Raw genomic sequence first — 63,041 nt, 5'->3', positions numbered from 1 at the left:
TACTCGTTTATGTTTGAGTTACTAAACTAAAAAATATTAATATTCAAATATTGAATATAAGTAGGTACCTAGGTACTTGTTTATGGTTGAATTCCAAAACATAAAATAATTCATTTTTAAATATGTATAGAATTCTCTTTGCAAATGTCAGCTCTTCTCACCAACAGGGGTGCACTTTATTTATGAATGCGATTTTCAAAAATCTATTAAATCACAGTAAATAGTATTTTAGTATTACCAAAAATCTAGTAAAAAGAAAAAATTGAGAAGAGATTATGAGGAATGTAAGGAAACAATTTCATTGGGATCCATAAAAAGCGAAAAATAATTAATAGTGTGCAATTTAAGCAAACAATTAAAATGACTAATAATCTAATTTGTTTTACCAAAGGCAACAACTAATTGTTTTTAATAGAAATGTCATTTTTTTATCTTTTCATTGGACACGTCTATTGATTACTATTACAAAACGTATGATTTTTGTGTCTAAAAACAATACATAATTGTGGGATATTTGTTGAGTCCGTGGAAACTAGGCTATGCAATACACGATACATCGCTCTGAACTCTTTTGATCTTAATTGAATATAGTTTGAACCTGGCATTGAGAATCTACAAACAAGTAACAATTAATTTGGTTACAATATATAAGTTAAATCTCGTGATAATATAGTTATTAGCGCGCCAATAAAAGGATATGAAATAGTTCTGAACTGCGCATAATTGCTGTGCAAATTTGGTTGACAATCTATTTTGGATTTTTGACATCGATTTTAAAACGGTTTACCTAGGAAGTAGTTTTGGGCTAAACTAAAACCTGACTTGGAGGTTTTAAACTTGTTATGTTACATTAATACTATAATTAATATGGACTACCGGGGACACCAATTAAAATGAAAAATATAATTTAACCCTTTGAGACCGTATGTAAGTTAAAACGATCACTTAATTTGCCTTTTATTTACTAATAAATCTTTTAAAAATGTTGGATTTTTTTTTCTAATTGCTGGCAATCTTCTTTATGCCGTCTTTTCTTATCCGCTAGGTTGCAATACGTCATTTCAGCGAAAATGGCATTTATATTTTACAGTTCGACTGTCGTTAGACATTCTGATCCCTTCCGTTATTATTTACATTATTTAAGGTCAACTGACCAGTAAAGTAATATGTTTTAATTTATGTATTTCTTATAAAAGTTTCATCATAATTGTTAATTTTTATTTAAATTGGTATTTATTTTCCATACTAAAAAAAACATTATTTGACCTGTCGTATGTTCAAAATAATAAATAATTTCACAGCAATAGTTTCTAAAAAATAAGAAATAAATCAAGGATTATTTTCAAATAATGATATTATGTAAAATATTTTTAACGACTGTCAGATTTCAATCAAGGTTTTAGAGGGTTAAACTTCTTTTTTCAATGTATATGAATACAAGTTATGCATAGATATACAAAAAAAATATCACAAAAATCACCTTGATATGAACATGCTAATCAAAAATAATACCCGAATAATTAGATTTATACTTCAAAGTAATTTTTTGATGTAAGTTATTTTAAGGATGATTAATCGTATTCTTTTTATGTTGTTTAAATACATTAACGTCATAATTTTTCAACGAACCAATGCGGCTATTGAACCCGTTCCAATTGGATAGCTATATACATAGATAAAAATAAAAGGAAACGCAGAACAAGCGCCCAACTTAGAAGCCTTTGGGAACAATTAAATGTATCAACAATCGATTTCCTCGGTTAAATGAAAGAATATGCTATCTATCGAGCAAGTAGTTCTGCGTTTTAATGAATAACGACTTTTTTAAAGTTTCTCGCTTTTTGATTTAAATATTGCCTTTTGTTTTCTCAACCAGCATTAGTGATGAAAAGTTTAATTAGGATATCCCGCAGTAGAATGATTTTGATAAATATGTCAAGGAAATTCCTTGGTTAAGTTTTACATTGTTTAAGTTGATTAACGAGCGCTTTCCCCCAGTAGGCAACCTCAAGACTGGTAAATTGTTTACAGCATTGAAAACTTTTACACTATTTTCTTTACAGGTTTTTGAGAGATAAGAAATTCAGGTAAGTATTTTATTTTAGGAAATATTTTATTTATTCATTCAAAATTACACTTGTTTAAATATTAATGAACTCATTAAGGCTTTTTAGGCTGTGCCCGTGTCAAACCATCATAATTAACAATAAAAATAACATAATAAAATTAACTTAATTCAAATATAATGAAATGTGATGCAATATAATAACAATACATAAAAAAGGTATAAGTAATAATTAATAATAATAATTAAAAATAATTAAGAATACAATTAAAAAAAGTTAATCACAAATAAATATTATAATCTAAATGAAAAGTTATACAAAATCAAACATACAAATTATCAGTATTATTGAAATCAACAAAATAATAGTAAAATATAGTAGTATTGAAAAAAAAACAAAATAATAGTATCATTGTAATCAACAGAAAAAGAATATATATATAAAAACATAATTGAAATAATAATTGAGATATGGCTTCTATAAACTCACTCTACACTGTAGTAATAACCAAGAGTATGATTATTATGATTATGATTACAGTATGATGACTATGATAAAAACTTTTTGCAAAACTGTTTATTTATTGAACCGGGCTTTGGTCTCGTGGACTCGACGATCAGAGGTCCGAGGTTTGAACCCTACTCTACCCCTACTTGATTCCTATTTTATTATAGTAAGTTATTTTGTCAACTCCCCGAAATGGAAACGTTTGGATAAATTATAAAAAAGCAAATATTTTTTTCCTTTAAAAAAAAAGTTGTGTCATTTGACCGAAATTGGAATGAGCAGTATTTATTATTTAAAAGGTGGGGAAAGAACACGCGGAGAATGAAATAGAGTAACAAAGTGGGAAATACAAAATGTCGCAGATTGAGTTAGCATATTGCCCTTAGTACTTTTTCATCTCTGTATCTATCCTCGTCTCCATTGCATAACCATGATTGGTTTGACACACGTTTTATACATCCGAATCTTGCTTCCAATCTGCATGTGTTTATCGTAGCATACGACATTTCTTAGGCATTCAGATTCTGTCAAGGCTTTGTTCGTTTGTTTGCACTTCCGAATTTAGGACGCTGGGGCTTGAGATTTTAAAACCCAAATATTAAAAAATATTTAAATTTTTTGTTATACTAACTGAGATAGATATGTTTTTATCATCAGGAATTGCCACTGCCACTGTGGTTGCATCATCTGCGTAGCATGCAATGTTGACGACCTTATCTCTCTTAGTTCTAGATTAACCATTTCGTCTATTCTTGAAAGCATTTTTGTATATTTCTTTTGTTTGCGTAAGAAAAGTTTTTTGGTTAATATATTGTTTTAACTTGCTTTTTTTCTTTGTTGTTCTTAATATGTACTTTTAAAAAAACGATAATATAATTTAAGTCCTGAATTTAGTTAAGGCAACTCCTGGGAATGTAGTTTATATATATTACACTTTGTGTTATATAATTTTTAGATAAAAGAACTTCCATCCTGTGATAAAGAATTTTATTATTATTTTTATCGAAATTATCATGTTACTATTACGAAATATATAAAAAAAAACATAAATATTATGTAGTAGAACAGTAAATTCCCGACAATATCATTATGATGACATACATTCATAGGTTTTGTTCCCATATTGATGACAAAACAGTTGTATAATGTACAATGCATGCACTTATATCTGCGTTTCGCTCGGAGAAGTAACACTCGAAGGGAGGGAGAGGGACACACGCTGCGTGGGAAATGATGGAAAAAACACGCAGATTTTCATAACACGAGGTCGTTTGGGTAGTCGCGATTAGAAAAATAGACCGTCTCACAAGATGTCGCAAGGTTGGTAATTGTGGAAAACGTTATTGTGTTCGGGCTAATAAATCACCACATTGCTAGGGAATGTGTGCTACAGGCTACAGGCTACTGACGAGACGTAAACACGAACAATGTAGAATGTGGACTACTCTCCGGAGACTATACTGGAGTAGTACCATTATCCAACTCGCCAAGGTTACAGTGCGCAGAAGCGCTATTTCTTCATCAGAACTCTCATAGTCAAATTACGAACCATGTCAACTAATAACCATGTGCACGAAAAATTAAGTACATATTATATCTTTATTAACTTAAAAACAGATCTTTTACGATTTTAGCTAATTCGAGTAGATAAAAAGTATGAAAAATACATGTTCATTATCAAATACTGTAACATGATTGGGTTCAATACACTTCAGACATATTTTGAAATATTCAAATAAAAGGCTATGATTTTCAAGTTTTACCCCTTTAACTTCACTAAAATGAACATTAAAAGCATCCACCACATACCCGAACCCGTTTTAAAGACTAAATGTCTTTCTTCGGATTCACTCCACTCATACAGGGTTTACCATGAGGGACGATAGGATTTTTAAAGCTCATGGCGACCATATTTAAATTTATATATTTGACATTTATTCTCAGTTGTTATCGTAAAGCTTGCCATTTTATCATGAGTCGTTTCACGTTGCCACAGCGTTCGGTAATTGTTCAAATATTCTATTAAAATTCGAGAAGTTTTGTTGCCGCTCGAAGAACATTTCTTGCAAAATATGTTCGTCATTTTGCTCCTCCTGAGGTCTCTATTCATCGCATAATTCAAAAGTTGGAGACTGAATATAATATACACGATAGTAAGCCGCTGACACGACTTCATAGTGCTCGTAGGGAAGAAAATATACCCGCTGTTCAGCAAGTGTGGCAGAAAACGATAATGTTTCTGTTTCGCGCCGTTCACAAGAGTTCGGTCTGTCTAGGATGCCTACCTGGCAAATTTTGCGATTGAGATTGGGCCTACATCCGTATAAGATGGTATCGGAACAAAAACTCAAGCCAACTGACCACCGTTCGTGTCGAGAGTTTGCTGATTGGGCTCTAGAGAAGATGGAAGGAAAAAAAATCACATTCTAAGATGAGGCTCATTATTGTTCAAATGGCTACCTCAACAAGCGAAATTGCCAATTCGCTCCTTTAATAATAAACTGAAATAACTCAAAAATCATGATTGTTGGGAAATTGCAGTTAAAGTTTTGCAAGTTTGGCGTCAACTATGTTTTGAAGAATATTTTTAAATATGGACATTCTACAGAAATGTAAAGGTGTTTCACGCATTGTGAATAAAATATTCTTTCAATTTATATTTATGAATATCTAGCGTTAAGCATAGTTTATAAGATATTTAAGTTTAAAAATACTATTAGTGACTTAGTTCTGTTTTTGATTAAAAAGAAAAATTATTTTTAAATTTCGACTTAACACAAAACTTATTATTACAGTTTTGTTTTAAAAAAACTGGTATTATGTATTAAATTTTAGGATATAATGTACTTTATTAGTAAAATATAAAATGACAATATTTGACTTTAGGAGTTATTACTGTTTAACACTAACAAAAAAGTCAATTATTATAATAACTTAGGTTTAATTCTATTTAATGTTAAATCAATGATAAAATTATGAATTGATCTGTAATTTAAGGTACCTATATAAAAAGTTAGGGGCTTAGAATATAATAACCTGACTACTAACGTGTAAATATCTTTACAAATAAATTTAATAATTAAATATAATAAGAAACACATTTTATTTTTATAATAATTTTATTGAAATCTTAATACAAAATCAACAAAAAATAATTAAAAATGAACTTTGCTTAGCATTATAAAAGACCTTTATTATTTTTTTATAATAGCAGTCTTGTTCTCTTATATTATTATCTTAATAATATTGAGATCACCTAGGAATGCAGCAGTTATAATCACAATCAGTAAATAATATTTCTCTTAGAACTCTGTAATATTGACAGTAATGAAACAATAATTTTATTTAAAAGGAAAACATGACTGACTGACTGATCTATCGGGCTCAAATTTGGCATACAGATAGCAGTTATGATGACGTAGGTATCCGTTAAGTAGGGATATTTGAAAATTGCCGCGGGATCGGGTATTACGTATTAGTAATATTATAATATTCATTGGCAGAAACGAGATCAAAAATAATTCTTAAGAATAGATTTAAAAAATAATCAATAAACATTTAGTAAAAAAAATCCGAATTTTAATAAGATGTCGTTATTTTTTATATGATTGTGATTACATTTTATTAAGGATGTCAATCACAAACCAGTATGTAACGATATCTTATTAAAAAATGGAATTATAAAAATTTGCGTAATATGAGGGGATTAATCCTTTAGTTATTAACTCTTTTAAGTCCTTCTTTTTATTTGCGCTTAGTTCCTGTTTTTTAGAATATACTTGTTTAATCGTTATTTCTTCGAGAGGTATCATTTTCTTTCGTTTATTTCTAACGTTCACTTCTTTATACTCACTGTCATAATAAGACGTTTTGTAACAAAATGTAAATGGATCGCTTTTAGTAATTTTTAAATGTTTGATTTTATTCCACATAACATTTTGACCATTTGTGTTGGTACTGAAATTATACCCCCACTCCTCTTGTAACTCTTTTAAATTTGAGAATGAGTTGAAACTCATTTCATGAACACTTATAGCTGGACTACTCTTTTTTGCGTTTTTGATTAAGGCAATATACTGGTCTGGAGTGTAAATAGGGCCAGACTTGAGATTTTTCTTGACCTCTTTTTCTATAAGACTGTGTACACTATCGGCCTCATTTTGGGTGTGGCCCCTAATTAAAAATTTATGAGTTATACTGTTTATGTTTAAATAATACACAGCATACATATATAAGGTTGCAATGAACTTATTCTTGTTCTGTCCACAGCAATTGTCGGAGTAGAATATTATGTTTTTCGCAGCTTCTCCATCAGAACTAATGCCTTTCAAATATTCCCAGACACACGACCCAATCTCAATCGCTCCTCTTTTTGCATCTGACTCAGTCCAGAAATAACAGTAAACATTGTCATATGCATGTTTGCCTTCTTTATTATTGAGTTCGGTCAATGTCAAGTTGTAACTGTTCAACTTGCTTTTATAATAAAAAGCCGAAGTGTCACCTCTGGGACATTGCAATACCGCTTCTAAATCGTAAATTACGACTTTAGTTTCATTGTTTACATTTCTCCTGTCATTCAATTTCTCCTTCCTACTTAGTTCTTTCTCTTTAAGATGTATTTGATACTTTTCTTCTTCTTTTTCTTTTTCATTACCATTTAAGTTTGCATAGGCAACACATTGGTCGCATTGGTCTTTTTTTGGTTTGTGAAAACTTAAATTAAACTCTGTTGTAAAAATTTTATAGTAAGCAATGTAGTTACCAACCTCTTTATTATTTTTAGTTTGCAATCCCGTAAAGTCTCTGTACAAATCTTTAATTGTCTTACCTCCTTCAATATACTCTCTTGTACTGTGAGCTCTAACATAGTGTCCTTCTATTCGAGGAATAGATTCAATGTGTTTTCTGATTTCAGCTAATAATTCAGGATCCAATTTTTTGTTATTGCCATGTTTGCCACGTTTCTCCTCTATGAAGCCCATCTCATTTGTGTTCGTTATGATGGTGTAATTCATTCTATCACTGATATCTAAAGTACTTCTAAAAAAAGTTTTGCACACTCTAATTCTATTATTGTCCAGTGTCAAGTAGAACGCCTTATTGGGGCGACGGGGAGTTTGGGCGTTAGTATATTTATATTTAGGTTCTATATCAACCATACAAGTTGTTATGAATGCTCTTTGCTTATTTAAATCACCAAGTTGCCAAAATTTATCAAAAATTTCATATCTTCCCTGAGTGTCTATTTTGTCTATGCATTTTAATTTACACTTCTCATTACAGGGAGTCTTGAGACAACGTGAGGGCTTATTTTTGCGAGTTTTAGACATTGACACATAAGCTCTTCCTTCGTTACGCATCTTTTTTACTCTGTTTTGTCTCCATTTAGCAGGATTTTTTACCCTCTTAAGACCTCTTTTTTTTAAGCTCTGTGTTGCAGTGTCAATATCAGAGCTTGAAGAATCCGAGCATGATGGAATTAGGAAATTATTTTTTCTGTGCTGAGAAATCTTTCCGAATCTGTCCTCAAAATCGAAATTAGGATCATCCACGTCGTCATCTAAGTCGCTTTCATCAGTGTACATAGGAGAATAAATGGTTATTGAAGAGTTCATCGCCAAGATCTTCGTATTCGTGAACCAGTGGCATTCGAAGTCTAAAAGAGGAATATTTTTATTAATTAATTAAATAAGAAATAAATTAAAAGAGAAAATTAATTAATTATTTCATATTATATCACATACATCAGATCTGTAATCGCTTCGCTCTGTATTCTCCATACTATTATCTTCTTCTAATTCAGTAGCCGTGCGTATAATGGCTGAAGCTAAGTGACCCTGTGACTTGCCGCTCTCTCCAGTTGGCTCGGTTGAAATTTCTTGAGATGAATTCGAAGACGAAGATGACGACGATGATGAGGACGACAACGAGGACGAGCATGGTGAACTTGAAGAAGAAGAAATCCGTCTCGACGGTAGCTTCATTTCTTCAACTACCTTGGTATTTTCTTTCTCGTCTTCATACGAAAAGCTGTCACTGTCGTACTCCGGTACAAGATTTATTTTGATTTCAATGTTAGGCCGCGATTTATTTATCAACACTTCAGTTTCAACCGAGGTACATAGTTGAGGATCCTGTAATTTTGTTTAAGTAAGTTATCGATGGTAATTTATGGAATTAATTATCATAATACGAGCAGAAAAAGTGGCAACATTTAACTTACATCGTTCTGGGGGGAATCCCGCATAGGGTGTAGCTCGTCTTTTTCTGTTGGTTTCTGGAAAATAGTTAGGTATTTAGTATTGGTAATAATATAATACAATAAGTGAACACAAAAATATCAGATTTTGCAATAAGTAAAACCTTACTTCTGTATCGTTTGAATGACTTTCAAACGATACGTGTAACGGGCCAGATTGTCCCTGCGGCAGGTGTGTGAGTAGCACGCTTTAAATGAAAAAAAAACGTAGGTATTTAATTACTTACTGCGTCGTTATCAATATTCGATAAGGTTTCTCCAGGCGTTGAATTAGAGACTTTTTCCCTTTCAGAAATTTCGGATGATTGGACTAAGCCCATAATTTTTCGGATTCGCAATGACATTTTTATCTAAAACAGAAACAAATTAAATTATGCTAAAGAACATTCATATCACTTTTTAAAATAAACTGCATGAAATGATAATCAAACTATTTTTTATTATTATTTTTAACAATAAACCGATGTAAACTATAATGACTCAAACTAATTGTACTTCTTTTAGAAATAAAATGCAACAAGTCTGATTAGTGTTTCAAATCTATCGTAGTTTTTAATAAAAAAATGAGTTAAGTCTAAGTAGTTCAATATTATTTATACGATTTAAAAAAATAAAGAGGAACAAGTCTCAAAAACACGATTTATAATTAAAATAATTATGAATTATTTCCTTACCTTTTAATCATAAAATGAAATAATAGATATTCGTCCACGGGAACAAGGATTCACTTTGAACACTGTCGGCGTAACACTGATTCGTCGCGTGATGTGAATCCCGAAGGAAGCGGCCGAGTAAATCAAAAAGAGATGGACGATCTTCTATCTCGCTTGTATAGCTTTAAATAAGGAGCCTGTTGAACTGTACTTATTCTTTTCACGCGTTTAATTCGTTTTATTGTAAAATCTCGTTTTACCTATTTTTTGAGTTAATTCGGTTTATTTTTAAAGGAGCGAATTGTGTGAGGCAAACTCTCAAGTGATTGATGAGGCTCTATAACATCTGGGAAAACTCGCTACCCAGTGTGGATTATGGTATGGGGGCAACATCGGGCCATATTTTTTTCCAAAAATGAGCAAGGACGTATCATTACTGTGAAAGGCGAGCGTTAACGTGCCCATGCTGAATGATTTTTTCATTCCCCAAATTAAGAAGGTTGATAAAGACATTAATTTTTTAACAAGATGGCGCAAATTGCCATACAGCGGGCGAAACGATTGAGTTATTGCGTAAAAAATAGGTAAATCAGTTATTTCACAAAATGGTCCCTATAACTGGCTACCAAGATCTTGTGATTTAACACCACACGACTATTTTCTGTGGGGATTATGTTGAATCACAGGTTAACAGCAATAATCCAAAGACTCTTGATAAGCTCGATGCCAACATTCGCCGCACTATAGCCGCCATACCATCTGAAATGCTGCACAGAGTCATCGAAAATTGGTGTCACCGGATCCATCAGTGTAAGAGAAGCCGCGGTGGTCATTTAAATAATGTTTTGTCAATAAATCATAAATGTCATAACGCGTACTATCTAATAAATCCATTCCGTAACTTTTTTGATCGAATTTAGTGTGTTTTATTTCAATTTTAAATCCGATCGTTCTTATAAAAGTAAACCCTATACAAGCAAGCAATTTTTTTTCCATAACGAATTGATTATATTTCTTCCTCTACCAACCAAATTCAGTAAGGACAACCGGGAACCAATATTTACATTTACAACTTTCAATGTCCCTTTCATTGTTCTTCTAAACTCCCTCGTCGTCTACATGGTAGGGACAAGGGAAAGTATAAATAAAAAAAACAGAAATCAACAAATGGAAGAATTTAATAAACATGTTCAAACGTAGGTTAAATGATGAATGTTAAAACAGTGCGTAAATTGGCTTCTTAAACCAGCCAATAACAGGTCATTAGCCCTGTAAATGCCTACACTTCCATATTTATTTCTCTAAAATTTTCTTCATCTTTGATTTCTTTTAGTCTTGATCATCTTCAATTTGTTGCTCATAATTTAGAGCGTATGGAAAACAATATGATGTAAAACTCTGGCCCAATTTGCGAAATATTAACTTTAAATGCAAACATATTTGAGATCATTGAATTCAATATTATTACGATATTAATAAAAATATAAATTTGAATAATTAATAGTGGAATCGACTTATTCTTGTATAACTTGTTTTATAATGATTTAATTTAATGTATTTTTCAAATAATTTAATGTGTGGGGTTTATAGTCCTTTGATAGATGACACACAAACGTGCTAAATGATTTCATCTAAAATATGGAGCAACGACTGCAAGAAACAACTCAGCGTTTTCTATTGGATACAATGCATTCAATTCTGCAAGACCAAGAGTAATGCACATAAGACATCCGTCCATATAAGAGCATCGTCCTGAAGTAAATTCACTTCGTTCTCACTGTAAAAACATGAAGAACAAAGGAACACGGCCTATTAAGAGACCACAGGGCGTGATGACGTCAGTCAGCCCAGTCAGCTCAAAACACATCATCGCCATTACGCTCGCGCGATATAATTCAATTGATTATTTATTCGCCATCTTATAAATACTCAAATAATTCTGTTGAAAGGTTAAGATCGAATAATGTATAAAATCAAAGTTCGTGGCCAATATCCATTGTAAATTACATTAATTACAATGAGTAATATTTTAAACTGATAAAAGTTACTCGAAGCAATTATAGACCGCAAATTATTTTATTCAATTGCAAGATCAATATTATTTATGGATCTAATATGAACAGATTACCGACAATTATATAAAAGATAATCGGAACAAAAGGGCGTTCTTTCTATATAGTACAGCAATAATAGTGTTCAAGCGATTATGTCAGTAAAAAAGTCGTAATATCAAATCTGTGATTAAATAATTTAATGAAGTAGAAACGGCATACGCTGACAGCCATTCAGGCAATTGTTTAAAGTGGGTCGGAAAATATATTACCTAAGCTAAGGTATGGTTTGCATGTATAAATACATATTGTCATTATGGAATAATTGAACATAACTGCAAGCTCATGAAATGTAAGAATAGTATTAAAAGTGTACACATTTTCATGTTAAATTCCTTTAAAAATGAGTCATTATCCGTGTATTAGAGTATGTAATATTCCTGAGTACTTGATGTCTTATAACAAATTTTATTTATTGTGTTATTTCAATAAAAGTAGAAAAATTAACTGCACCTTTATATTATTATAATATAGTCCGTTTTTGAAAACATTAAATTTCAGGGCAAATTAAAAAAAAAAGTTTAAATATTTTTAGCTCTACATATACATAAATAAATAATTAAACTCGCGATGAGAAATAAAGAATCGCAATTCTTTAATAATTATTCATGAGCAGCGTGAAATAAGTTGAGGGAACTATGCTATATTTTAAAAAAATTAATTGCTTTCTCTTTTCTTTTTTCTAGTTTTTGTATATTTGAATGAACATTTATTATGTCTTTATTGGATTCTTATTTTCAACTTTAAGAAAAAATCATTTTTTCTCCTTTACTTAGATTTTGTATTTTTTTGTTCAATGTAATTATGATTAATAGATATACCTAGCTGTCCTTTTTTAAAAAAAAACTATGCTACATTTTTCGTACTTTTTTATTTTTGTATTACTTTTAATGTTTTTTTTATTTATTTTTTATTCCGTATAATGACTTTTTATTTTTTTACACAATATGTTAGCGTGTTCATTGAATGAAACCATTGTGATATGTATGTACATATAAACTTTTTATGCTTTTTTTTCGCTTATCGAAGAGTTTATTTCTACACAATACATATTTTTGTAAAGTAAAAAGCTCTAAGTGCCGTGTATATCAATAAATAAATATGTGATATTTTTGTACTCCCCAGATACTGCAGTGCTTCCGAAATGTTTATGGATGAACGAGTAAACTCCTTCGCTGCCATTGATGTATATCTATACACTTGATGCAGCACCAAGTGCCCGACTTGTGTTCCATTCAACCGGTGTTCCGGAGAATACCTTGTATTTGGTGGGAAATAGTGTTTTACCAGCAGCCGTAGCAAAATAGAGAAAAATTTGTTATGCAGTATCCAGCTTTTTTACTGGAGACAATTTTAATAATATATTACTTAATAAATCTTTAGATAAATTACTACCTCTCACTTCCTTTCAAATCATGGAGACGGGCTTAAATGTTACGATGTAACTATTATAACTTTTTTTATTGTTTTCTGTTTCCATATTCTCACCATTTTATATTTTCGAATATCATTTGTAAAAATTAGGTAGTTAATTATTCAATAAAAAATATACATACGAGTCTTCTTTTTGTAATATTCCAGCAAGACTTAGTTTGTGTAAACTGCACTGAAGAAAATATAACAAACCTGAAACAATGAAAAAAATACATAATTAGACAAAAAAAACACATTTTTGATACTTAATTCGATACAAACATAATCACAATGTAAAGGTAAAGCGGCTTGCGTGGTGTTAAGGCTAAGACGCTTGAATCACGGGAACGATGGGAACACGAAAATAAAACATGATCTTTCTTAAGCTTAAGTATTCTGTAGTGTAATTGACAATTGCGTCTTCTAGCCAGTTGTAGTGTTAAAAAAATGATTTAAAAAAATAAATTACATTAATGGTAAAATAAGTGCATATATATATATTTTTTTTTTAAAACCTACAAATTTATCAAATTGTTCTGGGATTGTAAAATTTTTATAAAATAAGAATGGATCCGATAATAAATTATTATCTCCCCATTTGCACCTTGTGGTGCATGGGGCACTGCAATGGAGCTCTAATTGCAGCGTTTCTAGATATTTTTTGTTACATGGAGGGAAAGGTGATAAGTCTAATGATTTATGTGCAAGTCTATGAACAATGAAATATTGCAGCGTAGAACCACCTTAAAAATTAATATTTCATGTGCACCCTGACAGAAGTCAAACTGGGGACCTCAAGGCCAGTAAGCGAACGCGCCAACCACTAAAATACAACGTGGACTTACACTTATCTACTGGATTTTCTTTTTTTAAGCCTTTTGTCAGGGGTAGCCATCGAGTAAAAAAGGCTCGTCGAGGGTTTTGATTCTTTTTAATATTCAGAACTGTATGTTTTATACCCCCGGGACACATAATAAATGGTATTTGTAAATGCTTTATTTTTAGCGGAATTGTAATTAATATTACACAATTCGATTCCTGAATGAATTTTGTAAGACTGAAAAAATGATCGTTTGTTGTTGCTTTGTAAATAAAAACATTAATTTGTTAACAATATTTTGTGTTTGTCCAAATTTTTGTAGACAAGAACTGGATTCAACTTTCTGGGGAGCTGTTTATATTAACATATTATAACGGAGATGAAGAACATTTAAGAGAATGTAATATGGAAGTCTAGGCATCTACAGGGCTTATGACCTGTCAATGGCTGGTTTAAGTGGCCACTTTACACACTGTGTAACATTCACCATTCTGCCCATATTTGAAAATCTATATTCCTTAAATTCTTTCATGTGTTGATGTTTGTAAAGTTAAAGAGCTGAAACCTTTATTATGCGGGTGAGATTCATCTAATTGAATTATTTCACCTACATACTAGGCAACGCCAGAAAATGTTATTTTTTCAATTTCTATACTTCTTCATGGACCAGGTGGATTTATCAACAAATAAAGTGGCCACTTAAACCAGCCGTTGACAGGTCGTAATGCCTAGACTTCTTTATTACCTTCTCTTAAATGTTCTTCATCTCCATTGTGATATGTTGATTAATTTGTTAATTGTAAAATTGAATCCTTATTATTAGTGGAGTAATTCTTCTGCAACTTATGTTTATTACGCTCGGAACAACATAACACATAATGTAGATAACGTCGTCGTGACAGTATTGACACATAGTGACTACAATGTGTCAATAAAAACTAAGTTTGTTTTGAAATAAAATCAAAGCATAGTTAATTAACGGTAATAAGATACTTAAATACAATGTTAACGAGTGTTAACAACAGCGTTCAGGTAACCCATTGCTTCCCGATGGAACGAAATTGTCCTGGTGCAAAAAACTCATAAATGAGAATGAATTTAATGTAACTGATTACTGTTGGTGCATATTTTGACGTTTTTGAGTGATTCCGGTCATTAAAAAAATATTTTTTTTAATTTAATTTTTTTTGTTTTTTTTTACGATAAACATAAGTGATAAAACAGAGTATTAAAAAAATAAAGCACAATAAAATACATATTAATAGTAAAAATAGTAAGCAAAAATCCCACAAAGGCATGGCTTGTTCGTGGGTATACAAGAAAATGTTAATGAATTTTTGCTCCTATAATAAATAATAGACAGTTACTATATTTTTGTGTAACACAAGAAACAAAAAATTAATATTCTATAAAACATTATTTGGTATTTTTTTATAGTAATTAAAAGGGATATAAAAAATATCTAATAAAAAACACAAAAATATTCCTAACATAATATCAGTAACAAAATATATCATTGAAAAAAAGAGTTCATATCTTTTCATATTTTGATTTAATTAATTCCACAAATGCCTCCTGGAGATCAGTTTTGCGTAGAGCTGTCACCCGTTTGTTTAAATAAAATTACTACTCCTTAACAAACTTTAATACTGTAATTATATAGTAATTTCATTATTATAATTTACAAAAAAAACAACAATATTTTTATCTTTCGTTTGTAAAATTTTATTTGTTTTTTCTATTTAACCTCTTTCATTATTTACATAGTTTTAGATCTTAATCTTATTAGGTACATTTAGTTTTAAAAGACTTATTTTTATTTTGTTTTTTTAATTTGCCTTTATTATCGTGTTTTAGTTGCATTTATGAGCACCTACCATTTTTCTTCCTAAAAGCATTAAAATAATTTTTCTTCTCGTGGTCTAATGATCAGCGCGTTCGCCTACCACGCAAGAGGTCTCGGGTTTAAATCCTAACATGGTTGACATGAAACATTTATTTGACATTTCCCTAACTGTGCCAAAAACATCTGCGCGTTACGGTGCTGTGTAGTCATTACACTTGCAGAAAATGAGAGATTTTAAATAATAAAAAAAACCGATATATTCATAGGAAATGGTTTAATTATTTATACTTAAAGTCAAAAGTAATAATATTTAAAATCCAATTATTAAAAACATGAAAGAAAAAACAGCAGCTCATGCTTGCAACGCAAACGAGAGAACCACCTCTGACGAAATCCAGAGAGCTACTAATTGGCAACTGGCAACTTTACTGCTCGCGCGTGTGACGCGTGAAATTGTCTCTCTCGCTTCCAAATATACATGTAGTATCAAAAGTGAGACGTAAGGAGTATGTGAAACAATTTTATATTCGGTTCTCTTTTACGCCATGCGCCACATGGGTAAACTATTTAAATTATTAGTAATTTATATGGGATTTCTAATAAAATGCTTTTTCTGTACCTAAAAAGTAGGAATTATTTTATAAAAAAATATGCTGACTGATACGTAAATGAATAACGGAGGAATACCGAAAATCTTAACCCAGAATACACTATATTTGTAGAGATATTTAAGTTATTAGATACAATGTGTATCGCCGGGAAGGGAGAGTTAAGAGATGTTTTTTCCCCCAGACTGGCAACTGTAGCGTAAGACATCATCTGATCTTAACAAAACAAAAATACGCTGCCATTGATATACAAATACAGTGTCCCATGCACCATTTCGCATATTTTCACTATCTGCAACAAGTGGAATGATGACGATGTATTTGTAGTTTACCACTATAAAAGCATTTCTTGTTTTTTTTTGAGCTTCAAAAATAAGTAACCATGTTTTTTAAGACTAACATAGATATTACAAAAAAATCGATAAAAAATAATATTTTAAAAAATCAACCTTATTTAGATGACTTTTTTTCATAACTGTTATTGAGGTATTCGATGCAGCTTTGGCAATAAGTATGATCATTTACGTTTTAGACACAGGCGCAGTTTAAATTTTCATTTGTTATCCATGAATTCATTGTTTCAGTTGAGAATCGAATCCGGGCTTCACGCATGGTTGTCCAAACGTAAGCCACTTTACAGACAATATAATTGTTGTCTAAGTTCAATAGTACGTGTTTAGTAAATAACATCATTCGTCGATATTATTTCTGGCCGATTACCTTTCTTTTCCATCCTTTCCTTGACCCATCCTTATTGTACCTTCCTTACATCAAAATAGATTAAAACATTTGGATTTGGAACAAAAAAAAACACATTACTAAAGATTGCACAAACATTCTTGGATGATTCGTCGCGCGTCGTTGTAAAAGTTATCATAAATCGTTACATAATTTAATTTAATAAGTTCCCAAAATTGAAGAACATCCTCATCGTATCAAAGGATGGTCCGTTTCCTTTCTTCAAATATTTCCAACCTTTTAAAAAACTGAATGAAATTCTTTTTTTCGCTACAGTCCGCTTTTCGTTAACAGTACGAAAGTAGAAGTGAAGCGATTTAATCGAAGATGGGTTTGTAGTAGTGAGCGTGTGAGGATGGCAGTGAGTCTGTGACCTTGATCTTGATCTGTTGAGAGTGAAAACGAGAGATATCGCTTATGGACAGAGTAAGTACTTAACGACTATACAAACATGTAGACATCATACATTTGTGGTGCGACCAGTTTAACAGAACCGCATGAACAAGAAAAAAAAATAATCATATGAAATATAAGAAACAAAAAAATGTCTTTAAAATCAAGTCCAGTTGCGGCGCGTGGTAGTTGGCGGAGTGCAAATCAGAGTTTAGAGATTCAAAAGCTTTGATTTACTTTTCCAGTCATATTAAAAATTCGTTTCGTACCGCAAAAATCAAAATATTTTATTGAATTTTAAGAAAATTATTATTTAATTTAAATCGAATAGAGCAGAAATATTTTTTAATGAAAATTAGTTAGTTCTTCAAATGTTATTTGAAGAGTGGTTAATAATGAAAGACATTGCATTCGATAGTGTAAAGGCTGTTTTGTCAAGAAGTAGAATGTATAATCGAGAAAAACCCAAAAAAAACACCTTTAATAATCTATTATTGATTTTATTCTCTGAAATGTCTAGATGTAGGTTCTACAGTGCAAATAGTGAAATACTTTTACACATGTCATGTGAATGAGATGTTTCATACTTTACATCACAAAAGAAGCCGCATCCTCGAAGGACCACTGGTTAAGCCTAAGGATGTAAGAGTACTTATCTTTCATTTAATAGCCCAGCTCTTCAAAGACTTAGGCTTGGAGGACGATAACTAATCTACGGAGACCCTTTACAATAGATCTACACATGTCGCAGTAATGTCAGGAGCTTGTGTATGTGTATTTATATGTATTCGTCTAAGGAAGCTTATTGTGCAATCTCAGTAAGACCCAATTGAGAATAGGTATTACAAAATGGTATTTAGTTTGAAACAACTGCTGGCCTATGCAACCTCTGGAATTGTCAACTATTGTCACCAAGCAGAGGAAATTAGGTTGCCTGAGATAAACATACATATTATATACTGCGGATGCCCCTCGAGAATTTTGAATACGCAAGGCTTAACAAAGTTCTCGACGTCCTGGAAGTTTTGGGCACTGCTGACAATTTGCAGGCAGTTCATGTTAGAACTACTGTACTCTGATTGTGCATTGTATATAAAAAATAGTAGTTATACCGTGTAAAGAATATAAAAAAAAGTTGTTAAAAATGAACATCCATAATTTAAAATATAATGTTTATTAAGTGTAATTAAGAACCCATTTACAAATTAATTTCCAACAATCGTTCTCTTATCGAAAATGCAAAGAAAGAGATAAATCACACTATAACCAATATTTTTTTACGTTCCTCCAGTATTTTTTATACATTTGATTTATGAAAACTCAATTGTGATCTCAAGAATCAACTTGTTCTTACGTTTATTAATTTATTTTTACACTTTATATACAAATACAATGTACAAATACAATATATACAAATAATACAAATACAAGGGCGGGCATATTGTCTGAAGGCAATTTTTTCCTACCTACCCAAACCGTTCAGTTTGAGAAAATTACGAATAGAAATATTCTTAGGAATTATACTTTATCTTATAATTTTATACAAAATTAAAAACAAAAATTAACCAAAAAAAAATAAAACTATACTTTGAAGAGAGGAGAGTTAAACGTTATGTTTTTTTGTAAAGATTGTATTTTTTTTTTATTCTAGAGTTCGTTTAAGTATTACGATTCAACCCTGGCCGTAACAGACGTGTTAAATAGAGATAGTTACTACATATCACACACCGTTATAAACCATTACTAACATGTTTAGGTGACATGCAAAAGAAAACTCCAACACACATACACGTTAAGTGTTCAGTAGAAGATACGAGTAACACAATGTCACTTTCAGCTTGTTGTTTCTACAGAAATTACTAAGGTTTATGCACTTCTAATTACGTAGTCGTATACACACAAACGCTACACAGTTTCCACTCTCACATTTTAAACACGGTTTAAATTATTTTATTATGATACCCCTGATCTACTGAAATTGATTTCATTCTATGTACCACCTAGATTAAGCAGAACATCTACAATATTTTATTGTCAAAATTCTCGAACGGTAGCTCAATATAACTCACCTATTGTTAGATTACAGAATACCGGGAATGAATATGCATCACATTTTGATATATTTAGTTTATCTCTGCCTAACTTAAAAAATAAAGTGACCAACATATTTTTATCAAAAAGAGCAAATCATCTTCAGAAGATTGGGTTGGAATAGTTATAATTTGATTGATTAATGTATTTTGTTATTGTATAATTTCTTTAAAATATGTATGTATTTCAAGTAATTAATAATGTGTATAGTACGAGTATATTAATATTTCATACTCGATTTTTTTTATTTTTAATATTTTTATTTCTAAGCACTCTTTATACCACATATATGTAAATGGCAGAAATGCCGTATATAAATAAATAAATAAATAAAATAGAAAAAAAATATATATATATATATATATATTTATTCTTTCGAAATACAGCCTAAAAATGTACATAAAATCTGATTTATGGTGCTGTGAATAAGGTTCCGGGTTAGCGTCGTATTTTAAAATATTTAAATAACTATGCATCTTAAGTATATGTATCATTTTGCCTTTAAGTAAAAGTATAATGTAGATACCTTATACTCTAAGGTAGATACGCAGCAAGTTGCAACCGGTGAACGTACCTAAGGTAAATCAATTTTTAAATATTTTTTAAAAAGGATTTACCCGCTAAGCCTCTATTTAGAGGCTTGTCAGCATGTGGGAAAGAGGAGATATGGAAAAGGGTTATGAAAAGTACACCCAGTCCAATAAAAAAAATCTTTCTTTAATTTTTCTCACGCAACTGGCGGGAATCGAACCCGCACGCCAGTTTCACAGTTAGTCGTCTAATCAACGGCCCCACGGCGCCTGTCAACAAATATAAAAACAAGAAAAATAATGTATAGAATACATTAATGTGTAAGCCAAAAAGTTAAGTCATAATGTTATTTACTAAAATAACTGGATTCTATAATACCGGGTAAATTAACAAAAAGTTTTCCGAAATGTGGTCTCATTTGTAAACATATTATGCAGATTCTCTAAGGCTACGTTAATCGATTTACTAACTAACTTTTTGTTCGGGTATCTGTTCATGAATGGCAACTATGAAAAGTATTTGATTAAAATAATTGAAGCAGCACTAAATTACAAAGATATAAAACCAATGTGATGTTATGAATCAGTTTTCTAAAAGTGAAATTTAAATATGCATATATAATCACTACAGCACTCACGTTTCCATTAAATTAGATCTTAATATTTGCTTTTAATGGATATAAATTCACATTTCCACAGCTACGATAAAAAAATAATTTACCATTAAATTGAAAATTTTCCGTCAAATTTTAAGATTACTATTGTAAAATGGCGATTTCTACAAATAGAGGCATAATGTTGTCTTTTATTTTAAACTTGCAAGTATTAAACTTGTGAATAAATGTAACTCATGCGAGTCTAATGAGGTGAGGCGATGAATCTTTATTTCTTTATCTACAAGGCGTATTTTACCTTCAATCGAAGGTAGTTTAATAAATAATGCAGGTGGGCATTATATAATCGTGTGAATCAAATTAATTCCCTTATGCTCGTTCATGTTTATACTTGTTATCAAACCGACTTTCTAACCTGAAAATATTAATGTGTTTTTGATAATCTTTAAGAGTACACGGTTTTAAGAAGAAAATTTAAAGAAAGCAAGCGGTTTTTTATTGCATCGGTAAATGGTTTTTGATTGAATACACTTTGTTACACCGTCGAGTTGTTCACATTATCTGAACAAGCAGCTGTTAGCTCGATTTGTTAACAAAACTTTCTTTACATAATTTTCTTGGAATATTTTAAACCTTGAAAATAATGACCGCGATCGTAATGTGAGTTTTGTGGTAAAAGTGGAAAGTTGAACCACTGTGGTCGATTTCTTGAAATTAAAAATATTTCAAGTTTTCCGACCATCAATTAAAGAGTTCGAAAAATTCAGACAACTGATCCGAAAAGAAGATAAAATGATTAAAAGAAGTCGAAGAAAAGAACAATTAAATTAATTATTGTTTCTGTAAAGATAAAGAGTAGCGCTAAAACTAAATTAGTAATTCCTATTAAAGTTAAAACACTAGTAGAGCAATGTGAAATATAATTAGTGCAATAAAAATATTGTTTTGTGTATGAAACTACCATAAAATTAAATAAATTAAAAATGATAATATGGAGGTTAAACATTTAATCACATTTTGCAAATAATTTAAAAAAAATACTTTTTTCCTAAAGCAAAAAACGCGTTTATTATCATTATGACAATAAACGCATTTTAAAAATATTTGAAATTTTCATTCAATTCACAAAAAAACCCAATTATTTTTAATTTAGAATCCATTTGAATTAGCTAATGTATCATTGTTTACTGATGGTTAATCTTGTAAGATACATAAGTAGTTAGTTAACAACTTGTTGGGTGGTCACTTTTTGTGCTGCTGCTTAAAACATAATAATACATTTTTTTAACATAAGTTTTCTGAACTGGTATCTGAAGCAAGAAATAATTATTTTTTTATTTTATTTCGTCGAATATTTTTTTTGTACAAACACCTGACTCGGCACAAGCGGGATATAGATAATTTTATTAATTGAATCGGCATTTACTTCATAATAAACGACTATAAAATAAAACTTTATTATTAGTGTAAAGTATGGTTTACATGTGGACAATACAATAGGTGTGACAATATTGTCTTGTCCCAGCTTCGTGAACAGTCTAGATCGCGCAGGAGAGAACGCTGGAAATTTGGCCGCAGTTCGAAAGCGAGCGCTGCGAAAATGAATACACGACGGCGTTTATTACGAGCGAGTTCACGAAAAATAACATTGATATTATATTAATATGTATTGGAATTGTTAAAGAATGAACATAATAATAAAAATGATTTTTTTCTGTAGCCATTTTTGACATAAATAATGTGTGGGAGCGACACGTTCACGTCGAGATAATCACTGTTGTTATAAGGTCCTGTTCATGCGCGTTCATACGAGAACAATACGGCCGCGTGCGGTGGTGGGGATAATACTTGTTCTGCGGGGATAGACTGCCCGTTTATCTAGGTGACAATGTCTCGGAACAATGTTTTGTCCTTCAAATTACCGTGTGTCCTTTTACTTGGACAATGGTCGAATCCTGAGACAAAACGATATTGTGTGTGGAAGTTATATAAAACATGAGTATATAAACAACATAAAATTTGAAAAATACAATATAAAGCAATAAAAGATAGAACACTGTATTTAAACAACATTAATTTAAAAAAAATACAATATTAAGAAATAAAAGATAGGAACATTGTTTGGAAGTATAGTAAGTATAAAAATAAAAAGATGAGTGTATAAACAACATAAATTTCAAAAAACTACAATATAAAGAATTAAAATATATGAAATTGTTTTTGAGATTTTAAGTTACCGACGAAAATACTAAAACTTTCATGCAAATTAATTAAAATATTCATACAGAAAATTAGATTTGACTTTAGAGTCAATTTTTGTTATCTTTCCATTGTAAATGGCGAGCAAATCATAAGAAAACTAAAAATGGAAAAAACTTTGGATTTTTCATTTTGAACGTTTTCATTTTTTGCTTGTTTGGTTATGATATACTATGAGATAAACGTGTGTGATTTAAATGATTAATGCATGCATACATTATATACTCGCTATCATAATGGACACATCCAAATTCTATCTGTTGATCTGATACATTAAACTAGTGCACTAATGTTAATATAAATGGCGTTTAGTCATGGTAGAAAAAATGAACGCAATTTATATAAAACGTTATATAAATTATTTAGGTTGGTTTTAGGAGGCTAACAAGGTATAAACCTAAACGTAGATGCATTTTTATAATAGATATTTTTTGAAAAGTTACATTTATGATACAATTTATAAAATTTAGTACCACTGAGCAATATAATTGGTTTTTTTTTTAAAATTTATTTTTTTCGTTTTTTTACACTACAACAGGCCAGGAGGCCCAATTACAGTGGTGAATTACACCACAGAACACCCAGGCTTGAGAAAAACCACATTGTAATTTTTGTGTTCTCACCGGGAATCAAACCCGGAACCTTCCGTGCGTGAGTCAAGCGTCTTGACCACTTTTCCACGGAGGCCGCCAACCGTAAAAGTTACCGTAAAGTTTAATGATAATATCATTTAAGTTTAAGCACCTTCGTAACGAATTGAGCCATTTTTTGTGTAGAATCACAAGGCCACAAAACAAAGAAAATACGTTTTGTTTTGTGTTCTGTTTATTGGTCTGATAAATAATTTAAATTACATTTATTTTAAACGAATGATGTAATAAAAATAAAAAACTAACGGAAACTCTAGCATTTTTGCAATCGCATCTTAATTTTATATTTAGCCCGATTGATAAAAAAGTTTTACAAAATTAATAAGTTACTTTATCAAATTTACACGGTATTTATACTTCAATTAAAAGATTGAAAATTTTGATCAAAATCTATTATACTTGTTTTTTTAAGTAAGCTGAAGGCCAAATGAAAAAAGAAAAAAGTTATTTATTTCCTACATTCAATATTTGTATATCTTTAACTTAATATATGCCTTTTATGAATTTGAATTAGTTATTTCACAACTAAAAAGTACAGGATGTAAATGATGGATGTCATTTTTTTGTGTTTTAAACTAATAATGAGACCTTACGACAGTTTACATGATCTACATTTATGTTTAATAAAATAAGGCATGGCATGATTGGACAATAAAAAAAAACATACAGGGGATAAAGGGTGGATGCCAATTAAATACTAATAAATAAAGCGATAATTTAATATGAATGAAAACCGTTTCAGATTGTATAAAATAGTATATGTAGGCTATTTACATTAAGTAAGTTCTTTTATAATTTTATTTTAAAACTTTAAGTCCAAAAGATATTGAAAGGAGGGTGCCGGGAACAGGGTGAACGGTGCACCGAAATCTACTTTGGCAAACAAATGTTTATCGTAGTGGCAAAACTAGCAGTTCACAATGGAGTTCTAGTGCCAACTATGGGAGCGAAGTATGGAATTGGAAAAATAATGATGAAAAAAGGTTAAATGCTGTTGAAATGCGATCCCTCAGGCGAATGTGTGATAAAACGATGTATGATAGGTGCAAAAATGTCGAGATCCGTGAACTGTTTAAGGCTGAGACATGCATTATCGACAGAATTAACAAAGGGGCGCTGCGTTGGTTTGGACATGTAGAGCTAATGGACAGCAAAAGAACGGTTAAAAGGATCTACGATGCGAATGTTAATGGATGCAGAAAACGAGAAAAATCGAGAAAAATATGGCACGATCAAGTCCATCAAATATTTGAAGATAGACATGTCAAGAGTAGGAATAATCGGCGTGCGTGCATGAGAAGATGTATAACTGTAGAGGAAGGGAGGTCTGGATGCAGAGACAGAGTGATATGGCGTTGTACCTTCTCTGCCTACCCCTACGGAGAAACGGCGTGATGGTTTGTTTGTTTGTTTGTGCGAAAAATGTAAAACTGAAAAACATTATATCTCGATACTTCCTTTATTGACTTTCATCCTTCATATCCTGTACCCTTCAACTATATAATTTTTTCGTATTTTATAACTTATATATACATACATTTTTTTTTTAATGTTTACTACTACTAGTAACAAATTTTTGAAAGCGTAAAATAAATTAAATGCAATTAGTTAAATAATTAAATAATTTTTCAAATAAAAAAAATGTTACACTTCTCAGTTGTATTTTATTCTAAAAGCGTACTATAAAAAGGGTAATGAAATACATTTAACCACAATACATGTAATTATAATAAATTTTCCATTTAACAGTATTTTAGTTTCAATAATGAACTCGTCAAATCGATTTCGTTTTACTTAATTGTTAAAAACGCATTCGTTACTAAAATAGAACCGACAAAAAAACTAAAATATCTACGATATATTAGTGTATGTGTTGTCAGCTGATATTTTTTTGGCGTAACAAATATTTCAAGTATCTGGGCTAAATAAAAAATCGCTGCAGGTGTATAACTTGTAAATTATATGCATTTTTTCTATGTGTGAAATTTGTTATAATAACATGACATAATAGACCATAGTTGAGAAATAGTACAAAGTCGCCCAATTGTACTAAATGAAGTAACCGAGTCGTTCAGTTGGGCAGCTAGTTGCCTTTGACATACATTGATACACACGCCGTTTTTATGTTCCACTTGCCTGTGGTCATTACATTTTTTGTATTAACATTTTTTAATCTCCTATTTCGTAATGAAACAATTTCATATTATTTATATTACCTTTCTAAATGAGTAATGGGCATATGTAGATATCTGTTTTAAAACGATATGCATAAATGTGCCCAATTGTAAAAAATGTTCAAGCTATGGTTCAAGCACTCACTTGGAAAATGCGCAATCATTGTAAATTACAGATTAATTTTTATTGGTCTACGGTGCCAATTGAATTTATTGCTCTATTAGACATGGGCTAAAGCGAGTAGCGATTTTCTGAATAATACAGCTGATGCAAATTTTTAATAATTGTATTTTTGTAGATATTGGTTACATTGAGTATCTGGTAAAAAAAATGAGAAAATTATTTTATTTTAATGAATTCACTTACGTAATAAGTTTTTATATATTGTTTACTCCACGAAAATAAAAAGAACGAATGATATATATATATTTTTTTTAAAACCAGCCAAACCGTGTAACTGGCTTGTGACGAGTCCCCGTGAATAGTTCTCTCCCTCCTAGCCCAGGTATTTAAAGAGCCTGGCTACTGTGTGGAAAGGAGAGTTCTCATTTCGCTAAATCTCCCCCTCCAAGCCCTGAGCGTAAAGTGTCGGACTATTAAGTAGGGGGCGAGCTTTTTAACATCCCCAGGTTTAACCAGTGGACCCTGAGGATGCGGCTCTTCTCAAAGCATAACATTAACTTTTAAAACCTTGTTCAGAACTTACAAAATTCAATGATCAAATTATTTATTTAAAAAAAAATTGTACTGTCAGCGACACGATATTCTAATATCCGTATTGTATAAATCCATATAAATTTTATCCGTTAGAGCTTTCTTATGGTCCAAGCTGGTTTCTCAGCATGCGTCTCTATTTGAACATAGAAATAAATTGGAGCATGTATATAATCCTCGGCTCACTAGTGTAGATGGACAAGCTCTCCCTAAATTAAATAATATGTATGGAAAAAGAACACTAGAGTACAGCATTCCGAAAATGTATAATATGCTCTCATTGAATATAAAAAAAAAAAACTGAAAAAAATTTCAGGCTTAAGAAAAAGACGTATGCTGAAAATCTGGCTTTTAGAACGTGGTTTTTTTTTGTGTGTTTTTCTTTTTTAATTAGACGAATTATTATTTTTCTAGCTGGAACATATTTTCGATGCACATGGGAATACATTTTTTCCCCAGGTTATAAGTGTTTTTAAATGTTATAGAATTTAAGAGATAAGCTTATGTGTGTATATAAAAACTAAACTATAAGCACCTGTTGACGAACTGCATTTTATGCAAATCAGTAGGGCTTGATAATTTGTATTTTAATTTCTGCATGTTTTTGATAAATATTTTATTTTTTAACAATTACAATAATAATAAAAAAAATTGATAAGGTGTTTACTCATCTGCACTGCAGAACCTTTTTACTAGAAGTCTCGGAAAGGTTCATTTTAGTAAGTTGTTTGTTCAATTTGTAGTACCTTGTAAGCGCTCTATTGATAACTCACATGATTTCGGATGAGTTTTATTATGTCGAAGGCAAACCTTTGCGAGTACCCATCAAACAGTTCCTTCACATAGTGCTGACCAGCTACTTTTTGCCAGAGCATGATGCTCTGCTTCCTGGTCCATGGCCTAAGGTACTGTTTGTGATTCCAAACATAATGAAACGGAAAAAAAGAACACGAAAAATTAAAATGTTTAAACTTACTTAAAAGCAGTCTGATATTTTAATAATATGCGAATAAATCTTTGTGCGTTCTACACACGAAGCTTTGCTGAGATAATTAAAAATTCTCATATTTTATGGGGATTTACATTTCCATATATTCCACGATTCGGTGTTTTAATTGATAATTGAGTAAATGTATAAATATTTATGATCGTAAATATTTTTATTCACCTTTGTTTGCGCTTGTAATAATTTTGATATAATTGCCATGTCACTGAAGACCGAATTTAATATATTTTAATTTAATACAATGGGTTTTCTTGTATTCCGTGTTTTAATTTGTTCTAAAATTTAAGAATTTTATTAACACGTATTCTTTTAAGTTCACGTTTAAAAAAATAATATTTGGAGCAAGACGCAGTAACGATAAATTTATTATTTTTTACTGTTATAGTAATTAAGAAACTTTTAAATTATTTTTTAAATCTACGTTTCGTATTTAAGAAGTCAATCTTAGAATTGATACTGAAGATTTTATAATTTGGATGACGTCTAAAAAAACCTATTCATTATGTTATTGCTAAACTCGCATCCTGTGGTGCATATGGCACTATTACACTAATTTTCCAATTGCAGAGTATTTTTATTATTAATGGCAAAATTACGCTTTAGACCTATCCTGGGCAATAAATTAATTTACGGTAACAAAACAAAATATTTTTCATTGTTATACATCATCATCATTCCATGTCAGCTACCTTATTGGAGCATATTGTGTTTACAAAGATCCAATAAGGTTCACTGTCAGCTGCCAGCTACTGTGCATCCTCCTAAGTTAAGTTCGCGTCGCGCAGTTCTGACATTTAACACTGCAGTGGTCAGCCGGGACGTTTAGAAACTACTACTACTACCATCATGCCATTTCCCGTAGGGATAGGTAGAGAGGATGAACCGCCACACACATATATCCTGGGATACATTCCTTGCTTCTTCTACATTCATACATCTTGTCATATACACCCTTCGGTTCGGCCTGCTTTTAACATGGCCAGACTTAAGATTTTGGTTTATCTGATCATGCCACGTCTTCCTTGGTCATCCTCGTTTACCGGTACAGTTCATTCTCGATATATTTAAATGTTTTACCATTCTTTCGTCATCCATCCGTTCTATGTGACCTTCGATTCCTTGTAAACTAGGCAAATACGGAAATGATCAATAAACGCTGCGATTGGTGTTCTAATGCAGTGCCTTATGCACCATTTGGTGCTGAAAGGGAATGATGATGATGATGATATTTTTATAACCGTCCCTACAATATTATTTTTGTATGATTACTTTTTTTTTGTTATTTGAGCATTGTTATCTGTTGTATTGATCGGTGTAATTCATTTTTAAGAGATATAAATACATTTTATAATTTTAATTTGTAAATGTCATACATTAACTCGTATTTTGGTTGCATTTTTTGCTAATTTATGTTAAGCAAACATTAGTCCAGAGCTTACTTCTTCCACTTTTTGACTATGCGGATGTATGTTATCCAGATGCTAACTCTGAATTACTTGATAAGTTAGAACGATTGCAAAATATTTGTATTCGTTATATCTTTGATCTTTGCAAATTTGACCACATAACCGAGTATCGCACGCAACTACACTGGTTTAGTATCAGGCATAGAAGAAACATTCACATTCTATCACTTCTTTACAATATTTCAAATAATCCCACTTCGCCTGTTTATCTGAGAGAGCTCACTCAACCTCTTTCACAACACGGACTATCTCTTCGTTCTAGTAACGAAAGAACCCCTTTAATACCCTGTCATCGCTCTAATTTTCTTGTCTCCTCTTTCACATTAGAAGCCGCTCAATTGTGGAATAATCTACCCACTAATGTTAGAGACGCTTTATTTACATTTAAGTCAAGATTGAAATGTCACTATCTAAATATTTGAATTGTTCCTTTATCCTTCTTCTTTCCTTCCCATCCCCTCTCCTCTCTTCATAGTATGGTGTTAATTTTTTATTTTTTAAAGATATTTTTATTTTGATTATCTTTGTTTTTAATTTTTTGTATAAAATTGTAAGATTCAATTTGTCCATGTATTTATAATTTTCTCAAACTGAACGGTTTAGGTAGGTAGGAATAAATTGCTTTAAAGCAATGTGCCCGCCCTTATATGTTTATTTATGAAATATGTATTTAAAGTGTCAAATATATATTTATATATATATATTAACATATTTTGTTAAAAGGCTTCAATAATAAAAAAATAACTGAAACGAAGTCAAACGTTATGAGTTTGTTCGTTAATTAGCGGTACATAACGTTTTATTTAGACAACGCTTTCGTATAATAATAGTATAGCGTAATTATTTTTTTGCTCCATCTCCGCCTATTAATCTCACATACGTATGAAGCACCAAAAAGGCGTTCAGATAATTTATTAACACCGCGTATTCAAATACATATATTAATAAGAAACGTTTTTCTAATTAATTACAATGACTCGCATGCATTAATTATTTCGATGACCATACTCGTAGGAAAGTAAATTGATACGCAATGATGATCCGGATTATTGAACATTTAACGGAGATATATTGTAAATGCATTGATGAATTGACCGGAAGAAATAATATGATTGATTTTTGATTAATTAGGTTTTCACCGCTTAAAATTTTGTTAACGTCTTTTTGGGCAAGTCATCATTATCAAACTGGACATGTTTAGTAGAATTTTTATTTTAATAATAATTCTATTGCACGTTGTAAAGGAGATTTATTTTTATTTGAGTAGTAAAATCATGTTTTTTATGATGAATGCCATAATACAGTAAAGGCCCCGATTTAAACATGCCTAGTAAAATAAGCATTGCAAAAACGTATGTTAAGAATGTTAATTTTTTGACACGATCTTGCCAAGTAAAAAAGACACGAAAAAACATGCTACAGTTAAGATTATTTTAATTAAAAATTTAGTTTTTATAAAGCAAGAAATGTCTTTTTTTTAAATAGATTTTTTAACTCTTATTACGAAAATACATTTTTTAAAAATTTGTTGGTCTTTTAAGGTGTCTTTTTTTACGCTGTTTCATCAGCTCTTTTAAACTGTTAGTATATTGTATTAATTTATTTTATATTTTTTATCATAAAATAAATATAAAACTATCCGTTATTAAAATAACAACACGACAAAAAAAAAACCTCGACTTATTAGCTCCATAATTTGTATCGATTTGTCGGCCTCGTGGTGTAATGGTCAGTGCGTTTGCTTACCACGCAAGAGGTCTCGGTTTCGATTCCCGACATGGTTGATATGAAATATTTATTTAAAGGTGTGTTTTCAAACTGGAACATTTCATAGTCCCTGGACTGGTACCTGAAGCGTAAGACTGATTATTTTACCTTCATGTAACAAAAATGATTAAGATACGCTGCAGTTGGTGTACCGATGCAGTGCCCTATACACCATTATGTGCGGAAAGGCAATTATGATGATGACGATGATTTGTATCAATAATGCATTTAGTTATCACTGTAAAAATAAAACAAGATATAATAAATTAATAAAGTGGATCTAGATAAAGTGGCTTTATAACCGGTCACTAGAAAAAATAATAAATAAGTGGTTAAAAACAAAATTGTTCAATATTTATTTTATTATAACAAGTTAGTGCTTCAAATGTTAATGTTATATTATGCTTGTTAACCATTTTTATCTCTGTTTTGACTGTATCTTATGTCAATCAATTTTTTCAGATATTTTCAATGATTTCTTTTTTGACTATCAATTGAACGTAGTTATGCAGAAAGCAGCCAGCCATAGAAAAGAAAAACTGAGATAAATGCACTTTTGTAAAAAGAGTGAATATACAAATCTACATAACAGTTGGAATGTTTTGATGTTTTGAACAAATGATAAACAATTACAACATCGTTTTTTTTTAAATGACAAGAACCTTATTATGTACTTGACCAGTTTTAATGATTTTTAAAGAACCGTAAGATTTTTCTAGTGCTGTGGGTGTTTTCTGCTAATAAAAAATGCCATTATTGTAATCGACACCATTTTCAGATGGTGATTAATACAGTTTTTTTGCGTGAAAGCGGTCTGGCTGTTTTTAGCAGAACATAAAATTGACCTTACTGCACCCGATAACACCAATATCTCATTTTTCAAAATTGTGGACTGGCTGCTTTCTGCATAACTACGTTCAATTATTGATGACTTAGATTTCACTATACTCACTGCCGTTCTCTATTTCGATACCTACTCACACCCAACAATGGTCAAAACTATGTACCACAACTGCACAGGTAGTGTAAGATGTCATTGTTTATTTCAAATTATATTTTTAAAAGGTTTTAAAGTTGTATTGTTAGGAGAAAACGCGTGTTTGCTCATGTGAATAAGTAAAAGAAATTTTCAACAAAACTGTTTTTGTGGTGGTCACATTGTTCTGATTTGACTTTCTTTGACAGATGTGAAAATTTTGACCAGGCAATTATCGTTTATACTATTGACACGAAGTATACCTAGTGGTGATTTCATTACAATTTTTGCGTGAAAAAAAAAGATTTATGCGTATTGTTTGACTTAATTTAAATGTTTATTCAATATAAAAACATTTTTTACTTTGTAGTATGACAATTAAGACTTACTTAATTTGAATAAACCACTTTGACTTTTGAGTTATACGGATACCGTTTTCGAAGTTACGTCCTTATCACCAGAACTTGAGCTCACTTGGAACTACTATCGTTGCTATTTATTTACATATTTGGATGATAAGTTGAATAATTCGGGCATTTATAAATTAAATTATTAAAACTGCCCAAATTTCTGTATTGGGAAAAAATCACGTAAATTTGAAATTAAAATCAAAGAACATATAAATACAATGTGTCAACAGTAATAACATTTTAGAATTCGCAAATCATCTTACATCTAAATACCATAATTTTAATCGAGAAACGGGTGTAGAAATTTGACATATTAATAAAAACGGCCTTCGTTTAAACAATCTGATAAGATTAGAAATAAGTAAAGCAACTAACCAAAAACTCCCCATAATCAATTAAATGTCCCCTGAATCATAATATTTAGCTAAATTACATACACGAATACTAATTTTTATTTTAAAAATAAATCTAAAATCTTTCTTAAAGCTAAAATTTATTAAATCATTACTAATTTTGGAATCGCTAACCCAATGCCGCTTTAAACATAAACAAAAAGTTTATTTGTTTATGATATATTTATTTATTACATAATGATATACTCGTAACTAAATTAGTTTTTTTTTATAATATGTATAGGTACATAAAAAGAAAAAAAATCACATAGAAGGATGTAGGAAGTATATACGTCCCGTTTTTTTAATATTTTGCTGAAACTAATCAAATTAGTATTCCAATCGAGAATTAAGCAGTGTATACTTTTAAATATCCATGATCCGTGAAATCTCGAAATCTGAAGTGAATCGCTAATTAAGAACCATAAAGATTTAAGTTGATACTATTTCTTCAAATTTAAATTTTTGGATGTGATGTATGATGATATGTGGATTAAAATTATGGCACATTTAAATGCGTACTTAATGTAAAACGAAGGATAAAAGTCGCGAAGGTCGTCGGTAGTCTTTGTGTAATTTCGGAGTTCAGCGAAGCAGAATAATTAAGAAATTTGTATTTTGCAGTCGGCACATCATCTTTAGTTGAGTTACCATTGTTTGTATGACATTATTGTTTAGTACAATTGAAAAAAGTCTGCTTCAAAAGTAAGATGTACGCTACCTTGATATGGCGGTTTTGAATGGCTATCTTACGGAGTTGAACAATTCAACACAAATAATATAATAACATTAAAATGGTTCATGATTCTCGGATACTTTATCTCTGTACAAATTGATAATAAACATAAAACTATACACATAAATGTTTGATTCTTTAGATGCTTGAGAAATTCCCGAACAATTACCTTAGTATTAAATAAGATACTTAAATTTAATTGATAAAAATGATACGAAAATTGATCATACAAAATATGGGTATTACTAATACAAGAAAGACCTGATAGCAAATGGACAGTTTTACAATTTTTTTAATTAACTGCATTACAACTCTAGAAGACCTACGTTTTGCGCTGATTTGGGATATTTGTATATGTACATACAATCCACAAATTCATTATAAATAATTATTAATAGTTACGTAATAAATATTCGTAATATTTCATTAAATATATAAATATAAATAACATAACTTTGAAGATAAAAAATAAATTATTTCGGTCATACGTTTATTTTAGGATTAGGACTCTTGAATAATTTTCAGGATATTATCGATTCAAATTAATAACTTCTTCTAATGATTTTTTATTGTATTCAATTGATTTTACTAATTATACCACTAATTTATAATTGAAAATGGGTTTTTACTATCTATAGCGAGGCACGGAACAATGATACTTAAAATATACAGTTAACTTGCATGATCACGCGTTTGTGCAATAGAAAATTAAAATACCGATAGAGCAGTCATAACTAGAAAGTTAGAATTATTTTGAAAAGCCGATATAAATCAACAAGTGCGGTAACAAGCGTAGTTATGAAATGATTGAAAACAATTTTCTATGTCTGATTATTTTGCGGTAAACTTATTCAGATTCGTTATGCTAAATTTGCGTCAAGATTGTATGAACACGATGAGAGGCCATGTAATAATACATCCACATTAAATTCAGTCCCATTCAATTTTCTATGTGGTTACAGCACATAACATTATTTTCTGCAATGGTAAATATTTGTATAAAAAGACAGCGTACGTTAAAAATATACTTAAGTTTAATTTTGTAAATGAAAATATTCAAAGAAAAAAATCTAAACTTATTGAGGAAAATAAAAAAACTATAACGATTTAAACCGAAAATGGGAACAAGTGCCATTTTTTTTCATATTAAGGTACAATATTTTTCTCAAAGTGATTATAATACTCGTACTTTCATGCATTACTTGAACTATCGTTATGAAAGGTGTAAGAGTAGATATGTGTGTTTTCTTCTCTATTTTTCTTCTTCTTTCCGGCTGTATGTCCTATTTACTTAAAGTCACCACCCCAAGTCCTCAATCTTCACGTCGGACTAGGAGATTTCTGTTTTACGGCCGGTTGCCACCTGACGCCGCGTCAGTAACCCCTCTCGCTAACTGGGGCTGAGGATGCCACCGTTGACTATGTTCCTCCGCTGCCGCCGTACCACCGCACTGATACCCTTCATCTCCGCCATCACAGCCGTTGAGGTTTCCACCCGTATCCCTGACAAGGGATCGCGCTATACCCCGCAATACTGGGTCCGCACCCAAACTTAGCCACCTAAATACTTCGGTCTACTGAAATGAAAAGTGGTCGCCCCCACAACGCCGACGTGGACGTGCTGAATGAGAATTACTCCAGTGAGAACTGGAAAGATAGTCTAGGAGCCGGGTTATGGTCTCGTTTAAGTTTTCTTATCTACTGTTAAATATAAAAATTTGTAGTATTTATTTTGAATGTATTTTCTTTATTTGTAAGATTATGATATTGCCCCGAAAATGTTTTTTAAAATTAATATTTATTAGGACTAATTAAGTTTGCAAAAAATATATATAAATTTAAATCTTAACATAATGTGCGTCCTTATTTTCAAATTTGAGTGAAAATACATAAATCAGAAGCAACTTATACGAGTACTTAGTGTACACTTTTTAGCGAATTGCTGATTTTTATTTATGTGAGTTTTTAACAATAAGAGCTGGGAAATTCATCGTTCAACCGAAAAATCTTTATAAAATGAATTGATTTTATCAACAAAAACATTTTGATGGACGTTGAAAACAATTTGATGGCAAGATAACTTACATTCGCTATGGGATTCAAATTCATGCTTGTAAAGAGATAATAAATCGCATTGTGATGCTAAAAAAACGAATTTAATATTTTTTGTTTGTCCGTAGAAACGTGAAAGTATGTGATCCAGTTTCAGCTGATCAGCACCACCAAATACGAGAGTTTTATACACCCACCTATTGAGTTTTGCACGGAATAAAGACCGAAAATTAAATATCGGAATGTTGATTCGGAGAAAACGTTTATTGGATGTAATTAAAAACAATTTCTTAATGAATGTAAGCTTTAACAAATTTATTTTGTACACGATATGAAAGTTTATTGAAATGTGGGAAATTGATAAAAAGATTGGGGTTTTTGAGTGAAGATAACGTATTCATGATAGATGTGGAGAATTCTGGTAAAAACATTTTTCGCAATTATTCGACGCGTGAAAACATTTGAAAGAATGCGTTTATCTTTAAATATCAAACAGAAATAGACAAAAAATAATACACCAAGAACTATTATTTAAAGTTACTATCGAATTAGATTATTATTAACCATGGAATTGAAATTACATCATTCATCAAACATTATTTTTGTTCCACACGAAAGTCTTTAAAACAAATTTAAAAAAAGTACATAAACAAGCAGTTTTTTATTGTTTGTAATACTATCAGCTCCAAGATTCTCCTCAAGATAATAATTTGCAAAATAAACCGAATAAAGAACTGGCCGGTGGATCAACCGATGTTGCCAGCGAGGAAGGAAAATGATTTTGTTACATTTTTTTCAATCACTGAACCCTGAAGGCCGCCTCATATCCGCGTGGACCATACCAAGAAGGCCGATTTATGAATATCACACTATGAGAAAACTAAATGGTAACAATATTATCACTCATGGACGTGCTTATCAAACCTTTTAATGGGTAACTTATTCATTGGAACGGTTAGCTCGTGGAGGATCGATAGATAAAATCTTATTTGAAGATTGAACGCGCTTGTCCAAAAATGCATTCTCAAAGCTGCAATCCTCCATTCACAAAACCAATCGCCACAGGCGCTACAATGCTAAAGCATAACATGAATCACTAGGATCGAAGTTTACAACATAAAATAAAGAAAAATATCAGAGACAAAATATTTTAAATGGAAACAGCGTTTTTACAGTACATGAATTTTATACTTGATATTTTTTTGTTTTTTTATTTATTTTGTTCAAAACATATTAATTTAACATTTATTGAGACACAAATCCCAACTCCTTTTTCTCAATTCAAACTCATCCCAACTCACTTGGATTTGCATTTTATTTGGGGGGGGGGGGGGGGGGTTTGGACAGTTCAAGAAAGAAGAAAGGGAATATGTTATTTTAAAGAAAATAAGGGGTATGTTGTAAATATTTTTATATTGTTACATCAAAAACTCATTTGCTAGTATTTCATACTGCACTGGATTATTTTTTTATTTTTACTGAGGACAACTTTGAACCAAGGCATGACTCATTGGTATTTCAATAATAAATATTAATTAAGGTCTAAATGAGTTGAATAATAAAACTGTGTTAAGTTAAGTCTATAAATATATACTCTTTTTAAATAACGAAAATAAAATACTGGCATATTAATTCACTACCTAGTTTCCTTAACGTGATGAATAATTGTACGTTGTTTTATATTTTAAACAAAGAAAAATAAAAAGATACCAGTATTTACAACAATGCACGAATTTATAGTACTTATTGAGTTTTATTTGTAATTAAATTCTCAGTCAAAACACCTCGCATTTACTTCGCACTTTTCCGGTAAAAAAACTTCTGGGCGTTGACTCTATGTAATTCCGTTCAATGTTTAGTACTGGGTACCAGCATATTGTGGGATAACATGAAGTATCGGAATCAGAATGGCACGATCAAACATTCTTACGTTAAGTTAAGATCTGTGAATAAGCAACAACCCCGTTGGAATGTGACTTCAAGGACATCCCACTTACTTTAGAATAGAAACACTTGATACTGATCATAATTTGCAAATAAAGTCTGTTCTTGTCCCTTTGTATACGATTAGGTTACTACACAGATATATTTTATCTTTTTAACAGTATAAGAAGGTACCAAAAATATTTTTTTACATAAATCTTTTAAAAATATATATTCTTAGACTATTTTACAAAATTCAAACATCAGAGCCCGATTACAATGGAAAGATATCTTCGACAGTCTATAAAATAAAATTGAAGTTTATGTACGAAAAAGTGTACATTTGTGTGAAAATTTAAAGTGTTTTTGTCGGTAAACTGTAATAAGAATATTTAGCTCTACGGAAAATTGGATTTGAAAACTGTTTTCTTAGACGCGTTAAAAATTAGAGCATTAAATTGTGCTGCAAAAATTCTTTAAATGTATGTTTTTTTTTTTCTAAACAAACATGAACTACTTTAAACGACGCCACTTGTTCGTATGAATTGACTTATGATAAGAGTGTTGAGAAAGATTCCCAGTTTACAGTATGTCAACAGACCAATTGGAAGAACTGACCGAGAAGAAGAGGTAGAGAATTTAAACAAAATTTTGGCTTAGTTTAACAATCTATTAACAACTAAAAAAAACACTTTAATTGAATATGTTTTGATAAAAAAAACTGCATGCATGTTCTGTTTCTCGTACAGAAAATTATTGTATTTGATTGTAAAACGGGCTCAAAAAGCATAAGAAATATTCTGATTTGGGCATACGTGTAATGTTTTTACTGAAATCAGCTAAAAAAAAAAATTATATATACTGAACGTACTTCAGGCTTTAAACTCATTAATTTATATTTATTAATTTTTAAACACTGTAAGTTTATTAAAAAAACGTAATTACATATTTTTTTACATATCACATACATAATGTAAACTACCTTGAATTCCCTTTAAAATAAATACAAATCTAGCACGAAAAATTGTAAAGGATATATAAGCAAGTAATTTTAAATAATTAATTAAAAATTTAGGACTAAAAAAAGTACTCTTAAATATTTAAGCAAACATATTCCTGTAATATGGCATAATACCGTAGAAAAAATCTCCACATTAAAATAAAAATGTAAAAAAAAAAGGATTATGTTAAGTTCGAACGTGTGTTAATGTTTGCAATGTGAAGGGTATAATATAAAATCAAAATCAAACTAATCTTACAAAAATCGTATCTAAAAGGTCGACTACCTACTTGCTTTTGCTAAATTATAAGGATTTATGAACATTAAACTTAAATAAGATTACATTTTAATTAGTGCATTTAAAAAAAATTGTTTCGTTGGGAGATTGCCATAAAATTTTTATAAAACCATTATAAACAATACCTTTTGAAATACTTGATTGAACAATGGGTAAAAACTTAATTATAGATAATTACATTTAATTAAACATGTTGTACTTACTCCATCTGTCGAGTTTAAGTAATAACGTGGTTAAATCAACTATCGAATTTTTGTCGAATCAATTAAATTTATTTTTTATTGACAGAAAACCATTGTAATAAGGAGAAGGCGTTGAAATATGATTATGAAACAAATTCGGCTGCGATTCAATCAAAAATGATTCGTGGGCATTGAAGCGCTTAGTCTCTTTACGAAATCTGACTGTTTTTGTAACTAAAATTCTGAGAAGCAGGTTGATTGTATCTCTGATTTTATTTGTAAAATCTATAAACTTGACATTGCGTGTAACAATATAAATTCAGCTGATTAAGAACAAACAAACAAACCCTTCATGAATAAACATGTGAAATTTCACTTTGGCAATGAATAATTTATATAACACATTATTTATCTAGCATCAGACGCATTAAAAGAGAAAATACTTTCCACTTAACTTAGATTTTCACTTAAGTGCATAAAATATGAATGGTTAATTTTCCGGAAATAAACATTGCAATGAAGTTTATTACTCGTTTTATTAATAGAAGATATCTGTGAACGTCATTATTACGTACTCAATTATTGTTGCCTTTTTACAAATATATAAAAAAAAATCATAAAATCATTCCATTGTTAGAGCATATAATTACTCGTGTAAACTATTACATTTCGTAGGCTAAATTCGATTTTTTTTGTTGTTTTTTTAATTTTATTATTTGCACTATTGTAGGCTTTGAGGCCTAACTACAGTAGTGAATTGTAGCACAGAATACCCAGGCTTAAGAAAAATCCCATTTAATTTTTTGTTCTCACAAATCGAACCCAGAATCTTCCGTGTGTAAGTCAAGCGTGCGGATGAAGAACCAGAACCGTGTAACAAGTGTTTTTGACTCGATGACGGCTCGCAGGCAAACATACGAAAAAAGTCCGCTAGGTATTGTAGTGGTTGGCGCGTTCGCCAACCTTCCTGATTTTGGTTCCTGGGAGGGTCTATATGAAATATATTTGTTTATAAGGTGGTGTTTAGTAAAATAATCCATTGTACGTGGACTGATACAGATGTTTACGATGCTGCATGTGATATAACACTGCAGTGCCCTATGTACCACTGAGTTCAAACGAGAGTTTTTTCGATGAAACTATTATAATTGTATTTATTGTCATTATTTTATTACGGTTACGGATGTTTGAACATCCGTGTTTCTTCAATTCTTCCATCTGTTTATTTTAGTGAAGTTAAAGAGTTGAAACCTTTATTGCTGTGAAGAGATTCATTTGATCAAATTATTTAACATACTAGGCAACGCCTAAAAACAATTATGAAGTTTTGAAACTTCTTCTTGGATCAGTTGATTTTATTACAATATTTTGAGATTGTCCAAATGTTTTTAGACAAATAACTGGAATTTACCCCCTAGGGAGTCATCAAGATTAACAAATTATAACAGATATGGAGAACATTTAAGAGAAGGGAATATAGAAGTCAATGCATTAAGAGGGCTTATGACCTGTCGTTGGCTGGTTTAAGAGGCCACTTTACAGGGTGTTTCACCTATGTTTAAAAATTCAAATTTCTTTAATTCACTCCCTAGGGGGTGAAATCCAGTCTTTTGTCTATAAACATTTGGACAATCTCAAAATATTGTAAAAACGCTTACGTTTTTTAGAGTTGGTAAACAGCTACAAAAAATATTTTTCAGACACATAAAATTCAGACATTTCCAATACATAATAGCAGACGCACGAGTAACATACTTCCGCGGTGTAATATAGTACCTACTAAGTACAATCATATACAGGCAAGCAAAAAACATATTTAAGTTCAGACAGGAACCGAATAATCACCATTGTCCGTTTTATTGACACTCTTTCCTATTATATGGCCTTTTCTTCTTGGCAGGTGCACAAGTATAGTTGCTAAAATAAGAGGTTGTGATGCAATTTTTGCCCCCGCAACTGGGTATTAACAACTAATTCATTTTATTTTTAGTAAGTTAAAACAACAAATATTTTTTTAATGTTCAAAAGGGCCATAAAAAAATGGAAAAGATGAAAGAATTGAAGGAATATAGGCATTAAAACAATAAGTAACGAGAACACATTAACAAACGATATAAAAAAATGTATAGTGGAGGTGGGTAGAAGCAGAATGGATTATCTTATTCGATCAAACTAATATTGAATCACCTGCTCCAAAAATGTATGGTTTATGTTATGTTTTTGTTCTTTTATTGTGCGTTTTACAATATAAATAATAAAGGTATACGGAAATTAAATCTAAACATAAATACGCAGTGTTTAAAACTGTTTTAACATTTTTAAATTTCTCTCTGTATATCAAGGCTTCTTTGTACATTCTCACAAGCCAATTAAAAAAAAAGCATATTGTAAAGTGTGCTCAGCACAGATAATGCCAGTGAAGTGACATTATTTATATAATTATTTATAATCTGAAAATAAAATACTAATAATAATTTCGTATAATGAGTTGAATCTGAAAATTTATAAAGTATTAAAGATCATTCATAAAAAATGATTAATCTATCATGCTGACATTATTTGGGGTTTAATTATATTGAATATTATACTTGTTCATTAATTTTGAACAAATACAAGATATGTAAATGATTTATACATTATTATAATTGACAGACATTGATAAGTTTCAGCACTTAATTTTAACAACACCAAATATATTGTTATATTATTTTGCCTTCGAAAGTAGGTACCATGTAAACTAATGTAAGATGGTTGATATGATTTGAACGCTTAGATAAGATACAAGCTTTATGATAATTTCTTAATTAAGTATTACATGTCTCGGTATCGATACTTTGATTTACAAGATAAAATATAAGATAAGATAAACGCAAACTATTGTTTTGATCGTGGTCGACTAGTTTATAATCGTAAAGTATTCGACATCGCGTACGGAAAAAAACGTGGGTAAAATGCATAAGCAAATTATGATTTTTTTTTTAAAATTTATCATTTCAAACGACTTTTTAGGCTGTGCCCGCGTTAATCCACAATAATTGATACAAAGTACATTGGAATAATCAATAATTTTTTAACATACTATGTATTTTTTATAAAAAAAACAATTCAAATACAAGTAATCACATAAAATACTTTGATAATAATAATTTCGTATAATAAGCTATTAAAAATAACGATTAAGTGCAAAAAAATATCAATTATAATGAAATTAATTACATTAAAAATTTATAAAAGCAATCAAATATAAGTCATATCTACAAAGTAACAAACATACACCAGTATTCAGAATATTAATATCATCAAAATTAGTAGAATGTATAATACAAAAATATAATGATTATAATAATTTTCGTATGGTATATAAAGTATAAACTAAAGTAATCTATAAAGCAACACAATAAGGGTTTAAACGATATAAATAATAGAATGAGACAAAAAATTATAAAAATATAGGTATATAGGGGTATGTATAAGGAAGGAAGGAAAGCAAAAAGAGATACAATAAATTATTTTATTCAATAAATAATTACGTGCGAGAAAATGTTCACTATTCCTGAACCTTAACTTAACAACCTCGTCTCTATCGATGTGCAGCAGCCAATTGAAAATGTCTCTCTCAAATACGTCTGCACTTGTATATTTATGACTGCCGGAAGATGATTCAATATTATTACGCGGGCAAACTATGAGCGAAGTCTAAGAAAGAGAAGAAGAAAAATCAAATAGTCATGTCAACAAAGTCAGAAATCGATCCCGAGACCTTTTACATGGTTGGCACCGCGAGGCGAGCTATTTTATGCTTTAAAAATCAACTAAAAAAATGTTGAATTAAAAAATATGAATATTGAAAATGATTTTATTTTGTTCTACTTTATTTTGTTTTATTTTATTTGATTTGATTTGATTTTATTTTATTTGATTTTATTTTATTTGATTTTATTTTATTTTATTTTATTTTATTTTATTTTATTTTATTTTATTTTATTTTATTTTATTTTATTTTATTTTATTTTATTTTATTTTATTTTATTTTATTTTTTTATTTTTATTTTTATTATTATTATTTTTTTTTAATTTTTTTTTTTATATTATTTTATTTTATTTTATTTTATTTTATTTTATTTTTTATTTTACTCAGGAAATCAACAGTTCTTCTATATCAACACATATTAATTTATATTGTATTAACCTAAAACCTATAACAAGTTTCCATAAATTGTACAAAGTTAGTAAAGAGAATATAATACATAAATGAAATACATACATATTTATAATTATATAGATTAAATAAAATGCGCCATGTCAATAACTAAAATTCCATATTTTCTCTCTCTTGAATTATCTATCGGAGAATTTAAGGAAATATTCGAGTAAAAAATGCAAAACTCATAAGACTGTAAATGCCAAGACTTCCACATTTTCTTCGATTTAGTTAGATGTCTATTTAGTTAAAATACAATACATAATTGCATCTTATACACTCAGTCACTCAGTCAAGTGAGTAATTAATTTAAGAACAAATTAATACTTTTTATTTTGTATAATAAAATAATCACGTTGTCGTTTTTATTTAGCTTGGATTTACAATCTCAATTCTCCTCATCTCGTTTCCCCACTTTCTAGTATAAAACCATTAAAAAAGTGTTCGTTTATTCTCATAATGCGTTGCTCTGCTTTCATTTACTTTATCGTTGGCGGCATAAAAAACACAATTGGGCGGGCAAATAATACGTGCCCAAATATCAAATAACAGGTTGTCATAATCCACTTCGGAAAGTAAAAGTATATTCAAGGTATTTTTAGACGGAGTACGGTCAGTTCCAGCGCTTTATAAACGTTGGTTCCATTAAACCTTAAATGAAATAAACGACATAAAAATTTTAAAAGAAGTTAGCATCAAAAAGCAATTGTTATAAAATAGCATTTTATCTCCAATGAGAATTATTAAGCTTTTATTACTAAGTTGTTTATAAATGATTACATTTAACATTGTTATAGATTTATTAATTTATTAATATTTTCTAATTTTTTTATTTCAATTATCTAACAAAATAAATATAAATATTTACAAGGTTTACATTTAAACATTTATTTTATTTTATTTGTGAATGTAGCCACTCAACGGGCTCATAGACACGTTCTGGAGTGTCAGTGTATTATTTATTTTATACATAAGAGTACTTTCGCATCAGTTATAGTTATAATTTAATATTAAAAAAAATAGATGAGAATATATTTATTTTAAATACTACTACTACCACTACTACCATCACGCCATTTCCCCGTAGGGGTAGGCAGAGAGAATGGAATATCCTGGCATACAATCCTAGCCTCTTCCACATTCATACATCTTGTCATACATGCCCTTTGGTTCTGTCTGCTTTTGACATGACCAGACTTGAGATTTTGGTTTATCTGATCATGCCGCGTCTTCCTTGGTCGTTCTCGTCTCACGTTGTCGTTTATTTTCGCCATATATACTTGTTTTACCATTCTTTCGTCGTCCATTTGTTCTACTTGACCAAAACATCTCAGAGACCCTTTCTTAATATTATCAATTATACTTGACTCAGATTTCCACTCTAGCCTGATTTCATCATTCGTAATCCTGTTATACATTGATTTCCCACACATTCGTCTAAGCTCTGCCAGTTCCATGTTTCACTTCCATACATAAGTGTTGGGACTAAAACTCCGTTGTGCACTGGCAGTTTAGCTTCGATTGACATATTTTTATTAGAAATTACTGCGCTTAGTGCTCCGTTCATTTTGTTGCCCGCATTCACTCTTCTTTCAACACCTTTTTCTACTCTTCCATCTCTTGAAAACATGCTTCCCAGATACACAAATTCTTTTACTTGCTCGAGACATTCGTTGTTGAACGTGAAATAAAAAGAGAAAAGACTTAAAATGAATAAACAATAAATTATACTCTGATATATGAGACATATTTCTAAGCATTCTTTCTAGTCCTTTTAGTTCATCCATTTATAGACTAGAGTTTTAAAAGCATTGCTATTAATATTAATGAACAATTATTTTTGTGAAATGTGTAGACTCTTGCTTTAGATTCCTAACTATAATTTTGAAATTCAATAAATACGTTCAAAATAAAAAATTCAAACGGGAACCTAAGTTTTCTTCAAATATATTCTTCGCAAAGAAATTTAGCCCGTTAAACACATGTTTTAATTTTACAGTCATTAATTTAGTAGTAATAATTAGAATCTACCATGTGTTTCCAAATAAAAACGCTTTGCTTTTTTTGGTTATGAATTAAGAAATCGCGATCTCAATTGGACCCCTAATTAACTAGACAAGCCCATTCGATTATATTTCGGTAGATTGTATGTGTGGTCAACAAAACAAGAGGCAAACACACGAGTAAAAATATGCAAAGTGATTGACCCGTTAGGTTTTATGTAACGTCCGGCAATGTGGGACAAACGAGTGGGCCGTATGACAAGACTTGTATAATGTATAGGTAAAACTGAGTCAAATAATTAATGGTAATTATGTACAGCATAATATAAAGCCGAAGGGCGGACTTGCATCATACTAAAATCTGAATATCGAATGCTATATTATAATGGATTGATTCTGAAAAACTGGATTTTCCGATTGCAAAGCCCATAAAAATACCCGAATTTCAAAATACTCTTATCCGGGGAACGAATGATATGAATCAGAGAGGTTAAGCACACACCTGTTAGGTGAGATCGAAATCTTATTGTGAATAATTGCGTCCCAAGTGGTCTAATGGCTAAATCGCTTCAACGTCTCACGTACGGAAGGTTCCGGGTTCGATTTACAGTGAGATCACTGTAGTGCGAAAAAAAATTGGATTTGAATGGAGTTTTATAAATGCCCTAGATTAACTAGTACGTTATCGTACATAAAAAGCGAAGATTCTTATTTGAGTTAAATCAGTTATAAATTTTATTTTTTATTTTTTATTAACGCATTTTACATACATATAATAATTGAAATTCAGCTCCATCTTGAGATGCAGTAGAGAAATTCAATCTACTAAGATTTAAAAATAACTTATACGTAAGTTTGCTTACGTGCTGACAAACATATTGTTCTTGTAGCCATGTTTTTAATCAGAGATGGGTGAATTCTGATATTATTTCGTATAAATGCATATCAGGATTAACCAATTAATAAGGCAATTTTCTTGTCAAATACTGCTTTCGCAAAGGTAATAGACATATTGTTTTGAACATATGGGCAGTTAAGCAGCTTTCTCCCTTCGCACGTTTTAGGGTAATACTATTTTTTCCAAATCACAGTCTGTCATTAAATAATGGGAGTTTACCAGTTAAGTATTGTTGACTATAACAAAATTATTAGGGCATGGATTTTTATTGAAACTGTAAATGTTTGTGTAAAATAAAAATTATTGTTATCATAATAACTGGATAATGGGCAAGTAGTTTTTGTAAGTGTGTATACTCGTAAATTTAAAAAAAAACAATTGTCGTGTTCTTCATTTGCATTGTAGGGATTTTGTTTGTCTGTCACGCAACAGCAAATGAAAATGAATTAAAAAAGTCATCGTAATAATCAACAAGGGGGTTGAAACTGTCAATAGGGTCGCAGTAAGTCACATCTTGCTGGAGGGTGTGATTCTATAAAATGCTGCGTACGCTCAGGTGCATTCCACCGGGAACACTACTGACTAGTTCTACTCGTTAGCGTCCACGTCGCGAATCCCGGGCAATGGGATCACACTCATAACAGCATGATCACAATAGATAACGAGAGAATGAAAGGTGAGTTTCTGGCGCCTCTAAACCAGAACCAGATAGCTAAGAGAAGGTAACCCCGATAGAAAAATCCACCAGATAAGGCAACGGGAACCACTCTGGTCATCTTTCCCCAGGAATCACTATGGCGAGTGCATCCAATAAGCAGTTGTCCTGGCTGCGGAATACAAGAGTAGCGCAGAACTGAAATGCTTTCGCTGTAAAGATCGCCAACATCGGGGAGACCTGACAAGGCACCGCAAGAAGGATAAACAACTAACTCTAAATATATATTTTTTCATTTTGTTACTAAGACCCGTGTTTTATTTTTGAAATAGCATACGATTGGCCGTTTTTTGCGGGAATTAACCTAGAATACTTGCACAAAAATCACGCCTCGTAATAGTGGCAGTGAGACGGAGTTAAGTAAGGCCTGACAGAATACATAATTAATCAGTTTAGGCGTAAAGTAAAATAAATCGTAAAATAATTTGCGTAACGCATTTCTAGAGCGTAAAGCATTACGGAGCTCCTCGTGGCTATTGTGTACGCACGAAGGGCAAGGATGGTATCAGCAAGGCCATTGTAAAATGGGTTGAAAGAAATACCAATTGTAGCTTATTATTTTAAGCATAAATTATATCGAAACGTCGGCAGTTATTAAATACAAAACTATTGGCCGACACAAGTGAGTATTTTTTACAGGGGTAAATATTTAATTTGATGTGGGTGTTTTTGTTTTTTTTTTACTCAATTTGATATCTTCTTCTTCACTTGTCATGTCAGGTACCCCCAAAATTGACGATCACTTGGGAGAAAGCTTTCTTATCCTGAGTAGTGCAAAACAGCTCCTCCACAGTTCTAATCCTAGTTCATGCACGGATGTTTCCAAGCCAGGAAAGCTATTTTCTTCCGATCCCTCTACGTTCCTCGATGTTCCTCTTTGTGACAAGCTGAAGTATGGCATATTTATCACCTCTCAACACATGGCCAAAATATGAAATCTTACGGAGCTTAACAGTGGTAAATATTTCTCTATTAGTATTGGCCCTACGTAATACTTCATTGTTGGTTATCATATCAGTCCAAGATATTTTTAACATTCTACGGTGGATGCACATTTCAAATGTTCAAGGTGGTTTATAATATTAATTTTTAGAGTCCACGCCTCTACACCTAACAGTAAGACAGACCATATATAACATTTGACCATTCGCTGTCTCAGCTAAAGGTTTATAGTATCGTCACAAAGAAGATTTTTCATTTTGTTAAATCCTGTTCGGGCTGTTTCTATTCTGCATTTTATCTCAATGTCTGGGTCTAGGTTTTCAATGATGATACTGCCTAAATAATGATATGCACACACCATATTTTACAAATGAAATTTGTTTAAAATAACGAATAAAATTAAGTATTTTTAGGCGTTGCATTGTAGGTAAAAAGGTTTGCAAATCGCACTTACATAAATAACGGCTTTAATCAATAGTAGTTGTTTATTTATGATTGCCTATATGGCTTTTTAATACATGATTTGATACTTAAATATGGACAAATAAAATACGAAAAAATAATGCTTTGCAAAAATAAGAAACACAATAGTAACATAAACTTATTCATTAAATTTTCAATTTATTATTTTTTTGAGAACAGGTCTTAAATATGAACGACAACGTTTTAAAAATATCTAAATCACAAAAAAAAACTATAGTTATTGTTATACTGCTAACAATATAGAAAAAATCAAAGATTTGACATTATATTGTACATACAATTTTAATGTATTATTGATTCAATCGGCTCTAACTTTGTCAAATAACGTGATTAAATATATTGAAGTAAATACCTCGTTTCAATACCACTTGAGTTTATTTATCAGTACCTAGATTGTTTATTACTGTATATTAATATTCAGTTTATAATACCTATGATACCTGTAGATGGAAAGATCTTTGCTTTCCAAAACAATTAGTCCTTAAAAATAAACTTAAGTAGTCTAAAAACAAAGTGTTTCAATATATTTAACTTAATTGATATTTAAAAAATAAAAACACGAAAACATATTTAGAGTACTTTGAACCACCAAATGTGTAATATTTAAACAGATCCACGGATAACTATTTCTCAAGTAGAAAATTAATAATTTTTAAATAAAAATCCCAAAAGTTTAATATTATGGTAAATAATTCGGATGCATATAACGTATTTGAAATTTTTTAGATATTTTAAAAAGTTATAAATGTTTTCCTCAAACATCAATACAAAAACACGTGCTTATTGTTTAAATACAAAATAGTGATCGTAACAATTTCTACTATAGCGTATTTTTAATAGTTTTCCAAAGGCGTTTGTACTATATTTTTCAACTGCAGTCTAACAGATATTTATCAACAAGAACGAGTGTTTATAAATTCAATTTTCTGACAGCTTTCCAATGCTTTGTTGTACTTAGAACAAAGACGGCTAAATACGCAGGTACCCGGTGTAGGACTATCAAAGTACAATGACAGGTTTGGGTGACGTGCCGAAATACGTTTCGCGCATGGGTGTGCACGGCGGGCGTGGCCGAGGAATACTATATAAATGTAGGTATACACGAATAAACGGGATCGTTGTATTCGTGTAAAAAATTCACACAGCCGTTAAATATATTGTAATAATGGTGGCAATAAATGCTATTTTTAATGAATTTATACAGCATGCGAAAATTTTCACATCAGGGTAAAAAATGCTATTGCTATGCTAAATTGCATCTTTTTTCTTAAATTATTGCTATTTATTTGTTCTATTAAATAAATATCAACATTATAACATTAATAAAAAGTTTAAAATCGGGTTGCGGTCCCGTAAAAGTGTCGTGAACTTACATATCAAATGTGCAAGGTTCAAATTCCACTCTACCATAACTGAGTTCCCATTTTCCAAGTACAAGTTATGAACGACTTCTAGAAAATGGTCTGAAGATTGAAATATTTGGGTAAATAATAAGAACTCTAATATTTTTTTTTTTATTCATTTAACCAAGGTAAGTGCACTGTCCAAAGAAAGTCCAAAATACAATATTTTTCTAGCTAAAAACACACCACGTAATATACATACATATGAAAAAAAATATTTAGATAAAAGGAGTTACATAATAAAAAAAGGAACCCTTGGTGAACTCTTATTTTTTCAGGATTTTAAAGATTTTTTGTAAGATTCTAACACTTGTAATATTTTAGTTAGGTTTTTAAAATTTTTATTTATTTATACATTTTATCATTTTGTTTTACGGTCTCTCATTCCTTCCGTCATAATCATTTAAAAACAATCCATACTACACCACACACACAAAATTGGATCTATCTTGGTTGGGGTTTACCTAAATACATAGATAGACGCAAAAAAAAACAAATACGGCAAAATATGTATGGCTCATTTTATTCTACTGTTTGGGATAATATATAAATATTTTTCAATATTTGCATTGTATATTACATTATGTGCTACGCAAATGTGATTTTTTAAAAGACGAATAAAGTTGATTATTATAATTATACCCTATTCCTACGTCTTAGTGGTTGTAGTAATTAAAATCACGTACTGGTATTACTATTTTGAATGAATCTTAAAATTAAATGCTAATGCTAATTATGTCATTACTAGCCGTGCGATACCAATACACATACAAACATATATGGTATATATTATGTGCGAGAGGATATTTGATACGCCATGCCATAACGGTATAACTCAATTGTACGTATATTTTAGTAATTTCCTCAACCCAATTGTTAATGTTCCTTGTTGAGATAATAAACAATTTGAACAATGAAGATAAAGACTGCCTTAAATTTTGTATCATTCAAGATACAAACATGCTATTTAAACTGCAATTAAACTGTTTAATAACTTTAAATAAAAACCTGTAGCATACGAAATACATACTTATATAATATTATAACTGTAAATATTACACTCTTTCTATTGTTTTACTCATTGTTTTAATGACAATCATAAAGTTAAATGTTTAGTTACATAGGTATCATATTAACAGGCTATAACTATTACAAAGTGTACTCGTAATTTTTATAGTGGTAAGGCGCCACAGTTGTAGACATGGCATTTTGCTTTCTGCATAGAACAAAAGCGCTGCAAATGGTTTTACAACAAACGAGTAACGGACGGTTTGCGTTTGCGATTCTCAACCTGAGTACCTACGGCCCATAGTTTTGCTGTAAACAATAGCTAACTTCGTGATTGATAATCCTCGGATGATTTTTGTTCGCATGGCAAAAAATTATAAAAGCGCCATAAAATTAAAGTGATGAGGTAAAAGTTTTCATTACGCATCCGAAAACTGTGTTACATTATTAAAAGAGCAAGGTGACGGATTTCTTAAGAATATACATGATGATTTTATTATATTAGAACGATGCTACTAATTACGTAGGTTTCTATGCAGTTTGAATCAATTAAAATTTAACAAGCCGATATATCTTATCTAAACTGTTTTATTCTTCGACGTGATTAAAAAAATACTGGTTTAATTTTTGTTTCAATGTATCATCATGACAAGTTAAAACATCTCAAAGCATATGGATATTTATTAGAAATACGATTTCCCTATTACAACATTTCTGCTATTGAAATTTTGTATAAATTGGTTTAAAATCGACGCGCTGATCGAAAAACATGAATTTAAATTTGGCTATTATACAAAAATGTTACATAACACAACGTTGTTAGTCATAATCTATATTAAATTGATACTTTCGTAATGATACTGAAAAACAGTAACGAATGTGATTATTTTATGCAGAGACGTCAATTTACTGATGAAATTTTGTTATTGTATACCTGTAATTGAATTAATTTTAATATGCAGCACTTAATCAGTTCATGGTTTACCTATTCGTTCTAATTCTCAAAGCACCCTCTTAATATCCATCCAAAATTTCTCTTTCTTCTCGATCTCATATATAGGTAGTGTCCATGCGGCTCGAATGTGGAATCATCTCCCATCCACTATCAGAGACGTAACTACAGTATCTCTGTTAATTTAAGTCTGAAAAAACTTCTCCTTTCTCTTCCTTGATCTCTCCTCCTTTCCTTTTTCCTCTTTATTCCTTTTCCTCATTAAGTAATAGTATTGATTTAAGGTTATTTGTATACAAATATGATTATTTCTATTTTTGTATATCTTTAGCTTTTGTATTTGCTACTGAATATGTTTTGCGACTTGAATTACAAAAATGAAACCTTTTATTTTATTGTTTGGTTGGAAAAAGATGCCATTTGGCAATAAGCCCGCCAATGCACAATAAACATTAGGTACAAAAAGTTTTCAAAATAAATGTATTATATCAAATTATCTTATACCTGGGCCCCAAATACAATCGGAATTCAACTGAGTTATTTTCATAATAAAATAAATAAAACAACTTTGTTTTTAACCAGTTAAGTGATTTTTAATTTTCTATAAAGTTAAATTGTTTTTTTAACGAAAATGTGTACATTTGTATGAAAAAATGAAATATTACCATCCTCTACCTCTTATTAAATATCTTTTAAAAACAATTGTATGTAAATATTCTATTTTTTGTGCAGAAAATTTCCATTTTACTTTAGAGACAATTAAAGATAACTAAATTGACTTCCGATTGCAATATGGGCCCTAGAATTGTATCGAGTGGAAGTACCATAATCTGTTTTGAAGGTTTTAGCATCTAGGTAAAGATGATTAAATCAATCGAAAAATGAGTTGAATATTGACATTTAATAGTGAGTTATTTACAACTAGTTGAAAATGGCCCTCAAAATAAATATTTAGGTAAATCATAAGAACGCAAATATTTCTTTTTACAAAAAAATAAAATTATGTTTCCATCAACAAAGTTTAGTTAAATGTCACTAAAAACATTTCTCGGTCCTTGTAAGACAAGCTGGATAGTACTAAACTATATTGAGTTATAAATTTGATGATTTTACGTGTTTTCATTTTTTAAATACTGATTTTCGTTACCTGTATTTTGAGATAACGTTATTATTTAACGTGTTTTCGTAATGCCCTAAATAAGTTCCTAAAATCCCGGAAGTTTAAAATTAAATATGTATGATAATAAATAAACAAAATTAACTACAGTATAATTAATAGGTCTTAAGTTGAAAAACTAAATGACTGCAATCAGTAAACAGGAAAAATAAAAATAATATTGTTTAATTAAATATATACTCAATAATATCGACCGTTCTAATTATAACAGATCGGTTTATCAGATATACACTTAGACTGACAGTTAAATGGCTTATGATTTCTATTCAAAGATACTTATTTTCAGACCCATTACGTATGCATATATCTCATTTACTACCATATGAAACAATACGAGATTGAAGGAGATAGCGATATGAAAAATACTAGTTGCAGTATGGTACGAGAGATCTCGTTACAGCCATTTGTCTTACCGCGGGAACTAATATCACGTGTGTATTTATCTGCAAATTGTATGCACTTACTTTACAAAGTTGCTCATTCATAACATTACTTCACCTGTTTGTTCATTGGGTTGCCAACCACAAACCTTCCGTTAGCCAGAGTAAGTTCTGGAAAACGTTTTCTAGCTGTATAATTCAAAATAACTTTGTACAAGACGCCAAATGATTACTCCAGCTGTGACGGTAAAGATTCTGCAAAACTATCAAATAATTGGTTATGTTTTTATTGTGCAGTTAAAGTTAACCGTAGTTTAAAATAAACCATTTAACTCAATACCCCTGGAGTTTTATTTGCATTATTATTTGGTCCTTACTGACTGAGACGAGATAGTAATCTGTAACTTAATAAAGGCAAACGTAACCCTATTTTAATAATATGCCTATAAGTGTATATTAAAATACATATTATATCTACGCAAATGCCCAATTATCATAATAACCAAGAAATGGAAAATTAAAAAAAACAAATATATTTAAAGTTAAACAAGAATTTGTCTTTTTGATGCAGGCTCGCCGGAAAAAGAGACCAATAAAAAAAGTTAATAAACATCTAAAAACTAGCTGAGATGCAAAAAACTATCTGGTGTTTGATATAAAAAAAGACAACATACAATTAGATATTTTGAGTTTGTGCAAATTTTTGTAGATAAGGACTGGATTCAACTCCTTTAACTTCACGAACATCAACAGATGAAAGAATTGAAGGAATAAAGATGTTCAAATATGGGCAGAATAGTGAATGTTACACAGTGTGTAAAGTGGCCACCTTAATCAGACAATGACAAGTCATAAGCCCTATATTACCTTCTCTAAAATGTTAATATCTATTGCTTTTTCTATAGAAAATGGAATTCTGAAATCATTTACGTAGGTATTTTCAATAATATACCCTACCCTACAAGCGAAAAAATATTATTTGACAATAAGATACATACCAACCGAAACCGTATTCCACTCACTTATCCACGCATCCTCACACACAAAAAATCGCACACATGCACTTCTATAAAATAATATCTAACTAAATTGGATTTTTATAATTGTGTTTATGTGGAAAACTGATTTGGCTTTGTTTTTTATTTTTTTATAATGTGGGTAATTTTTTGTACTGCTGTTGTTCTCTGAATAAACAAAAAAAAATATGAGTTTCAATAATGGCTCGTAACTCGTCAGTATAAATCTTTTTTTTTTTCAATAATTACACAGTATTACATAATATTTCTTGACGGCGGATATAAATTGAATAAAAAAATTGAGCAATTAGAAGAATCTCATAGTTATGACGCTTTATAAAACGTTGAATAATTTGTCAAATTAGACGATTTACCGCCCTCAATACTCTTTAAGTATCAGTGATGCGCAAAGGAGGAAACCTAAAGACGTCTGAAAGAAGTCGAATCTGCCACGGCTAAATTACTCGAAATGTGAAAGTGATTGGCCGCTCGTACCAGACGGTCGCCACATAACAGAGGTCCGAAAACTTTTCTTACGAAGGGCCAGATCGTAAATATGTTACCAAAAGGACCCAAAACGTTTTCTTCGCAGCAATTCTTTAATTATATGAATGCGAATCGTGGCACATCAGCAGTGCCAAAACAACAAAATACTGAGTTTTTAAAATAGTGTAAGAAGAATTTTGGGTGCGCGGTGGTTTGATTGTGAGAACTGTCACCAAGCGGAGGCGGTTCGGTTGGCTGCGGTAATTACTGGCGATGCCTTCCGAGAGCCTTAAACACACTTGTCTATTTTACAAGGCATTAGGTTTATGACGTCCTGGATGTCCACTGCGGTGTGTTCGTCGACAGTTTATGTTATAACTAAGGGACGCGAACCTGACTTGAGAGAATGATGATCCAGAATTCTATCTATAAGGAAAAAAATACAGTTCGCTTATTTTTTACCCGGATTTCCAAGTCTTAATATTTCCGTCAATATGAGTCTATAAGCAACCAATCAATTTAAAAAAAAATAAATGTTCATCAACGAATTTGAAACAAGATAAATTTTTGCGTCGTTTAAAAATAAATATTAGATAATCATTATAATTTCAAACTCGCAATAGAGTAATAATTCGCTTCCGTTTATAGTGAAACCCTTTCGCTCTATTGCATATAACAAATGCGTTTATGGTTTTGTTTTTGGTTTAACAACAAACGTGTAACGGACGATTTCGGTTTGCGTTTGCAATTCTCGACCTAAGTAAACTGTACCTAACTTCGCGATTGATATTTATATAATGTTTTGAGTTTGTCCAATTTTTTGTAGACTAGGACTGGATTAAACCCCTAGGGAGCTACTAATATTAACATATCACAACAGACATAAAGAATATTTTATAGAAGTCTAGGCATCCACAGGGCTTATGTCCTGTAATTGGCTGGTTTAAGTGGCCTCTTATAACTATGTAACATTCATCATTCTGCCTATATTTGAACGTCCAAAAAGAAGTATAACAATTGAAAAATATTTTCAGGCGTTGCCTAGTATGTAGGTGAAATAATTCAATCAAATGAATCTCACCCGCAACAATAAAGGTTTCAGCTCTTTAACTTTACAAACGTGAACAGATAGAAGAGCTGAAGGAATGTAGATATTAAAATATAGGCAGAATGGTGAATGTTACACGGTGTATAAAGTGGCCACTTAATCCAGCCAATGACAGGTCATAAGCCCTGTGGATGCCTAGACTTCTATATTTCCTTCTGTTAAATGTAATTATGTCTGTTGTAATATGTTAAATCAATAGAATGGTGTTTGATTCTATGGGCGATTTTATAAGCCAATGGCGTATTATTACGACGAGACTTCAAAGCTCCAGTGAGATCTTTGTGAAATAACGTTTTAAAACTGAAATTAAGAGAAAATTCTTCCAAATATTCAACTCGATTGCAAATGGTACCTAATCTGTCAATGCTGACTAGTGTTACGATTTTAAGTTTCTTTCTTTTTGTTTTTTTAAATATTAAATACAATGCCTAAATATAAACTCGAGAGCAGGAGTGGCCCGCGGCCGTAGTTTTCCAAGCCCTGCCCTAGAAGTTATTAAACAATAAATATGCTTAGCTCACGGGAAATGATCTCAGCTTTACGTTAATGAATGCGCTGGACCGGATAATTATTCACTTTTTCGGCTGCATTGCATTCTAATTACGTATCTACTACTAGATGTCTGCATCTGCTCAGATACTAATGGTATTATAAAAACTAAAAAAAATATCTAAAGTTCTCTCTTTACCCTTATCTAGTTTGATATAAAAAGGTTAAAGAATTTATTTAAAATCCTGCCGCGAAATTTGTTATGAACAGCTGTCGACAAACAAATTGATATGGTCAGCTCTAATTTTACATAAACAGTTTTATTATTCACTTATTTGTTTATAAATTTGTATAAACCACTGTCATACCACAAAGTGAAAAATGTTTTTGATAGCAATAAGTTTTATTATTGTCGTCAAAATATTGTAAAATCCGTTAGTGATAAAACGTAATATAAATATTTACGATTTTACTGAGGATATTCTAATAATTAACTACATTAATCTGTTTATTTGTGTTTTTTCGGGGGGGTAACATACACATTTATAAAAACGACGCTGTTCAAATTTCTTAAAAATAACACAATCGGCTTTGCAATAAGGTATTAAACATTTAAATAAATCAAATAAACAAAGCGAATTAACGTTGTTTGTTAATCTTAATCCCCCTGTTACAAAGGAATGTACATATTATGTACACTCCCATGATCGACTAAGTAATCGAACTGTAATGAAATCATAACGATAAATAAGTTATCCTGCGATAAAAACAAAAAAATACTTTAAAGTACGCTGACATTCGAGGTCCACATTCGGACACGACTTGTAGATACAGATTATGGACAAAATGGTTTATACAGAAATATTTAATAAAATAATGAACGAATGAAAACAGTTCTGTGCGAAGATTAGTTTTGAAACTTGCCCACCACATACCGCACACCGCATCTGAGCACATAAGTCTCCTTGGCGGTGCCCACATACACGGAAAAGTGCTCGTTGCCGAACGAGAAAAACTGATGATTACAAAAATTTTTTAAAGCCTTAAATTTTTTTTTAAAAGCAACCAGATCTGTATATTCGACAGGATTTATAACAGGGCCACGGATAGTAGTGAGAAACTCCATTCGGTAATCATAGAGAGGGGAAAAGGGACAAGACCACAGAATGTGTTCAGAAGATAACAGAGGAACGCTTAATTGATTTATTACAATAATAGTTTTATTTATTAATATTGCATGCGAGATTAGTATTGAAACTACTTTATATATTTATTTATTTACAGATATAATATCATCAATAAATGATATTGAAAAGAAAACGTGTTCTTAAAATTAATAGTATCCGGCAAAGCAAATATTATCAATTTCAGATAAGGTACTACCTCCATGTCTCAGAAAATGAAATTAATGTATCGGAAAATGTCGAATGAAATAAATCGTAATTTAATAGTTGCTTGTCTGATTAGAACTTCAATCTCAGTTACATGCAGTTATTTAGCTCAATGAGAACTTAAACACGCAATATCTCGAGAAATTATGTTCCTGATATTTTTAGTATGGTGAAACGTTGTGATTTCACGCGCTTTGCATAGTGATTTATTGCATGGGTGACATGTTGTTTACCTCATAATTTCTAGATCATACTCTGAAACTTAATGACAACGAAAACATTCATTTAGATAGACAAATAATTTAGACTGAAAAACACATTTAAAGAAGAAAATATGTTAATCTGCAGGGCATATGATCTGTTATTCACTAGTTGAAACATTTTCTTTACTAGATATCCATATCGCATCAATTCTATTGCTTTTTGTGAAGTAAAAGAGCTGAATAAAAAATCGTAACCATAGTATTTAAGACTCTAATATTTTTCTAACATTTTTTATTTTATATTCCTGATACACACATTTTAACGTCAATATCGGTAAGTAGCAAATTCAAGTACAAGAACAGTTTATAATTTATTTACTAGAAGAAAAAAACGATACAAAATGTCCGATTTTTTTTTGTAAGGATTTTATACAAAAATCTATGTAAAGGTATTTCAAATAGTGATATGAAACAAAAATAATTTGTTTGACTCGTAAGATCACGAGGTAAGCGCTTTGAATATTAATGATTGATGACAGATTAGTACATTTTTTAGGCTAATATAATATTTATTGATTGAAAGTTGTTAGAAAAGGCATTGACAGGGAATCATAAAACATAAACAAGACTATTTAGTTCGTATTTGGAAGTCAAAAGTCGGAAAGCTTAAGCCCGCTCTGCATTATTTGTAATAATTAAGCTGACAAGAGACGGATGGGAAAGCATTTCATTTACGGTCAGTAAAAAAGAGGCAAATACATAGAACGAGTTACTATGGTAAAAAGCGAAACTGACCAAAGACGATGTGATGCACCGCCAGAGAAAGTTACTCTGCCTGACATTGCAAGTATTATTATTCTGCTTCGTAAGGTATTTCTGCTTTAGGAACAAGTGCAGAAAGTTTATTCAGCTATGAAAATTGACATAATTTTAATAAATAAAAAAATGCATTATATTTCACCACAATACGTGCCATAGAATCGTGCGTAATATGAATATTTTTGCAAATAATAATACCGTACCAAAATTTGTATAATTTATTTACGTATGTGCATAATGTATTCTCTCTGTCTTTCTAAAACCTTGTCAATGTCTGTTATTGTATTAAATTATGATCCTTGATTTTTGGGATAGTTTTATTTGATAATTTTAACCTCTTTAGTTTTTTATCTTTAGTTTGGTTTTTTGATCATTAATACTAATTTTATAACTAAACCTGAGATGTTTTTTTTCTAATGCTGTTCACATTGTTCCTAGCATTTATATTTAAAATTAAGTCTTTAATATAACAAAGAAACGTAGAAAAAAATTCATGCAAATATTGTGATTAAAATAATAAAATACTAAAAAAGTAAACGACAAAATATCATCAAGATTAAAGACAAGATCAGTTTTATTTGGCGTAAGTTTAATTTTTTATCAATATGCAACCATAAAGTCCATGAATTGTGAATATTATGAAAAGGTATGTGCAATTAAGGTAAAATTCTTCTAAAATTTTTGAAAAAAAAAAAAAAACTTAATTTGTATTTTAAAATATTTATGTGATGTTCATTCAACCTATTTTATTTGAGGTGTCAATATATTTCAATTTACCGTAAAATGAATAAATTATACAATTCTTACACAAAGTTCAACGAGTCACTAACGAATTATTCGGTGGAACAGGTTGATCGATCAAACGGTCATTTATTGACCTGCCAACAGAACCAATTGCCATTTGAGATGACTCTTTCTACCGAATAGAAATCTGATATTGTTTTGAAATAACAATTTTAGTCAAATAACATCAGCGAGGAAGTTTTGAGATTTATTTGCATTTTTTGTAGTATTTAACTAAAGAAAATAATATAAAACAAACTGAGACTGTTGTGGAGTAAAAAAATAAAAACGTATTTTTAATTTCTGTTATTTTAACGCAATCATATTTTTAATGGGAGTCTCGTGAATTGTAGGAAATTTTATTGAATAAATTATACTGCAGTCATGTCATAAGAAAGAAAGACGTTTCTACATAAAACAAAAAACGGAGAAAATAAATATTTTGTATCTCGAAGATTGAAAAATTTGCTGTGTGAAAAATACTTCAAAAATTAAGTATATTATTATGCGACAGCATATATTATGGTTTGTCCTAAAGGAATACATTTTAATAAATTTTACATTATATATTCAAAAATTAACATTTTTATCTTCTTTTTAGTAAAAAAATACATCAAAATATGTTATACTTCAATAAAAAGACGTTTCTAGTTAGAAACGCCTTTTTTATTTAGTAATTAAGTAAACGTCTTTCTTTTTTAGTGTTTATATGCCAATTGATTCTACTCAACTAAATAAAATAGACGCTACTGGCCATTTACCGTTTTTTAAATTAGTAACGCCCAACTTACAATTCGAAATTACCAGCAGATCTTAAATTTAATTAAAAACGAGTAAGTACATTCATTTCAGATGTTTTTTAAAACGGGATAGAAGAAAAATTAAGTATTTTAATCAGTCTTTAATAATTATATAAATCAGAACAGCCTAGTAGTCTAGTCCATATTTAGTAATCTTCAAGACTTTTTGCAGTTTAGTCTCATTTATTAGTGAAGATAATAGGGTTGTAGTTATTTTAGGAAGATAGATGTATTTTTATTAGTTGCGTATTTTTTTCTTGATTCCGAATATGTATTTAGCTCATTTAAAAAAAAAGTTAGATGCGTCCATTTTTTTTATGACGGCAGTATAATATGCTGTTTTGAACACATAAATATTATTAATTTCTTAAGTGCTATAACTACGAAAGTATGAAAAGACATTTATTTTTACATAATTTTCAAATTAATTAAACAATTTTATTAATTTACCAACTTTATAATTTCCTGACAAGCTAGTAGCGTGGTTAAACTTATTTCTTTGAGGTTATTTATTTTATTTTTATATGCTATTTTGTATCTCATAAAACTTTTCATGAAATTTTTTTTTTAAAATCCTGTATTCATTTTTACTTACGTTTTACGTTACCAAATAGCAAGTTCTACGAAGTCTAAAGATTTTTTTCTAAAGTAAATCGTTTATGATCAGCAAACTAATTATTTGTGAACGATTACGTATAAGCATATATATTTCAATTATAGTCTACTTCGATTTTTTTGTAATTTATTTGCCGTGTTTTGATATTCGCAATGTTACAATGCTAAGAAAACATTTTAAAAAATCGGGTTGCACTTACTTTCTTTATTACGCACTTCGCGCTTCGGCAGTAAGAAACGAACTGCGATTTTATATAATATTAATGTATATTTGATTTTTTCTCGGGTCGTTTGTTATAAAATCAATAACCAAGTGTTATTGCTTCACGATCAAGGGTCATGGAACAATTGCAGCAAGTTTCGCATAGTTATCTGATGAACATAGATACTATAACCCGTGTGATTACATAAAACACATTATCGACATCTTTGTTTTCTCCTCGGTCTGTTGAGAATGATCGTTTGTCTCTATTAACACAGCGTAAAAAAATTCTTTAAGAAAATCAACAGGCGTAAAAACAAGGCTGGTTAAGTTGTTTAAAAGAAATTGAATTCTACGGTATGTTTCTACAAACGTGGTTTATAGTAATAAAACGTTGAATAATCAGGGGGAATTAAGTCCAGTGAACCTTTTTATAACGGTAACTAAATCTTCGAAAAGACAGTTGAGCAGATAAAAAAACACCTAAATAGCACATCAAAACGATTTTTGATAATACTCCAGTTATTTGTATTTCACGCTTTCACTGAGATTAAGATATATTTTTAAGATGATATTTTTGAGTATACCCATTCTTGTTTTACACATCCCATTGAATAAAAAGTCAAGAAAAATGTTACATAAAATTTCTTCATAGAAATTATTAAGGGACGCGGAATTGGCGTGAGAGGAGGCATGGAATGCTCTCCCAGCAGAGGTGCAAGGCTGTGAGAGTGAAGTGATGTTTCGGAAAAAACTTAAAACCCACTTGTTCTCTAAATCATTTGAATAAATCCACAGCATGTGTTAACAAAATAAACTGTTTTAATTAAGTTACACATTTAAAAGCTTCAATTAAATTTATTTATCGCCCTTGAGGTATTATATCACAAAAATGACGCTATATAAGTTATCCATAATAAAAGTAATAATAATAATGAAGCAAGAGTGCTGGCTGGCGAAAGAGTCTCCTGGAAGCGTCTGGTCATGTCCACATGGTTTACTTAAAGTGGACGTGGAAAAATAAGTAAATAATAAAAAATACATAACAATAATATTGATGTAAAGTTAAATTTACAGAATGGAATCCTATTACGTAATGAAAACTCAGATAAAAGTTATGTTCTAGATCATTTTACTCCTCCTTTTAAACTTAAATGTGAAAAGAAAAACCATTTCCTAAAGCATGTAATAAAAGATATATATACTGAATATCTAATACATATCAGATAAAAAAAAAATATATTTAGACTCATTATGCAAGTAAAAATATACAGTATTATAAAGTAAAGTGGTATTTTTTAACGATGATTCAAACTGCGAGGTGAATAAACAGGATTATAAAATGAACAACTGTTTAAATCTGCATCTTTTTTGTTTCAATAACATTAACATAATTTATTGTTATTATCTCTATGTGATTTTGTATAATTTTAGCACGAATCGAAACGAATTTTATGAATGGTGTTTGGAGTTTGTCAATACAATGAACTCTTTGTAGCGAGCGAACATTATGGTAATTCTATTCAATTTAGTTAAACTGTAAAAAAACAAACTACTGAGTAAAGTAGGAGAAAATTTGACCATAGTGCGTGATAAGTTGAAATATGCCTTTCACAGTTTCCGAACAAAGCTTGCTCATTGGTAAATTATAATTGATGCAAATATCAAGACATATGCGTGATTAATATATACGTACTTAAGACATTTATGAGTTGCTGAAAGAGATTAAGGATGCTGGGTCCATCGAATCGATCTTGGGTTTGCGATGGTTTTCGTTAAAAATAAACATTCATGTCGAGTAGTTAGAGTGCCATTAGAAAGTATACATGATAAAAAACATGCCTCCTTTTTTAACAAAAATTCTTTTTTTAAATTCAGTGCTTTGTGTACCATCGAGTGGGCTTAAGGGGATGATAATGATGGAAAGTTAAAAAGTTTATAGACTGTCAAAAAGTATGATGCGTTTTATAAACGTAATATCGGTCTAATTAAATATTATGTTGCAGAATACACTTAGTGTGTGAGGTAAGTATCAGTTGAAGCAATGTTAAGAGTTTTATGTAAATCATCTGCTTTATATATTACTATCTATCTTGTATATCTCCGTTCGCTATGTTATGAATATTGCAAGTTGGATAATGCAATAATTCCTATCCAGTTGTGGTTTGTTAATGTAGGGCGGTGTATGAACCAGATCAGTGAATGTTTTTTTAGAATCAGAAAAAAATAAGACAAACTTTAGTACATTTTATTTTATTTATTTTTTAACTACAAATGTGACTTCTGTCATGTTATTCAAACGTATGAAA

The 63,041-nt window shown here is 30.4% G+C and overlaps 1 protein-coding gene across 2 annotated transcripts; it reads right to left on the bottom strand.

Moving 5' to 3' along the window:
• Positions 1-6,219: 6,219 nt before the first annotated feature.
• On the bottom strand, positions 6,220-37,833 carry LOC148282565 (uncharacterized). 2 transcript variants are annotated; one of them, XM_088224879.1, is made up of 6 exons: positions 37,765-37,833; positions 9,510-9,670; positions 9,063-9,185; positions 8,800-8,853; positions 8,321-8,710; positions 6,220-8,232 (listed from the first exon to the last, which is right to left on the bottom strand). In XM_088224879.1, exon 6 carries the CDS (start codon positions 8,189-8,191, stop codon positions 6,239-6,241), a length of 1,953 nt encoding a protein of 650 aa, XP_088081005.1. In that variant the 5' UTR covers positions 8,192-8,232; positions 8,321-8,710; positions 8,800-8,853; positions 9,063-9,185; positions 9,510-9,670; positions 37,765-37,833; the 3' UTR covers positions 6,220-6,238. The 2 variants fall into 2 exon arrangements, with proteins under 2 accessions (XP_088081005.1, XP_088081006.1); XM_088224880.1 differs by having other exon boundaries at positions 7,189-8,232.
• Positions 37,834-63,041: the final 25,208 nt, after the last annotated feature.

Source organism: Micrasema longulum, unplaced genomic scaffold (assembly GCF_059751315.1).
Source record: "Micrasema longulum isolate JH-2025_06_02 unplaced genomic scaffold, ASM5975131v1 h1tg000315l, whole genome shotgun sequence".
Lineage (NCBI taxonomy): Eukaryota > Metazoa > Arthropoda > Insecta > Trichoptera > Brachycentridae > Micrasema > Micrasema longulum.
The sequence above is the reverse complement of the archived record's forward strand: the minus strand, read 5'-3'. Positions and strand labels throughout refer to the sequence as shown.

Excerpts from the sequence above, each read along its gene's own strand:
- LOC148282565 (XM_088224879.1), bottom strand. The coding sequence starts at position 8,191 with ATGAACTCTTCAATAACCATTTATTCTCCTATGTACACTGATGAAAGC.